This window comes from Gopherus evgoodei, chromosome 12 (assembly GCF_007399415.2).
Source record: "Gopherus evgoodei ecotype Sinaloan lineage chromosome 12, rGopEvg1_v1.p, whole genome shotgun sequence".
NCBI classification, from domain to species: domain Eukaryota; kingdom Metazoa; phylum Chordata; order Testudines; family Testudinidae; genus Gopherus; species Gopherus evgoodei.
Window position 1 is genome coordinate 28,022,809 of NC_044333.1, and position 72,089 is coordinate 28,094,897.

The 72,089-nt window shown below is 38.5% G+C and overlaps 2 long non-coding RNA genes across 2 annotated transcripts in view; both read right to left on the reverse strand.

Moving 5' to 3' along the window:
• LOC115660394 overlaps window positions 1-1,682 on the reverse strand; it is a 2,351-nt gene extending 669 nt beyond the window's left edge. Inside the window, exons 1-2 of the long non-coding RNA XR_004002813.1 lie at window positions 1,549-1,682; window positions 814-908 (exon numbers count right to left, since the gene is read on the reverse strand). This is a non-coding gene — a long non-coding RNA (uncharacterized LOC115660394). The remainder of the gene's footprint in view (window positions 1-813; window positions 909-1,548) is intronic.
• A 20,075-nt stretch (window positions 1,683-21,757) lies between these two features.
• LOC115660393 lies at window positions 21,758-46,828 on the reverse strand. The gene is made up of 4 exons (XR_004002812.1): window positions 46,737-46,828; window positions 30,789-30,962; window positions 25,804-25,934; window positions 21,758-21,867 (listed from the first exon to the last, which is right to left on the reverse strand). It is a non-coding gene; the product is annotated as an uncharacterized LOC115660393 (long non-coding RNA).
• Between the last annotated feature and the right edge of the window lie 25,261 nt (window positions 46,829-72,089).

The following is a 72,089-nucleotide window of genomic DNA, read 5'->3' on the forward strand; positions in this document are numbered from 1 at the left end:
CCCCCTCTCTAGCTTACCTCCATCTCCTCTGCAAGCGCACTGCTGTGTCCTGCTTTTCCTCCCTCCCAGCACTTGCACTGTGAAACAGCTGATTTGTGGAGGAGGGAGGAGCGTGCTGGGGGAAGAGGTGGGGCCTTGGCTGGGATTTGGAGAAGGGATCCAATAGGGGCAGAGAGGGGGTAGAGTGAGGGTGGGGACTTTGGGGATGGGGTTGGAATGGGGGCAGGGCCAGGGGCAGGGAAAGGGTGGAGTTGGGGCGAGGGCACCCACCGGCGCTGGAGAAAGTTGGTGTCTATGACCCAAGGTACAATTTCATCTAATGGACAGCTGTGTCCCCTCAATTCCCCAGTCTTGGGGGGTTTTACACTGCTTTGCTGTGAGAGCAACTATACCTTGTCTGCTCACACACAGTATGTAAATCACTTCCAGCTATATTGTGTGAGTGATATAGCCAGCCACTCATGAATTACACTACAGAGCAACACCTGCAAACTCCCAGTCCCAGACTTTCCCTCAGAAATGTACATCTTGGACATCCTGCTGGACAATACAAGCTCAAATAAAGTCTGTCATTTATTAATAGAAAATGATATCCACAAATCTTGTTATCCCCAATGGAGTTTCCCCAAACACTTCAGTCCAAACACACTGGTCTAGATAAAACAACAACACACACGTATTAACTAAAGGAAGATAGATTTTAAGTGACTACATGTAATGAAGCATCTGAGTCAGAACTGGTTACAAAGAAATAAGCCACAACTAACACCTAACTTAGCTTGTTAAGTGAATACAAGCAAAGGCATCTCTCACCACATATTCCAGTAGTCTGGCTAGCTGAACCTCTTTCAGTCTGGATTTCCCAACACTCCAATGCTGCTTTCTTTGTTCTTCAGGGGCTGATGATTCTGTGGGTAGAAAGCAAGGGAGAGATGATTTGGGGCATCTGCCAATCTCCCTTTATAGCCCTTTCTTTTGTACAAGAATCATCTCCAGCTGATATTCAGGACACAAAGCTGGTGTGGCCAGCAACCTTAAGCTGCTCCTTTGCCAGAATGTAGATCTTTTGCCCACAACCTGTCTCCTGTGGAAGAGTGACCACTTAATCAGGTGATGGTCCCTTTGATCCCATTGACATCTGGCTGAGGCATTGACTAGCTTTTAGTCTCTGGAGAATTTGTTCGTGACTGCCTCCAAAACATGTTGGAACATGTCCCAGTAATATCACACAGTGGAATCTTACATACAATGTTGCCACAGGTATTTTACCAGGACAATAATAATCAGCAAATCATGAGTTTTCAATGATACCTTACACAATATGCTTTGTACAAAATTTAACATACTTAATGTAGGAGGGGGCGAAGATACGGGTACAGACAGTCACAGAACTGTATTATTGTTTGGGAAGACAGATCAGTGTCTGTTGCTATTGTATTTGAAATCCTCTACAATAACAAGATCACCAGTTTCCCCAGATTGAGAATCTTATGGAAAATACTTCTTGTGGGCTGGTTAACCATAATAATAATAAATAACCAAACCCACAAATCTCTGAACTTGGGGTAAATCAGGATCTGGATTTTGCCTTGTCTCTCCTGTGTGAGCTATACATTAAGGAAGGTTGTCTTCAGATCTTCAATGACCCAGAATACTGGTGAAACACAGAAAAAAGCTGGGTGAGTGTTCTCCCTGGAGTGTTCTATAAGAATGAAACAAATGGACCCTCATACAATATCTGAGCCACAAACAGAAATGGGAAAGAATACTGAAGAAATAGTAACTCTCCTGGATGTGGCAGAAAACCCATAGAGACTGTACAAATGTGAATCCATGCTGATGATAACATGCCAACTGCTAAGATGATGACAGCTGCAGAAATTGTGGCTGCAGTAATGGAAAATAACTGAGGCAGTAAACCTCAAGAAACCCAGAACGATAAAGAGAACAACAGAAGAAAAATACACCCAAAATGATTGAGATGATTAGCAGTCTGGAACTTGTTATGTACCGGGTTATGAATGCAAGATCTAGACTACAGAAGAGACCTGATTTTACTGTACTCATTTTAGGAGGGGGGGGGGGATCGAGCAGGAATCTAATGTGACTTTAAAATTATGAAATATTTTGCCTGACAGAACAATTATATTCTAAATTTTAAACTAAAGAATTGCCAGAAAATTGTATTAAAATGGCAATGACATTGAATAAACGTTATAATGGGACAGTTCCCAAAGACTTCAGTCACGTTTGGGTCACACTGTGCAAGATAATGTGCAAACACGTAAGGTGGCACACACTGCCTTGGAGAGCTCACAAACTAAAGAGAAAAAGAAAACAAACAAAGGAGGGGAAGCATTCAGGCAAATCAATCTGGATGATGATGGGTACATGGCTAGTTAGTACCATTTCTTCTTTCTCATTTATAGCACAACTGCTCTGTTCCACATAGGTACAGGCCTTGGGAGAGAGGAACTTGATGGTTTTATCAGGACACAGTAACAGATGACAATGACAATCAGTTAATCAGTTTCACCCATTGTTGTGTCCCATCATTAGAGAAAACTACTGGAGCCCACCACCATTCTCCATCCCTGCTACCACTGAAAATCTCTGGGCAGGAAAACAATTAACTGTGTACATATCTCAGTGTTTTACTGTGTACACATCTAGAAATGCAGTGATGAGACGAGCAATTCTTGATGATTGGCCTATGTTTAATGATCACATTTTTATTTGATCCTCATTGTGTGAAGATTAGTTATCACACACAGAGTCCCTAATTAATTAAAAATATATATAAACAAAACACCAGGTTTCGTACTGTTATCCATTACTGAAGGGAGGATATGGAATTTCCTCTAGTTACAGCCTCTGCAGAAGAGTGTTGCTGTAAGAAAAATGTGTTTTGGAGAGAGAGAGGGAAAGGTAGGAGGAAGGTGCCCTCAACAAGGTATGGATAGTTCAAATAAATTTTAGATATACATATGAGACAAATTCCATATATACCACTGAGTCTAATGTCTGAAAACCAGGGATTAATTTGCTCCCTGAACTTCTGGGTAATCTTTTGAACTGAAACCCCAAATGTAATGAGGTTCATCAGTCACTAAGGACTGTGTGTTAAATGGAACAAAATCATTAGAACACTGAACAAAAGAGGACTTGAAATTTACTGTGGAAAAATCATTGAAACCATCAACTCAATCAATTATCTCAAAGCGCAGCAGCAGTTCAAAAGGCAAAAAGGATGCTGGATTGTATTAGAAGACTCAGAAGAGGGATAGAGTACAAAATCAGAGGTGATGTTTGCCATATAAACCCTTTGTTAGACTTCATCTGAAAAACTAGGTATAGCGCTGGGGTCACCATAGCAAAGGATGGATATTTTGCCACCTCAGGCAATAACTTTTTTTTTTAACAATAATTATTGAGTATGTTCAGGGGAAGGTTTGGTTCTTCTTTTATTATGAGGAAGATTTAATTTCTCTTATCTCAGTTTGTCAATAGGCATAATGTATAAATTGTAGTATGCACATACATTTTACATAATTTCCTTCTCGCTTTAGATTGGAAATGGAATAGGGATCTGTTGATAGGATCCAGGACAGCTTAAGCTAGGGATAAGGTTCAAGGCTGGACCATGATTTGATTTCTGGATTCAACAGTGCAATAATTTTGCAAGACACTTTTCTCCAAGGAGTTTCTAAATTACCCATCATTGTTTTATCTAAGTACTTCTTACAAGATTTCTGCTCCAAATGGTGGATATTTTGGAAATCAATTGATCTTGCAATATTTCAGCCAACTTGAATGTTAGAGATACTTTAAACATCAGCCATTCTTATGAGATTTCTGCCATCTGATGAGATTTCACTTTTACCCAAATAGAAGAGGTTTGGAATCAGAGCCAGAACTATAGATGCAGGTTCAGATCAAAGGATGTAAGTGTGTGTAACTAAGTAGTCTTGGTTTTGTCTGTACTACACCTTTATATTCCTAGAATCTCGACATGTGTGCAGAGACAGCAGCCATTTTGTCCTCAGAGATATTGTAGCTTGCTGCAGTAGAGACTATCCAACTGTGCTCTCTCATGGAGAAGGTACTTTTGGTTTTTTTTGCTATTTTCTTAAATCTGAAAAAGTAATTGAAGATTGAAAGTATGTTTTGCTCTTTGGGTATGGAAAACATAACAGGGAGAAAATGAAAAGAAGGAAGAAAGAGGAGAGTTTCAATTTAGTCTAAGCCACAAGAAAAGGCTTAGTCCAATTTTCTGATCCTCTTTGCCCATCCGTGGTCATGATAATTTCCACATCACACCTGGGGTTAATCTCCCTCGTCCACTGAAGATGACAAGCATGCAGCATCTTTGGTCTCATGCATAACACATAAGGTGTAAAATATTACACACAATAATTCACACTTAGTCATATCCTATAGCTATGGGGGGAATAATATTTAACTACTTCATCTTAAATTGCCAGATGCATTAGAAGGTTAAATTAAAATGCAATTAAAAATATCATCCTAGTAATGATGTGGGATTCTTAATGTGGAATGTAAAATCAATGGCAAAGTCAATTTATTTCAGAAGGAAAAAAAATCTCTTTTCTTTTCTAGCAATCCTATTACATTATACTTCAGTGCATTGCTAAACATTGCTCTTACCTTCTACTTTAATAGTGGCAAACTCAGGGGTCTGACATGAAATAGGCTATTTCATCTGAGATAGTTTAAGCTGGCCTAAGGAGTGACAAGAGAATATAGCAAGCAGTCAGTGCTAATGACAGCATACCATTTTTATGGACTAAAGGTCGAGCAATGAATTTCAATTATAGAGTGTCAGGATGCCCAAATGTAGGTACCTGATAACAAGCCTGAAGCTCCAAGCTTCTGCAGATTTCTTCTTTAGAATTTCAATAAAGCTCTTAGCCTTTAGCACAGACTTTTTTTTTTAACCAGAAGCCAATAGATGTAATCTTTTATAAGAAACACCATCTTTGCTTCCCTTCAACAAGAATGGTGTAGTAGCTAAATGAAGCATGCCTTTAAAATGTTATAGCCATGCAATTTTTTTGAACTTGTTTTTATGTTTGTCCCACCCCAACATCTGTATTTGTTTCTTAATCTGGCCATTTTAGAAAACTGTGTTTTTAAATTGAAATCTTTAAATAACCAACTTGCTAAGATATATCTAATTAAATTTGTCAGACAAAGAGGAGAATGTCTCTCTCTCTTTCTTTTAGCAGAAAGTTGAAACCATCTTTATACAATTAGGGGTAAATTACAAACAAGCCAAGCATTTCTAAATGCATTGTTGTAGGTTGGGCAAAATGTCATTAAGGCTGGTTGGTGTAACTGCTGCCCTCCCTTTAAGATAGCTATAAGAAACAATTAAGCTCCTTCATAGTAGCCCCCACTTAAAACAAAGGCATATGTGACTCCGCCCAGCATGGAAGGCTTTAATGGGCATTATTTTGCTGGGGATGGGAGGCTGGAGAAGCACACAAGAGCAGACTCACAAAGCAGCACGCAGGAACATACTGAGAAGAGAGCTACAGTCACATCCTGAACAAGCACTGAGTCCATGGTACTGAAAGAGGACTGGGGCTGCAAGCAAGGAAACTATCTCCTGTTTGATTCCTCTTATGTTCAGGGAAACAGGAGTTTGTACATTCTCTGTAAATAAACAAAGGTACCTGACTCCATCATCAGTTCTTCCCCCTAAGTGGAACAACCTGCAAGACTCCAACTTTATGGCTAGCTGCTCAGCTCAAAAGGGATTAACAGTATGTTTAGTACACTCACAAGCAGAGACAAAAATAGCAAAGTCATTTGCAAAGAAGAGTCAGGCCCTGATCCTGCACAAAATTATGCATGTGCTTAACTTATATTCTCTACATCCATTTCTCCAAGAGTGGAAATCCAGAATGGGTTTATTATTGTGTTTTCTCATTCATTCATTTTGTTATTAAGATTTTAATTTTATGAAAGTCACCCATCCAGTAAAAAACCCCACACTTACTAGGTTTAATATTATGTTGCAAACATTTGGATGCAAAAAAGACACTCTCACCAGATCATTCATAAGAAATATTGCCTTTCCCCATCTGGCAAAAACATGAGTAGCCAAAAGGGGTTTATCATGGAGAACACAGAGCTAGTCAAAAATGGGTCTACATTTTTGTGAAAAGGTTAACAAAAGTTCTACCCCCTCTTTTTTGGGGGAGGTGGGGGTAGGGGTCCAAATGTCAATGGAACACTTCATCACTTCAGTGTTTCCAACTCTAAATTTTTTTCACCATCTCTACTGTAAAAATACATTTGGGGCTTTGTCAGACAAATGGAGGAAGGAAATTTCTGACCTGAAGGCCCTCCACTGAAAGATACCATTACAGTAGCCCTCAGCAGTTCAGAGTGTTACCTGCCCTCTTCATTCTTCTGTGGCCACTTCACATAGAATAGAAGGTGAGCCACAATCAGGCCTAGAATAATATTTACCTGAAGTGATACAGTTGGGCCTTTCTTATCTTGGTGAACTCTACCTCCTCAACATTTCATCTTGTGTGTTTCAGTGTGCTCTCTTGACAGAATCTCTTACGGTATTTGACTGAAACATACTGTGCCAGATCATCCATCCATAAAGCATGGGACCTGTGCAATCTCCTTCCGACAGCTATTAAGACTGCTGAAGTACCATATGTTCTTAGAAATAAAAGTGAAATCTCTGTTATTTTTAGAGGCCAGCAGATGCAACGGTCCTGACAGATTTAGCAACAGAGCTCGTTATAAGATTCTGAGGACAAGACTTAAATGCTCTCATGAATGGGCCTTTATAAATGTTTTGCTTTGCATTTGCCTTGATCTCACAGCAAGAAGAGGATGAAAAGTTAGGAACATTGTGCCATGAATAATTATTAGCTGTTGTTAGTTACTGCTTTTTGCTCTTTTTAGTTACTGTTTTTAGTAATTTTAATTTCTCATTAATCTTTTCTCAATTTCTCTTTATTTTTTGTCCCTTAGAAACTGTTTTCTTCCTGCATTTCCATATCCTGTATCTAAAGCATTGATTTTCAACCTGGGGTCCACAGACTATGTCAATGTGACTATGAAAAAGTTCCAGATCCCAGAATAGACATTTCATATTTCTGATCAATTAAAAGTATGTGGATACTCTCACCTCAGATCAAAATCCGGAACCGTTGTCATTACCATAGAAGCCCACAATTTAGTGCCCTTTCTCATGCTGCATTAAATATCATGCTGAATATGTACAAAATTTATAGTTGAGTACTGTTTAGTCATTTTTCAGCATAAGACTTCTATGGTAGGGGTCTGTGGATTACAAGTTGAATTTCCGAAGGGGTCCACACCTCCATTTGAAATTTTTTATGGGTCCGCAAATGAAAAAAAGTATTAAAACTACTGATATAAAGTAAACTTGTGTGAATAATGGATTTTTCAAGTCATTGAAAATTTCCCCAAATTAATAAATAAATATTATTTTGGTGATGAAATGAAATAAAACTTTTCAGAATTTTGCAGCAAATCAAAAAGCTAAAAAAAAATATTTTGGGTAGAACAAAACATTTTGCTTTGGCAAAATCTAAACATTATTGTTTGATTGTTTTTAAATAAAACAGGAAACTTTGAAACAAAAAGTTGCTTTGAAAGCAAAGACAAAACATTTCATTCCAAAGATGTTGAAAAAAAGTTTTGATTTTTTAAATTTTTTTAAAAACCAAAATATACTAAATCTCTCAGGAGGGGATTGCACAAGTCCCATGATTTATGGCAAAACTACAGCAATTCATTAAATGTTTTGGTGTCTCAGAATCTGCATTTTTCACAAGAAATTGTGTATGAATTGTATGTATTGTCCTAATTAACACTACAAAGTAATTTTCCCTCTCTTAATATTCCCCCTTCTTGTCAACTGTTGAGGATAGGCACTTCCACCTAATTTAATTGGTTTCATTAGCACTGACGCCCCAGTTGGTAAGGCGACTCCCATCTTTTCATGTGCTGTGATATATATATTGCTTACTGTATTTTTCCCTCCATGCATCTGATGAAGTGGGTTTTAGCCTGCAAAAGCTTATGCCCAAATACATTTGTTAGTTTCTAAGGTGCCAAAGGACTCCTCATTGTTTTGTATGAAAAATATCTTCCAACCCTACAGCTCATTCTCTCAGAGTGTAAATATTGTCTCAGGATTGAGTGGAGCTAGTAGGAGAAACTTTAATGGAACCATATTCCGTGGGAATCTGCAGTTCCATCAATATCACCAGAATTGTGTTTCAGAAAAAGTTTAAGCAAACTTGAAATGTTCCATTTTTACATTTTTGAAACAAAAATTTTCAGTTTTTTGTTCTGAACAAACTTTGCTTAGAATATTTTAAAAGTTTATATACAAAATAAATAAGTGAAATAAGAATTTTCCTTTGCAGAGTATTTCAGAATTTTTGGTTTTCACTCAAATTCAAACGTGCAACTCTAATTCTTCTAAATGTAAATTAGACGTAAGGCTAATGAAGACTAAGTCCAGTATAAACGTATGTACGTGAGAACGCAATCAGACCCTCAAGCGCTTGGATAGTATAAAACAATTCAAACAAAGCATGGACATATTTCATCAAATATTTCATTTAGATTTCTTTTCTTTTTAAAAATTTACAGTTAAATGAGTTTTAAGAGTGAAATACCCTTTAAAGAGAGACTTCTGCTGATCCAACTTACAGTGGGAGTTGTGAAAGGGTTTTGGCCTTATATATACTGTTCTAGTCTTCATGAATACTAAACTACATTTTATATTTCCAAGTAATAAGAAAAATAGATTGAACAGACTGGAAGCATTGTTGATGGTAAATGTGACCAGAGCTTCAGGCTAAGCCTATTTCACATGCAAAATAATTTAAGGCACTTAATGTAAAAATAAATAAATAATCCATTTTGCTTAGCCCAGCAGTATGAAACTTCAGAGGGCAAGTACTTCTCACCAGGAGCAAACCGACTTGAATTGTACTTAAAAACTCATTTTGGAATTACATTTAGTATCTAGGCAAACAGTTAGTTTAGTGCAAGCCATTTTGCAGAAAGTAAAATAATTTGTGACAGCAAGAATCCAATGTAACATTGTAACCAGTTGATCTGAGAATATGGGAATGTCCTGTATAATTTTTTTTAAATAGTTGAGCGTTAATCAATTATGCAAGAAAAAAATACGAGTCTTGCCCACCTTAGTAGACAGAATCTACATAATACTGCCGGAGCTGAGAGAAAATGCTTTCTACTCATGGCAAATAAATGAATTTTAATGAGATGAAAGTCATCATATATGCCACAAATCAGCAACTGCTGGAACAAAGTACACTTGCCTTAATAGAAAGAGATACTATGCTATGAAATTCCTGACAACAAAGAATCATTCAATAATATCAGGTCTAGCTACCTTGAACCACATAATAAGAACAGAGGAATGTTACAATTGTGAAGGGATTAAGTTACAAAGTGAAGAAGATTAAATTCATACATATCTATTATAAGTATCATTATAAAGTTATTTTCTCATGGGACATTTGATTAAAATGAGGTGGGCTTGGGTTGAAAAATTCTCATCCAGATGCTGTTCATCTTCCTCCACACCAGATCTTTGGGGTATCTGGATCATGAGCTTTGGTTCTGAGCACATTCTTATTCTAATGGATAAGTGTGGAGGCTCCAAACCGAATACGGTATAGTGGTGCATAATAATATCTGATTTGCAACTACAAAAATCAGTGTCAGTTTAATGACTAGGTTTCTATTTAATTTTCCAGTATAAGAAATAGAAAGTCTCTACTCATTTAGATTAGGAAAAAGATTTATCATTATTCAGTAAAGTCCCTTACTGTGAATATGAGTGTACAATATACAGAGTACAATGTCTTTTTCTTATTAAGTTCAGGGTCAGGTCAATTGAATTAGTGGTAAAGTGATGAATGTCAACCTAACATACCCTGTTTTGGGTAATTAGGGACCTAACTTCATTCTGTTAAGTACAATATATGCTCTACTTACACCATAGTGAAGCATAGTGTAATTGTATCTTTGTAATTATTTTTTAGGTTCAGTAGTCAGCACAAACAGTTATTTTTCTTAGAGTTATTTTTACAATGTGCAGTTAGCATGAACAGGTCTAATATTAGAAAATATTTCTAACAACATTGAAATTTGCCAGTTTAAGTTTGCGAAACTCAGTCATCTGCATGTGGTTCACATGATTTTGTGCAAAAGAGTTCATCTTCTGGATGTTTGTGAAAGACTGAAAAGCCACTTTGGCACTTTGAAGGAGGTGTGATTCTGAGGGAGCAGGGTACTGCACACCTAATGTCACGTGGCCTCATATGTAAAGTAGAGAACTGAAAATCAGGAGGTCCCAAGTTCTAGTTAATCCTTGCTAAGTGAAGGTGTTAAACACCATGAAGGAGTGGGGTCATTACTTGGCAAATACATAATAATTACCCCCTAGTTTACTGATCTAGAAAATGGAGGCTCCAAGAAGTGAAGTGGCACGCCAAAGATATAGGGCAAGTCAATAGCAGAACCATATTTAGATTCCTAGTCCTTCAGCATGCCTAATCCCCTAAATGTGCCTTGAAAATAAGTCCACTGAACAATGCTGTATCCTTGGAAAATTATGACTTGAATTATACTGTATAATCCCATTGTCCTCAATAAGTGTTCTCAGTCACATCTAGATCTATGTAACCCTACAATTGTCTAACCCTGCCAAAGTTGAGAGTTTTGCAGGACTGACAGTAGCAAAGTGACCTCTCCATCCTTTGTCTGGCTTGTCAGAGAAGGTGCTGCATCCGTTCAGCCAGAGAGGTAGTTCTAATGGGGACATTGATCCATCTCCAAGCCATCACAGGTGCTTATTTGATGCCTGCAAGTGTTGATCTTACTAAATGAATATTTACCTAGTATAGCTGAGTAGGAAGCCCTTGTGATAATTCATACAATTCAATTTTTAAAAAGTGAAAATAGCATGCATGGCTGAATAATTGTTCCACACAATTATTAATTAAGATCCAATAGCTCTTGAGGAACATTAAGCTTGAAACATAGTCTACTCTGCATTCCAAAGGCAGCATTTCTGATTGTTCAAAAAATTTGCACACAGTTAGAAGTTCATGTTATTGGATGAATAAATAATATGATGAGAGCCCTGAAAAGAACAATTTGAATAACAAACAAGAAATGTATGGGCATTTCAAATGATTTATTTATAGTGCTAACATTTTAAGGTAGATACCTAGATACCCATAATTATTATATAAATTCTAGCTGAATATTTTAACTCTTCATTTAATATGTTGTACATTTTTAACTGTACACCAGTTCCTCAAATAAAATGATGAAAAAATATGCAGCTCAATGAAGCAGGTTTATAGGACTGTAATCTAAAAATATTAGAGTATTAAGCAATCATTTCATGTTGTTTCTCAGCACATGGATGCAGCAAAATTAAACAATTTGAATGTTGTAGAATGGTATCAAAAATAAAATCAACTTTGGTTGCTTTAATCTGTCTATAATGCTCCTACAGCACTAAATTCAGAACCATAAATAACTATAATTTGAATCTTTTATAAATTGACTCATATTCCAGTGTGCAGTTAGTCTAAAGCCAATAGGACTCTTCTGCATTTGCAAAGGTTATGTTACTAGATGATATGTATTCTTATACATTCTATTGCTTTGCATGCTAACAAGTTTCTAAATGACAAATACAAAGGGTTGTATTGTATGAGCTCTCCTGCGTTTCACTTTGATTTGGGGACTGACAAGACCTACCCATGTGACTGCATATTGCGGTGATTTGCATTAGTGGCAATTTTGCTTATGTTATTTATAGTAAAACAGAAAAAGTATATACTTAATAAAAAGAATGCAGAAAATCAATACTGTCAAAGTTAAAAGAACATTAGAATCTGACCAGTGAAGCAATTTACAAACACCATATTAGGCTTAATCCTCATTTATATTAAGGTTACTTTATACCTTTAGCCCACACTTTTAGGCATATTTATACAGCCAGACTGGTGTCAAGTGGCCTTAGTGAAAAGAGAGTCATGCCCATTGTTATTAATTATCTGTATTTGAGTATCACCTACCAGCCCTGTTTAAGACTGGGGGCTCATTTTGCTAGGCACCTTACAAACTCATAGTGACAGTCCCTGTCCCAAAGACCTTACATCTAAACATGCAAGACAAAGGGTGGCCAAGGGTATACAACAGGTTAATGCCAGAACCAGGTCTCCTGAGTCTCAGCCCAGTGCCTTATTTACTAGCTGCCTTATTGGAGGATAGGTCCATCAGTGGCTATTAGTCAGGCTGGGCAGCAATGATGTCCCTAGCCTCTGTCTGCTAGAAGCTGGAAATGGGTGCCAGTGGTTGGATCACTTGATGATTACCTGTTCTGTTCTTTCCCTCTGAGGCACCTGGCATTGCCCAATGTTGGAAGACAGGATACTGGGCTACATGGACCTTTGGTCTGACCCAGCATGGCTGTTCTTATGTTTGATCAGGCTGCACCACTAAAATGAAGTCTTTGTTATCATCAAGCTACTTATAGCTGGTTTAGGAACACACTTAATATATTTCTTATTTCAAGTATTCCAAACTAACATATATAGTCAGATGTTGGCTTGCAGCATAACAATGAGACATAAATCCAGAGGAATTGAAAATAAAAAATCATCAAAATGAAGTTCTCACGTTAATGACATTAATCTGTTTGGTTTGGTGGAGACTTCTACCATTATAGTATGATACTGCAATGTAACTCAACCCTTTGCAGAAGAATGCCACTTTAGCATGTCCTGGAGACAGTCTCTCAGACCATCTCGGGGCACAATGGAGCAAAGAAGAACTCATTCTCTGACAGAGGTTAGCTTTGCTGGCTGGTGTGAGGCAAGAGGAGGATGGCCAGAGCCGACGCTTCCATTTAGGCGACCTAGGCGGTCGCCTAGGGCACCAGGATTTGGAAGGGCGGCATTTTGCCATCCTCAGTGGCAATTCGGCGGTGGGGGGTCCTTCCGTGCTCTGGATCGTCGTCGGCAATTCTGCAGCGGGTCCTTCACTCCTCCAGGACCCGCCGCTGAAGTGCCCCGAAGACCGGGAGCGCAGAAAGACTCCCCTGCCGCAGAATTGCTGCCAACGACCGGGAGCGCGGAAGGACCCCTGCCTAGGCATCAAAAACCCTGGTACCGCTCCTGAGGATGGCACCACAGTCAGCACTAGTACTCAATGACTGTAATTGTGTTTTCCCCTTCACAAAGCCAGGAGCTGGCAGGCTGCTTAACTTCTCCCCATTCCATACCCTTTGTACATTTTCTCTGGAACAGAAACAATCTTGCCTCATGGCAATTTTTAGATGAAAGAAAATGAAACACAGTGACATGCTGAAGTCAGACATTTATGTAAAGCAGGATTCAGAAGAGCACGTTACCGAATACATTAAAGCAGGATATTATCATGCCTTTTCTGCCTCATTGCTGGTAGCAAGTAAAAGTTACCTCAGGACCAAATCCCGCTGATTTTACTTATGTAAATACTCCCATTGACATCAAGGGCAATACTCAGCTGGGCCAGTTGAGCAGGATTCATTCCCGAATGATGATGATGTATGTGAAATGAGTTGGTTGTTAGTTTTTATTTCATGGGTATTTATATTCCAAACACATTAAATAACCACTACAACTGGCAACTGATTGGCACTTTTATGGTAGGCTCAAGGGGTGGTCAATGACTGTCTCAACATGAAGATTTAACTATGCTCTTGTGATTAGAGTCCAGCCACTAAAGGGACAATCTGGGGAAGCTTGCAATCATTCTTCATCCTGTCTCTGTTCTGTAGATAAGTGAAGAATTCATTTCCAAATGCTGTCAGCCTGACCTTTTGTGAGCACTAATTTAGAGAATAATACAAGGTACTGCTAAGTTCATTGAGATGCTTACTGTGCAGTATATAGAAGCTTTCTACAATATCCATAAGAAACTATTACACACATTTAGTACCTTGAAATATGTTCTGGAGCTCTATATTTAAGACAGTTTGTATAGTCTTAAATATGAGTCAGGACAAAGTAATTTTCTGAAGTATCAGAGGGATAGCTGTGTTAGTCTGGATCTATAAAAGCAACAAAAGAGTCCTGTGGCACCTTATAAGACTAACGGACGTATTGGAGCATAAGCTTTCATGGGTGAATACCTACTTTGTCAGCCACATGCAGTGGAAATTTCCAGAAGCAGGTATAAATATGCAGGCAAAAAAAATCGGTCTAGAGATAATGAGGTTAGTTCAATCAGGGAGGATGAGGCCCTCTTCTAGCAGTTGAGATGTGAACACCAAGGGAGGAGAAACTGCTTTTGTAGTTTGGCTAGCCATTCACAGTCTTTGTTTAATTCTGAGCTGATGGTGTCAAATTTGCAAATGAACTGAAGTTCAGCAGTTCTCTTTGAAGTCTGGTTCTGAAGTTTTTTTTGTTGCAGGATGGCTACCTTAAAATCTGCTATTGTGTGGCCAGGAAGGTTGAAGTGTTTCACCTACAGGTTTTTGTATATTGCCATTCCTAAATATCTGACTTCTGTCCATTTCTCTTTTAAATAGGGATTGTCCAGTTTGGCGATGTACATAGCAGAGGGGCATTGCTTAGCACATCATGGCGTATATTACGTTGGGGAATGTTGCAGGTGAATTAACAGATTATGCTGTGGCTGATCTGGTTAGGTCTGTGATGGTGTCACTGGCGTAAATATGTGGGCAGAGTTGGCATCGAGGTTTGTTGCATGGATTGGTTCCTGAGTTAGAGTTACTATCGTGCAGTGTGTGGTTGTTACTGAGAATATGCTTAAGGTTGGTGGGTTGTCTGTGAGCGAGGACTGGCCTGCCTCCCAAGGCCTGTGAAAGCGAGGGATCAATGTCCGGATGGGTTGTAATCACTGATGATGCTTTAGAGAGGTTTTAGCTGAGGACTGTAGGTGATGGCCAGTGGAGTTCTGTTGGTTTCTTTCTTGGGCTTGTCTTGCAGCAGGAGGCTTCTGGGTACATGTCTGGCTCTGTTAATTTGTTTCCTTATTTCCTCATGTGCGTATCGTAGCTTTGAGAATGCTTGGTGAAGATCTTGTAGGTGTTTGTCTCTGTCTGAGGGACAAGCAACACGATTCCATCGTCTACAAGCCAAGCACTGAAGTGCAACTGCATTTGCTACAACCCTTCAATAGGGTGCTTTGAAATTCAGAAATATAGGCCTGCTTCTACAAAGGCCTGAGAGAATCTGAAGTTGATTACTATGGGAGTGGATGGCTGTTCACTAGGAGCTCACTTTTTGTCATATTTCTATATGATAACTATGCAAAACAACAAATTAAACTGTTATTGGAAAAAAATGGGCCTGATCCTGTAAACGTTTTTGGCCAAAAAAATGCAGATTTAGATAAACCAAAAAATTTCACGAATTTATATTGAATTCAGCAAAGTTTTTCCATTGAAAAAAATTTAAAAAAAAACAGTGAAACAAAATATAAAACAAACTAAAACATTTCAACATTTTCAAACATCAATTGAAATAGTTTTTTTCCCCAAAATATACTTCCATTTTATTTAAAATATTTAAAAGTTTTAAAACCTTGAATATGAAATGTTTCATTTTGGGTTGAACTAAGTTCTTTGTTTGATTCTATTTTTTTTTCATATGGCCAGCAAACCAAACAATTAGTTATTTAAATAACTCTAGCCCAACCCCCAATTCTCAAATGTCCCCCTGGACACATGTCCGGGGTCAGAATGCCTCTGTTCTAGGCTGAAATTGGAAAAAGTTTTATGCTAGATTTAGGCTAATCAGTAAGGCCCAGCACACCCTGTTATAAACTTAACATCTTGTAGGATTTCCTAAACGTACATGACCATTTTCTCTCTTCTGAGCTTTAATATTTATCACAGAGCAAGAGGATCTCAATAAACTGCACTGACACGTTGCACTCTGAGTAGGTGGCTTATGGAAAGCTGCATAAAGAGATGTGGTAAAATGAAATCTTGAAACTTTACATAAATATTATGAGTTGCTGTTCTTACACACACACACAATGTATCTTCTGCACACACAAAAATATATTTGATAAACTAGCGGTAATTAAGTTTTTTGGATATGTGCATGGAATTGATATATTGATAGCATTAACTATGTGTATTGCAGTCTGCTATTATGTAAAACTTCCTCACACAGCTCTGTGATATTTATTGTGACTTCCAACATATACTCTACTACAGGTCTCTGGAATAATTCTCAGTAAATCTAACAATTGAACTCCACTATATCTCTGTGCTAATAGTGTTTGCTTGTACAGAGAGATTTTATAACATACCAAAAGAGTAGATGAAAATGACTGACCAAATCTATTTTATTTATAACCTAGCAATGTATGAAATACTGTTTTGAGTAGAATATACTAATGTGATGGATGTTTTCTGTTTCATCCCATGATATTTTATAAAAATATACCTTACCTGCAGATTTAAAATTAACTCTGTTATTTCTAGTTATTTCACTGACATTTATTCATTGGAATAATCAAAATGACATCTAAGATTATATTATACAGTTAGTTGCAGAGAAGGATTATAAAATATGCTAAATTTTAAACATGAAAAGTCCAACTAATAAAAATGTGTGAATAAAAATGTTAATTATTTTCATCCATTTACTAAGCAGTCTCTACATTAAGTGTTCTGTTCCTTGGATTCTATCAAAAAGTATATTAAACTGAAAGGATATGTTCCAGGATTAATTAGGGTGACTTGAAGAACATCTTATACTATGTTAATTGAGCCCATACATCATCTACATTTCAAATGCTGTGTTGAATGGACAGGAAATGAAAATATAGATAAAATGTTTACTATTTTGTAGTTATACATGTATCTGATATTTCCTTGAAATGTATATATTTGATACCGAAGATCAGAATTCTCTTCTCAGACTTTTACTTCCAGAACTGGTTATAAAAGAGAGTCTTTTTATTCTTTGTGGAAAATTTAAATGATTTTTTTTTCATTTTTGTTGAAATCTCCCCCCCCCCATTTTGAAAAATCAAAACTCAAATTATTTGAATTCATGGAACATTGGTGCTTTGTGGGAGCTGTAAGTTCAGGAGTTTTTTGCTTCCATTCTTCTCTATATGCTAGTTAGTTTCCCTGGTCTGACTATATCTCCCATGAAACACCAAAATCTCCCCACCACCACCATAGTGAAGGGAGACAATTGCAAGAGTCCCTGGTCCTGATGCATGATGGGACATGCAGTGTGGTTGGGAAGCACAGCCCATCGAAGAGAATGGCAACATGAGGAAGCTGAACTACGTCTTCCAACAGGCACTGTGGTGGGGCATCTGAATTGAAATATATTGTTAGTTTGAAATATTCCCTTTTTTTTTTTTTTTTTTTTTGAAAGAGAGGGGTAATGAAAAAATTGAAAACTTGCCATGGAAAGTGAATACTTCGCAAAAATAAAAGTTTTGTCAAAAAACAAATTTATCATCAGAAGACAGTTTCAACAGAAAAATTTTGACCAGCCCTAATTAGATTTCCAGCATTTGGAAAGTTAGGTCTTTGAGAGGCTGACAGCAACCTCCAAATTAACATTGGATCTGATTTGTTTGAATATAGGCTTTTGTTTACATAACACAGCTATACCACATACAGTACTAATTTCTATAACAACATCTGGATGTTAGGACTGCAGCATTTAGTGACAGGGAACATTTTTGTCAGCTAAAGAAAAACATACGTAACTTGGCTTCTTAGTTGGGGTAAGTCACAGCTTGCAGCCAAAGATTTTTCAGGCAAAAATCCAGCATATGGCATGCATTGTCTATACTGATGATTTTCAGAACCTCTCCCATTCTTGGTCTAGCACTAGTCCCCAGCAGTGGCAGTGTTTTTATGTCTTATTTCCAGGCCAGTTTACCCTAGTACTATGCTATACCAACTCCAGGAGAGTCATTAGACACCATCCACACATCTAAAAGTCATTCCATGTGTTACAAAATGTGTCATATGTTTCATTTTGTACAAAATTCTGGTTCCCCAAGCACAGTCTAACAGACTTTGAGCACAGAATTGGGGTTACCTAATCTTCTCCTCATCCTGGCTGTAGAATACAGAGTTCCCAAGCAATGGATGCAATTACTACTACATTTCATGGCACATAGTCCTGTCTATACTCACTGTGCCTGCCTACACAGAGATGTGGGAATCGATGTGTGTAGTGACAGACCTAGCACGGTATCCCTGATCAGACCCACTTCCAACCTCCCTGCACACTACATAGAGTGCAGGAGTCTCTTTGCACAGCATCTCTATGGATGGGCTACCATCCTTTCTTTAGCAGAATGGAACTATCTCCACTGCTTTTGGGGACTAATGTGCCCATGGCATTGTAGGGAAAGGCAGGATTTCATCCTTTTCATATAAGGAGTTTTTGTTATATGCACAGATTAGGTTTGTTCATTTTTCCATGTTTTAATCTAAAACAACACAGCCGTGCAGTGAGGACATGACATATATCACAAGGCAAGTCAGAAGCTATCACAAAGTATCTGTGTCACAAAATGAGCCCATTTTTGTCAATTAATTTGCGACATGTCATGAACTAATTTGGTAGATGCCACAGTCACAAGATAACCCAATTTAACTCATGTCAGCACCATATACAATATTAAAAGAGGTGAAGTATGTCAATGTACTGCAGAAAAGGAACAGATTTTCTACCTATGAAAATTAAGAAAGTGATAACCAAAAATTTTGCTTCAGCTAGAGGCTGAAACTGGTGATATATAATGAATTTCTCTCCACACTTTCCCAGCACACAGTACATTACCCTTGAGTGTTGACCTGTGGCACTAAGAGATGAGAGACTAATTTAATTTTATTGTTCCCTCTTTTAATCAAAGGCTGTCAATCATACAATTCCAATTCAACTAAAATTAAATGGAGATTTGCTGATGTGGGCAATTGCTTTCTAGTTATGGGGACGACAAGTGTTTCATATGTGGTCTCATTTGCATTTGAGCCCAAGTTTTCAGATAAACATTCTGGCTTTAGAATTCTGATTGGAAATGATAGTTGAATTTTAAAGTATAGTATTGCCTAATGAAAGAATTTATGATGCAGCTATATTACTGGCAGTAAGAATAAGGGATTCCAGTGGTTTATGTAAATTCAGAACTATAAAGAATTGTTTATTCAACAATTGATTTTTTTAATATAAATTTCATGAAAGTTTATACATGGGGAATTAAAACAGAATTCCAAATAATTGACTCATTTTCTATAAAGGGAGCAATGCATTCCAGGGGAAATTCACATGAGGCACAGCAGATTCATTTAATGCTTTCTTTCATGCCACCTAAACCTAACAGAATTGCTGAACTTCGGGTGGTGATTGGCAGAAAGGGCCTACAAATATGAGGTAGTCTTTGCAGCGGCTCTGAACAGGCTGGTTCATAAGAGACTTTTAAGGTAGCCCAAAGGAAAAGCTGCTATATGTGTAATTACATCAGTCCATCAGCTAAAAAACCTTATTTAGGCAGTACTGACTGGCAGTGGTCAGTATTTTAATCTATGGTCTTAAACATAGATTTCCCAAAGGGTTATATGGTAGACACACCATGGTTATGTCTGTGTTTGGATGAATTCCATACAACACAGCCCTCTGAAGATTCCGTAGTTTGGGAAGGGAAGCACTGAGGAGTGAATTTAAGTCAGATGGTATAGGCTTATATCTGTTTTTACTCTACTTATACACCAAAATATTGGAGGCAGTGAACTAGATCTCTATTTTAATAAAGGAGTGGGGAGAATTGGAAAAAGAAAATTAGTCCCAATGACCATGACTAAGGATATAGATTCTACTTGATCCATTTTTCCTATTTAATCTTGAGTAATTTATGTCAAAATTACACTATAAAAATCTTTTGATTGATTCATGAACTGGTGATTAGTTGTACAAATGCAAGATGAACTGTGTCCAAAACAATGGACAACAAATCTACTTTTTGTTTTTAAACTGCATAAACTCTTTAGTTTTCCAACTCCAATACATTAAATTAATTTTATGTTAGCAGTTGTTTCCAATTACGTGATTATAGCTTACAAAGTCAACAGAAATCATGTGTTTACCATCCTAGGAATGAAACAGTTTACTGTACAACCATAAAAATTCAAAATCCCTTGCACTGCAATAATCTGAAAGTTTGAATTAGGCTGTAGACTATAGCTATTAAGGGAAGTCGTGCAGAAATATGCCCTTTAGCATGATACTTACTCTAAATTATGTTACTCTTTAAAGTGCTTATTTTACCATGTGAATCTTTAAATTAAAAATGAGGCACTTTTATAAGCTTTCCAAAGGTATATTCTGTGATAGCTTACTTTCATTTTATTAACCTACAGCCTTTTATCAAATAGGATAATCCTAGTTTTCTAACTACCTATCTAAAACAATTGCCCTTTATCTGGAATCCATCAGCATTGCTGTTAGGCATTCTACTTTACTTCAGTTGTTGACTCCACTGATGGAAATCCATGCAGTAAAAGCCTGTGAGATCAAGATGAATGAAAGGACAACGTGGACTATTAAAGGCTGGGCTGGCCCCCTGCAATCCAGCTGGGATAAAGGGTAATGTGCAGCTGTACTGCTTCAGGAGCAGAGGATAGACCAAGCTATGTCTCAGAGAGCCACAGTTCAGACTCTGCTTCCCATTTGCTCCAGGGAGATGGAGCAGTGCTGGGGCAGTGCTTTCTTGATACAGCTTCCTTCCATCTCTGTGTTGGCTCAGTTGGGCAAGCTATAGTGTTGAGGAGTCAGAATCCAGCCAAAAATCACTCCCAACTGCTGCCCACCTAGAGATTGTATCTCCCTGCTACGCACAAACCACTAGTGTGGGTATTAAGCAGAAGATAAGGGCATGCATATAACTTCTTTATTACCTGCATGGGTGGGTTAGGTAGCATATGTCTGAGCATTGGAAAACCTTTTTCATAACTTTACATATGACTGATCAGGTTCCCCTCAAAGTCAGTGGGAATTTGACATTGTCATCAATGACAGGGGATCCACAGGAGGATTAGATAGAAGTTATTTTGGTTTAGTTTTGCAGCGCCAAAGTTATTTGTGCAATACAGAAATAATGTGTTAATTGTCAAACCAGCACCTCCCATTTTAATACCATTACAAGCCAGGTTGTAGCTTAGACTACAAGTCCATGCAGGGGAATAAGTGTCCCCTTACGGCTCTCCCTGGTACATCCCACCCTTTAGAAGAGTTATGTCTGGTACATTAGGCTACTCACCAACTTTCTGCCATCCCAAGTCAGGAGGGCATGGAATGGGGATTGGGCAGAGCCTTGCTTCAAATCCTCATATTCATTGCTCAGAGTAGCTGAGCCAACCCCAGAGCATATAGGGATATAGGCCAAGAATAGATTAACACCACCCAGGCGCAAGGAGGAATCATGCCTGAGAGCAACAGCTGAGTCACACTACCTCCCACAGGTGCTCCTGAGGCAAAGGGGCTTGCACATTACTCCTTGCTTGGAGCTATTCTTACAATCAGAACCTAGCCCCAACAGATCATCTTTAAATTGACATTGCAGGGGGCCAGTATATTTTATTTTTGATTCCTTCATACAATACCTGTCTACTTACCACGATCTATTTGGAGCAGAGTCCATGTGTTCAGATGATATGAGTCTGTGGAGTATCTACCACAATGGGGCCTCTATCTTGATTTACATCCCAGGAACTACTGTAGTGTAAACATGCTATAACAACAAGAACATAGCCACAGAAAGGAACAGGAGAATTAAATTAAGTAAGGACTTAACGCATTCCATATTTCAGCAACTCTCCTTAATCATACAGTTCAGAAGAGGTCATTTCCTTTAAAGTGGTTTTATTGTTGGGTTGTAATAGTCAGAGCTTAAGTTTACCCTCAGGAATAAAGAAATAGGTCAATTTTCTCAAAAAATGCAATTATTTAAAAAAATTGTCATGATATGTGGGACCCATTGACAACAAGGTCTCCAGCACAGTTAAATAGGTAAGGAATACATTACTGTCAGGAAGCCAACAGATAAAACCACTTACTCTTTTAATGGAGTTGTAACATTAAGTAATGAAAATATTTGATCTGCTAATCCACAGAAAAAAGTCTTTGCAAATTGTGATTTTCTTCTTAACTGTGTTTTCAGTGGGACTTTAAAGTTACACACAGAGTACAGCCTAGTACATTACTAACTGACCCAGTTTGCATGTGATTATAAATCCAGGTGGAAAGTTCACACAGCCTTATTCTTTTATTTTTTTGGTAGCCTTATGACATACCCTTTAAAGCTTGACATTGTCTGGTAAATCCAAGCACAGCTGCTATGATTTTTCTTTTTGTATAGTCTGTTGGCCAGGCAGTTAAGGCAGTTTAGGGTACCAGTAAAAATGGCTTTGTTGTATTTAAAAAAAAAAAAAAGTGACGTGACTTCAAGCGGCCTTGTTTTTTGTTTTATTTTTTCTTCTGTTTCATACAGAAGAATTTGCAGGTTTTGCACATTCAAAGCTTCTAATGACTTGGGAATTTTGAGAGTGTAGGAACTGGAGGATGAGATGCTTCACTGGTACAGTAGTTTGCTGTGCTTACAGTAGGTACCAGGACACACAGGACTGTACCATGTAAAACAAACTTCTCAAAACCTTGTCTACCTGCCACTCTATAAACCAAAGCCTGTGCCTAAATGCAGATGCATGCAGGTGGGTGGAGTCCTGCCCCCGCATGGAGCTGCATTGACTTCAAGACACTCTGCAGAGGCCAGTTCATGCAGATCTGATGGCAGGAATAAGGCCCAGCAATCACCATTTGCTTAATAAATCATGAATTAGCAAGGTTCAGCCTTGGACACTGTACTTAAAAGAAAAAATTGCTTAATATCAGTACGATATTAGTTGTAATGTCATGCAAACCTGAATTAGCTGTTAAGTGAACACTGAGGTAAAACCTGAGAAATTTATTGAGGGAATTATCTGATATATTTTAAATACAAGAATAAATATTGTGAGTATATAATGTAATTTATAGTTTGCCACAACTTTTTCTTTTCTCTGAAAGAAATGTTTATATTTACAATGTAGCAGAAAAAATGAATTACTCATACATAAAAAGTTATAAACCTTTAGCTTAGACTTTCAGCATGAAGAAAGGGCCTGAGAAGTAATTTTGCAAGTCTCTTATTTTACTCCCAACTTTCCCAAGTGCCTGATAAATGGTTGTAACCTTTATTCTGTCTATGCAAGCCATATAGGATATAAATCTGTATGCTAGGATATACAGGTGCCTGAAAGCAACTCGGTATTAATGTAAAACCTCCAAAAATTAAAAAGGGGAATTCTAAAATGTAGATTTACAAATGTGAAAGGATAGTTTGTTCTGTTATTTAAAGTAGAGGCAATGGTCACAGTTAAATGTTTCCACTGGCTTGAGATATTTTACCTGTTTGAAAAATAAACCTGTATATTTTTTTGCTCCAATCCAAAAAAGCACATGAGCATGTCACTAACTTTAAGCATGTGAGTAATCCCAATAAAATCAATGGCACTACTTGTATGCTTGAAGTTAAGGACACACTTATTAATTAGAATGTAACATTATTCAGCTCCAAGAATTTCTTTTTAAAAAATAATTCAAATCTCTAATCTTTTCTAACATTAGCATTTGCTAACTACAGAGTCTTTCCACCATATGAAGAAACATTAGAGCAAGATAGAAGAGAATCAAGAGTATTGTGTATTTAACTTTCTATTATCAGAAATGACTAGAGAAGTTTTAAGTAGAGTAAAAAGTTGTTCACAAGACCATTTACACTGGACACTAGATCTGGAGATAATTCCATTCATGAAAGATTTAGTTATTTCAAATTTTGATTTTGCTCTGATTAGAGTTGTGGTCCCTGAAAGCCCAGACTCCACCCCTCTTCCCCTGCCCCCCCGGAAGGGCCAAGAAGATGGATGGGTAAGTTTCCATTAGAAATCAAGCAGGTTTTCATCAGGACTTTGATTATATCAATCTGTTTCTGTGGATCATTTCAATTTTGCCAAATCAGCAAATTCTGATGAAACATGGTTTTATCTGAATTGTTACAATCTCTCCTGGATGTCTTGTTAATCTATAGCTGGAGAGGCAATGACAGTCTTTCATGTCTTCACTGAAACTTGTGTAGCCCAAGTCAATTCAAAATACAGCAAAGCCAGCTAAAAAATTGCCAATGAATAACTTTACTCATATGAAATACTCACAGGCCTTTGGAAGCTTGGGACCACAGTCTTTTCAGTCAATGGAATTGGGGAACACACAGAAGAGAGGTGCTTCCTCCATCTATGTACATGCTTTAATAGGAACCAATCATGCATGTGACTAGATCAATATATTTACAGTTGTGCATCATAAAATATCATTAAGAAATGTTAAATGAAAATGCTGATACATGCACAGTAAAAGGAAAAAACAACAACATTCCAAATGAAATACATGAAGGAATATGGTCACTATAATAACTCCTCTCATAGCTCGAACTAGTTAAAGCAATCAAAGCTGCATTGACTTATAAACACAATCTTTAAGTGTTACTGTATTTCACTCAACAAAAAAGTAACCAGACAGATATTTTCAAATAAGGTTTGAGGAAAAACCTGTCTCCAGTTTTAGAACTTTGTAATTTAAGATGTTCTCGCTTGGAGCAAACTTTCATAGCAGAGTCATAGACTGACAGAATCTAAAATACAGCTAAACAAAAGAGTCAAATCTGTAATAATATCATAAGCATTTCTCACTGTATTATGGTCCATGAATGATGCAAACCATTAATGGATGCTAGGAATTAATTAGTGGTCAGAAGGTTTGGGATAGAGAGCATAGTATCCCTGAAAAAATAATGAATTAATCAACCCAATGATTGCTCTATTCTTTCTTTCCTGTGAAGAGATTAAAAACACACCACTGTTGTATGCTGTAGAATTAAGAAACCTACAGACCATCAGACAATCCAGCTTATCATTTGTATCATGAACTTCACAGACCTAATAATAATGAGAGGGTTTCAGCATAGTACATACAAGAATCTCTTGTTGCAGACATCATGGAAGCCTCATCCTGGTAGTGTTTCAGCAAATTGCACTAATCCAAGTGATTTTAATCAGTGCAGGCTATCAAAGAGGACAAGGTTGAGGTAAGGATCATGAGTTTCAGATTGCCTCATCAAGCTCAGTCAAGGCTTATTTAAGGCAAGTATCTTGATGGAAATCATGTGTGCAGACTTCTAAAGAGAACAGATTCTTATTTAAACAACCACAAAAACAGCGGTATTATCCCAGGTTTTTAATTATTTTAAGCAAACTGCTGTTCTCGCCATCTTGACATGCATATGCTTCTAGTTCTGAGTATAAACTCATGGTCCCACCAGACATCATTTAAATCATTTCAGTTTACAGCATGGGCTATAAGCCGTGCTTTCTGGATATCTGTTACATTAATTCCATCTGTAGTATTTCCATAATCAAATATCTCACCTACAGGCAAAACCACTCATTTAAAACAACAAAAATCCATAGGCATATTTTCCAGAGAAAATGATACACATACCAAGAAGTGTAATAAAGCATAATTAATATATTTCTGAAAAAATAATAGTATAAAAGAAGATCATGTTTTCTTTTACCTGATTCTGGAAACTTCTATCAGACTTCACACAAAGCATCTCATGGACTTTGTATTTTCCCTCTGGGACTAGCTGGCCTTTTCAAGAGAAGTCCTGCCCTATTTTCTGTACTTCATAAAGTATTTTAATTACTATAAGAAAAACAGTACAATGTCATAAAAAAAAAGGATTCAGTCTCAATTCTGCAGTAGAAGAGATCTCATCTAGCCTTACCTGCTCATATCCCAGCAGCAACATTTCATTTACTTCCCTACCTTGCGATCCCCATTGATCTCCAGGACTGGATTAAGGCACACACTCTATAGGTCCATACCTAAAGACCCAGCTTCTGGAGTCATATGATGAGTTCATCATTTCATCTTTCTTTTTTTTTTAAATCAAGTTTTCAACATGGGTGTGCAAAGAAAATCTTGAAAGCATGACCAGAGTTTAACTGATGTCTGCCTAATGCTTCATAGAGCCTGAAACAAGCTCATAGAGTTATCAGCTGCACCCATCCATCTTAACTCTAAGACCTGCTGCCACCCAAAGGAGATGTGAGGCATAGAGAGGGGCAATGAAGACCCTTTTGGGTTATGCTTAGTTCAGACCTTCTGGTCTTTCCTCCAAGCAAGGCTGCCGAGTTCTGCCTCCCTACTTCTACAGAGGCATAGAATTTCTTTCTATTCCTAGACCCCTGGCTCCCAGATGTTCCCTCCTCACAACCCAATGCTTAACCTTAACCTCATGAGTAAACAAATCCCTATTCAAAAACACTTAAAGCATGTGCACAACTCCCATAATCTCCAATGAGACAATGCATGCATGTGCATATATGCCTTGCTGATAGGAATGGCATAAAGCATGTATGTAAAATTAAACATGTGAGTTAATGCTTTACTGGATCAAGGCATTAAGAAGCAGCAATAGCCAGAGACTGTGTTCACAGAGAGCTAGACCTGTCCAGTTGAGATCTGGAGATTTTAGGGACCCCTAAACAAGCTAAATTAACATTAGAAACAAGAAACACAGACCAAGACTTAACTAGTCTACTGCTGTGCAAGACTGCTCTAAAAATTAAAACTCACGCACACAAACACACAAAAATCCAGCTGCACTTTATCATTAGGAAAAATAAGAAGACATTCACAGTGGAAATTTTAATATGAAAGAGCCACATTATAGTTATTCAAGTAACTCACAACAGAGGGCAACACTGGCCAGCAAGTGTTAGAGAATGTTGGGTTAGAGATGGTTGGGGTTTTTTTAATAATAGTTTTTTCATTGTAAAATACCTGTATCCGTTAGAGTCAAAACATTTCATATTTACGGGGGGGGGGGGGGGGGTTGGAATCTAAATTGTCAAACCATCCTGCTTTAACATTTTCAGAATGGAAAGTTCCAGATTTGGGGCCCAAATTACTTTTCATCTGAATTTTAAATTCTAGTTTAAAGGAGAAAACAATAAAATAATAGTAATGAAAAGGGTCAAAATTAAAATGAATCAAAATATTCTGATTGAGCTGATCTAATTTTTATGGGGTGGGGGTGGGGGGATTTTGTATTCATAAAAATGTTGAAGATATCCCAAATCTGGACGAAAGGTATAAGAACAATTTTAAGAATCTTAAAAATTCTCAGAGGGTGGGAAATGTTTTTCCCACCCAGCTCTAATAGAGGAGTCTGTTCATATGAGAAGAGTGAGACCCACTAAGCTGGGAGTAAATCCCTAGGAGAGGGGACTCACCAGCTAGCAGAATAATTTTATACCTGCATCAGTGTGAGAAAACAGCCATTGAAGGAGAACTTGAGAGGTCAGGAACCAGATGGTCTGTCTTGTTATTTATGGTTTCTTTTAAGAAAAAGCACTCTAGCTGTTTAGGCCTCAGAAAAGGCACATCCTAGCCCAAAGGGTCATGTTTTTATATATGAAAGTTGAAAAGGATGCGGAAGAGACACAAGCTACTGAGTGATCCCTTGGGATACTCTCTCTCTCTATACCCTTGGTAAAAGATGGAGTAGCTCTCAAAGAAGGGCACCCATGGCTGTTTTTCAAAATTAGAGAGAGAATACACGCTTCACAGAGCACATGCTACAGCAACTAAATCTGTTGCTCTCAAAGTGGGCACAAAAATAACCCTGTTAGCCAATATAGGCCAAATTGTGATTTTGGTTACATCTGTGAAACTCACATAAAATATAATGAGAAAGAATTCAATCTTCTTGGTTAACAAAGGACTATTTTTGTGCCTGTGCTCAGAAAAGGAAAGGACAGATTTAACTGCTGTAGCATGTGCTGTAATTAATTTCTCTCTACAGTTTAAAAAAACAGCTTTACTGCCAGCCATTGAAAGCCATTTCTCCTATACTTTAGGCAAGCAATACCTCCATCACTGAACAGTTTCTCGGGCTACTTGAATGTGCTAATCATTCTTTTAATTAAGTCACTGGGTTCTGTTTGGAAACTCATGATCATCTTCTATAGATGAGAGTATACATGAAAACTTGCTTTCTCTGTGATTTAACAATCTCTTGATTAAATTCCATTTATATCTGAGACAAATAATGACAAGGCCTAAAGGTAGCTCTACATGTACTCACTTCATTACTGATTCTGCTAAAAGGCTTTTAAATGAAAATTAATAGAAAACTTCTGTGGATTAGCTATATAAGGCCATTATTTACCAGCAACACTATTGTCCAGAGTACACGACTTTGCAACTTTCTTTTCAATTTGATTTTTCTATTCCAATTTAAGGTCCTGATCCAAAAATCACTTGAGCATGTGATAAACTCTAAGCATGTGAGAAGTCAATGGGTCTGCTCACATGTTTAACATTAGGCACATACTTACGTAGTTTGCCAGCTCAAGGCCTAAAGCAGCATTTGGGATACAGAACAAAAGATAGGCACAATTCAATTCATGAAGCAGTTCATGAAATGAATGCTGCAATGTATTTCATAGGGGTTGGAGATTCCAGACTGATGATCTTCAATATCCAAGTGGGAATTGCCCCTAGATGTCCTTTCCTTACCATGCAACTTCTCCTTCTCCTTCACAAGTCTTGGGATACCCCTTCTTACCTCAGATATCTTTCGGGGGTCCCCAGACTTGTTTGTTATGGAAAGGGGACAGATGTTAGAAGGCAAGGAACACTAGCTAGAAGAAGTAGGCTTGCTGATGTACCAACCTCTGGACATACTCAACTTACATTCTTGGCATTCAGCCTTCAACCCACAGCTCAGTTAAGTGGCCCTAAGGTTAAATATTATTTTATTTTCACAGTTCTAGCAATGAATTAACCATTTGCTGCACATGGCAAACTTTGGGACATATCTGACTTGAGTTCACGCACACAGCCCCCACTGATCTGTTAATACAGTGGATACTTGTGCACCTAAAATGTTTCTGTAAGGCAGAACTAATATCTGTCATGCTCTTCTGAAGGAGATGAGATTCTAGAACTAATTAAAAGTGTGATTTTTTAAAATTGATCTTTATCTTCTGATGATTATTTCATGCACATAAAAGCAAAACTATTGGATTTGGTGCTCTTGCCTATTGAGTAAACTGAATGTTGATAGTCCTTCTCTCCAAAGAACAGAATGTTTATGATTGATAAACATGTCAGTATTTTCTTTTTCTTCTTGGAAAAATGTTTTAGCCTTCTCGTAAGTCTCTGTTGCTAGTTATTTTGAGTTGTTTTAATTATGAACTATTGCCTATAGATTCATAAATTTCCAGGCTAGAAGGGATTGTTGTGATTCTTTGTTGACCTCCTGTATAACATAGGGCATCGAACTCCCCCAAAATAATTCTTAGACCATATATTTTAGAAAAAAAAATCCATTCTTGATTTTAAAACTGCCAGAGATGAAGAATCCACCATAGTCCTCAGCAAATTTTTCCCATGGTTAATTACCCTCATTGTTAAACATGTATGTCTTATTTCCAGGCTGATTCTGTCTAGCTTCAAGTCCCAGCCATTTGATCATGTTATAATTTTCTTTGCTACACTGAAAGCCTAGTATCAGATATGTTTCCCAATGTGGGTACTTATAAACATAAGAACATAAGAAAATAACATAAGAAGAGCCATACTGGGTCAGACCAAAGGTCCATCTAGCCCAGTATCCTGTCTTCTGACAGTATCCAATATCAGATGCCCTGGAGGGAATGAACAGAACAGGTAATCATCAAGTGATCCATCCTGTTCTCATTCCCAGCTTCTGCAAACAGAGGCTAGGGACACCATCCCTGCCCATCCTGGCTAATAGCCATTGATGGACCTATCCTCCATGAACTTATCTAGTTCTTTTTTAAACCCTGTTATAGTCTTGGCCTTCACAACGTCCTCCAGCAAATTGTTCTACTGACTGTGTGTTTTGTGAAAAAATAACACACTTTCTTTTGTTTGTTTTAAACTAGCTGCCTATTAATTTCAATTGGTGAACCATAGTTCTTGTGTTATGAGAAGGAGTAAATAACACTTTCTTATTTACTTTCTCCATATCAGTCATGGTTTTGGAGACCTCAATCATATCCCCTCTTAGTCACATCTTTTCCAAGCTGAGAAGTCCCAGTCTTATTAATCTTTCCACATATGGAAGCTGTTCCATACCCCTTACCATTTTTGTTGCCTTTTTCTGAACCTTTTCCAATTCCAATACATCTTTTTGGGGTACTGGGGCAACCACATCTGTACACAGTATTCAAGATGTGGGGGTACCATGGATTTATATAGAGGCAGTATGATATTTTCTGGCATCACTGGAATTTTACTGGGACAGGATAATGGCGAGAGAAGCTTGCAATTCATGTCTGATTTTAGACCATCTTCTCTGCTGTTGGTAGGAACTCACTAGGCACTTAACCTCATAGAATGGGAGGAATTGAAATATCCTGCCCTGATATGGTACCCCCATAGGCAGAATTGAGAAGAACATTCTGGCTCATTGAGTCCTCAGAAGGAGTATGGGACAGGTTGTCCCCTCTGTCTACTTACCTAGAGATTTCTTCTGGGGTCTGGAAGATCTTGTTCTATTCTATCCCACTCTGCTCCAGTACCTTCAGGATTTTCTGTGTGGTTTATGATCTTATCTCATTTCTTCAGTCCACTGAGGATACAGAGACCTAAGCCATTGGATTTACCTTCATCCTACAGAGATATTGCAAAGTGCTGTTTTGAGAAGAGAAGAGGGTATTGAATGAAGGTGATATATGTGTTCCCTGGTGACCATACAATAAGAAAAGAAGAATCTCTGAATATGATTACTTTCTGAGATGTTAGTCTACATTAAAAATGAACCCCGTATATTATGCCTCATATAAAATATGAAAAATACATAGTCTCTCAGCAAGGATGTCATAATATATTTACATACATATGAAGATGCTTTTCGGTTCCTAAAAAGGGCAGATCAGATGAAAAGAGATAAACCTAGTTTTCATTCTACACATAAGCAAGTGGCCAAAAATCTGAATTCCTGGTTAACCTCAATTAACTTAGATACACACATTCAATACAAAATGTATGTAGTTGTGAGCATAATCAATTTGTAGTGATGTTTTTTAATAAGGAAGTCAGACATATAATTTTTATTGAATCTGGCTTATAGTCAACATGTTGCTATGAGAATTTTTAATTTTTTTCTACTGAAAACAATAAATTGTTTTAAATATCACTCAGTAATCAACTCATATCCACATGTACATTTAACATACACATGCTGTGTTTCACTACTCACTCACATGTTTATTTCTTTTTCACAAGGACTAAGCATTGTACAGTGTTATTAATTACATGACATACAATAATGTTCAATGTTCCAAGGGAAAATAAAATCCGTATTGCAACCACTCAAGTCATAAGCAGAGTTCTTTGGTGTATACAATGTTTTTAAACAACAGAAATATCTCTTTTGTCTTCCTGTGGCAATAAGTTACATGTTCTGGGAGCTGCAAGGGATTTGTCCTCATTTTCTGAATGGGGTGGAACATAATGGGTACATTTCTAAAGTAGGCCAAATTCATTCCTGATACATCTATACTTAACTCTATGTCTCTACATCAGAGATGAATATCTATCCATTATCTTTCGCTAGAGCAGGGGTTCCCAAACTTGGTTCTTGGCTTGTTCAGGGTAAGCCCCAGTGGGCCGCAAGATGCTTTGTTTACCTGAGCATCCACAGGTATGGCCGCTCGCACATCCCAGTGGCTGCGGTTCACCATTCCCAGACAATGGGAGCTGCGGGAAGCGGCACGGGCCTGGCCCCTGCTTCCTGCAGCTCCCATTGGCTGGGAACAGTGAACCACAGCCACTAGGAGCTGTGAGACGCCGTACTTTTGGACATTAAGGTAAATAAAGTGTCTCATGGCCCGCCAGGGGCTTACCCTGAACAAGCCAAGAACCAAGTTTGGGAACTCCGTGCTAGAAAATTTATGGTTGAAATAGGAATAAAAAACATTGTCAAGTTATATAACGTACTGTTACTGGCCCCTACTAATAAGAATGCCTAAGACTTTCTGTAATAAGCCCCTGTTTTCAATTGACAACTCTAACCATTCAAGTTGAAATTTTCTCTGCCTCGGGTTGGAATTTTAGAAAAAATAATATGTATTTAAAATTGTATCATAATGCATACAAAGAAGGGACAGAAGAAAGGTTACACAGTCAATTTCAATTCCTCCATTTCTAACTTGTTTATCCAACATTAATAAAATTCTTTTAACATAGTTTTTGTATATAATTATAGGCAGACCAGGTAGTATCATCTATTAAGATTGCTCAGTATTTCTCATTATAAAGATCTTGTTCTCAGTTGCTCCTAACTTTGCATACTTTAACCATTTGGTCTTCAATTTTTGCATGCTGGGTGTCTGTCAATCTTAATTTTGGCATTTGCTAGTATTTGTATGCTTGGTTTGCAACCTTAATAATGTTTTTAACCTAGTTTTTGTGTGTAGTTGTATATTAAGGCACATAAGATCTGGCAACTGTATTGTTCTGGCAACTGCATTAGTTTTTTAATCCACACATAGCCTCCCCCCCTCACAAACACAGATCAAATTTTTTAAATCCATATGTAAATCTTTTTAACTAATGGGAATTCTATTGCCCTTTAAACCTGTTCCAAGAAGCAGGAACTTGTATTTAAATTGAAATTGGAGAAATATTCCTTTTTGTTTTAATTTTAAAGTGTCAGCAGAATTACTCATATAAATAGAGGGATTAATATGTGCTTTAAAAGTTTACATAAAATTTCAATGTTCAGTATTTGAAAAAAATATTTATATACTGTAAACACAGCAGATTTATTACCAGACTGTGCTGTATTAGTATGCTTTCAGGATATTACATAAATGTCACACATTTCCCCCTTCATCTACTTTTCTTTGTCTAGTAATCCATCATTTAAAGAGTCATTTTCAAGACAATTGGATTCTGTTGGCAGAATATGGTCCAAAGACTGGCTGTTAGCCGGTAACTTCTCATTCTCCTGGAACAGGTAATACAGTTTTTTTTTTTCTTGGTAAGAAAATTATTGAATTCTATATAGATGACTATATCAGAATTACAACGTAAATATTAAAGGTCACACTGAAATATAGTAGAGAGATGAGGCATTCAATAATAAATATATACATGCATTGCATGTGAAATTAGAGTGAGAGGAGGGGGTTAAAACGTTACTTCCACTTAATGTTGAAAGTCTCTAAGAGGCATCTTGGAAAAATAGACTACATGCATAGTGGTTTCTTCATGATTTCCAAAGCTTATTTATTTTAGGGTTTTATTACAGCCTGAAAACCAGAGCTTCCAAAATATATGCTGAGATTCATAAATATTTTGATAGTAGCTGAGCCGACTTTCAAGGGAATTTGAGCCTATTTATGGTTTTCATGAAACTTGTGGTGTTGATAGACCCATCTGAGCTTCACTTTGAATCTAAGAAACTTTATAGAGAGCCCTTCTTACCAAAACTGCTGATTTTTACAGAGCTCCACTCCCAACTTCAGAGAGTGGATAGTCAAGATAGTGATTTAGGCTTGCATGTAAGTATTCCTATTTGGTTCTAGACTTAGTTCTACCAATATTTTAAAACATAAGGTTGATTTTTCCCCACTATGAAGTAATAGTATATCTGCTGGCATGAAATAAAGGGGGAAATGAGAGTAAGATTTTATGGCATTTATAAGCAGATTCCTTTGGAAACTGCTGAATCAATATTTGTTTAGCTGGCCAAGGAGCTTATAAAGATGAACCCCCTCCTCCCCACAAAATAAATACTGAAAACAACTACACCGCTACCTTGATATAACACCACCTGATATAACATGAATTTGGATATAATGCAGTAAAGCAGTGCTTCAGGGGGGTGGAGGGGTTGGCTGTGCACTCTGGTGGATCAAAGCAAGTTCAATATAACATGGTTTCACCTATAACGTAGTAAGATTTTTTGGCTCCCAAGGACAGTGTTATATCGAGGTAGAGGTGTATATCAAACAGCACTCAATGGGAACTCTTGCAGCTTCATGGACACATGACACATGCTCACTTCCCCCTTAATGTATCACTTTTTCTTAAATCCTATAAAATCAAATGTTTTGGACCTGTTACAACTAATCAGACCACTTGTGTGATCCTGATAGGACTAAATTCTGTGCTTGTTGAAATCAATGAGATTTTTGCCATTAACCATCATAAGAGTAGGATCATATCCAAAATAATTGAAAGAATTTTTTTCCAGTTTATATTCATTGGCAACTCTCTAAGGAAGTTTTAATGGATTTATTATGGTGAGTGTCAAGCTGAATTTTACTGTCAGGAATTATTGTCCTGGTACTCATTTGATCAGGCAATTGTTACTGCCACACTTACATGCTGCTAGGAGGAAATATGAGCTCTGATAAATAGCAAGTTATTTAGATAACTAGATTATGTTTCCATTTGATCATGTACAGTACTAGCACAAGTATGTTAATGGACACTCTTTGTATGTGTTAGCCAAGTCTTATAGGCTAATGGAGTTTTATATTAGACAGGCTATCTAGCCAACATATAGTGATAAGAAGTAAGTATTAATATACTACTAATGCAAAGAACGGTTGTACAAGACTATGCCAGGGGAGTATAGGATAATAGTAAATTCTTTCAAGTGAATTAACGCAATGGGAATATCTATTGCCTGTTAGATCCCAGTGCAGATTTCAAAGGAATAACACTTTCCACCTGGGTAACTCATGTACATCTCAGACTGGCTTTAGGACTCCCCTCCACCAATTTGATTCCAGTAATGCTTCTACTCATGTGCACATTTCAGCAAGCTGAATAGTGCAGGTCTTGTATATGAAGGGGAAGATAGCTAGTGGTTTATGCAAATTTTTAAAAAAGAGTCCAAGCAAAGGTGAAGTTTAGCTTGGTAAAGAAAATGAAATCAAATCAGCTTTCTCAAGAGATAATAGTGATTCAAAACAGACACTTTTTTAATGCAAACTCAATACTTTCAGTCCAGCTGATCCTAAGAAAAGACCTTTTCATTAAGGATTATCTGTCTCCTTTGCACAGACATTATTGAAGATTAATGAATTGAATGGAAAGCTCCATGTAAGAATCAAACTAAGAATTCTGTTGCTAAGATAGGACAGCTGACTTTCTTTATTGAAACCACACTGTTACCATATGCTTCTAATCCTGAGCAGGTGACCAACCATATTGTTTAATAAATAACTATTTAGTATATCGGAATGATGAGCTCATAAAAGACTTGGCATGTGTTCCTGGCAAGGAAGAAAGTGAAAGTAAAGAAGAATAGAGACTTTCAAAAGAGTTTTTCAAAGATGTTGCTATGGGGAAAAATGTGTGAAACAAGTTGCAGGGTTCCATTACTGTAATATTGTATCAGAAGCAATGCTCACTTGTTAGCCATCCAAATTGCTGACTTGCTATGTTATTTCCTACCGGGGCGGCTCCAGACCCCAGCACGCCAAGCACATGCTTGGGGCGGCATGCAGTGGGGGGCACTCTGCTAGTTGCTGGGAGGGCAGCAGGCGGCTCCGGTGCAGGAGCGGCGCCAGGGTTTTTGGCGCCCTAGGCAGGGGTCCTTCCGTGCTCCCGGTCCTTGGTGGCAATTCTGCGGTGGGGGGGGTCCTTCTGCACTCCTGGTCTTTGGGGCATTTCGGCGGCGGGTCCCGGAGCGAGTGAAGGACCCGCCACAGAACTGCCGCCAAAGACCCGGAGAACGGCAAGACCCCCTGCCGCCGAATTGCCGCCGAGGTCAGCAAAATGCTGCCCTTCCAAATCCTGGCACTCTAGGCGACCACCTAGGTCACCTAAATGGAAGCACCAGCCCTGCTCCGGTGGACCTCCTGCAGCCGTGCCTGCAGAGGGTCCGCTGGTCCTGCGGTTCCGGTGGGCCTTCCAGTGGAGCCACAGGACCAGTGGACCCTCCACAGGCACGCCTGTGGGAGGTCCACCGGAGCCACGGGACCGGCAACCGGCAGAGCGCTTCCCGCGGCATGCCGCCCTACTTGGGAAGTCCTGTATCCCCATAAAAGATGTAGCATTGGTATTAGCAGTAAGAGCTTCACCAGCAACTTATCTGAATATAGTTCTACAGGTTGTTCTCACCTGTTGTTTTCAGCAATATCTCTAATTTTAAGCAAGAGTGGCACATCACATGACTTGTCCCTAGCTGTTGTTTCACACAAAGTTTCATGTTGGAAATACATTTGTTAATGCACGAAGATTTCTATTTGCTTAGTGTTAATAACAATAATACTGTGCTCAGCTCTAGGACTTTCCATGTGAAAATTTTCAAACAATGAGGCTTCACAAAACTCCTATTGGACGGTGAGTAGAGGCCTCTATTCAGTTCTGTTTTTGGTGGTGGACACTTTAGCCAGGCTCCCATACCACAGGAAATTACCACCTAAGGCAAAGCAAAGCTCAATGGATCCAGGATCCCGCCTCTTAAAAACTGCTTCTGACAGGGAGAAAATCTGAGATTTTTCCACCCAGAGGATAAATGTGGAGGGAGATAAGTGAAGAAGAGAAAGAATGCGGGGAAAGGGGAAATATACCTCAAGTTTAATCACACACATATCACCTGGCTCCAAGAACAATAGCTTCAGTTCCTTCAGTTAGCATATTGCTCTCAAGTTCAGGAATTTACCTCAGTGTCAGGAACTGTGTTTTCAGATTGCATAATATTTTACTTCCATTGTTCCAGGAGGTAGTTAGCATTTGTAATATGAAAATGCATCATTAAATCTCTTCCCCTCTCCCAAACTTCACAATAATAAAAGATTTACGTCTCCAATATTTAAGGAAAAAAAGGTGAAGCTTAAGGAGGGGAAGAGAAGTAGTTTAAGTGTGATGAGAATCTTTGTAGCAAGAAATAGCAGTTTCAGACTTAATTGTATTTCCATATTTTTCTAGATTCAAGTCTCCACCTTAATGGCCTGTGGATTTCTTCAAGAGCTTAGTATTATTTATTTTACAGTATAAATCTATGACACAGCCAGATGTTTAAGGTAATGCTCCACTGACATTGATCTTTAGTTTCAACAGAAATGCTCTATTGGTTTCAATCATTCAAAATGCTTTTTTCACCACCTTTCCCTTGTAGAAGTACAATCTCAGTTATGCCCAACCTCTCTTGTCACATTGTAATCTTAGTGATTTTTTTTCAGGTTACTTTAACAAAATGAATATATAGCAGTATTTAAATCTATATAGTTACACTGACAGGGCTTAATAAACCCAATTACTCTCCCAATTAAGAAGCAGGAAAAAAACCCAATGAATTGTTTCTTGGTCATACTCAATAGACGTTTACCTGTTTAAAATGATGGGCTAGCAGAAGAACACGAATATTAAGATAAAAAAAAACACCCTAATATAACTTTTTTTTTCCATATGCCATTTTACTATCATTATTTATGCCTATTTCTTGTCCAATCCAGGGCAGAAAATGTACTTAATATTGACTATACAATCTTATCTTTTCAAAAAATTCTAGCAGAATAATAGAAATATATTTTTACTATCAATACAGATAATCTGTAGGAATGGCTTTTGATTAATCTGCATTGTTTTATTTCATGAGGCTATTATTGGTGTTCAAAGATGTGACTAAAGATTTTGATAAAAGTATATCAGCATTCCTCAAACTCTTCATCACTCAGTCTTACATGTTGTGAAGCCACATTAAAAAAAACAACAACAACAATCAGCCAAAACAAAACCCCCAAACCAACCAAACAAAATGCAAACAAACAAAAGGTGCATATTGTATATACAGCTGAATAGACTATTAAAGAAATAAATAATTCCTTGAGAAGCAACACAGAAAGTGAAGATTTTCAAGAGTGATTTTAGGTGCCCAGTTTTTGAGTTCTCAGTTTGAGACAACTTAAAGGAACCTGACTTCCACTAGGTGGATATTCAGAGCTTTCTAAAAATCAGGTCTCTTTAAGATCTATGCCACGCACCCAAAATGGAGGTAAACAAAATCATGGATTACTTTTAAAAATCTTGGACAAAGACCCCAATCGTACAGAAACTAACGACTTATCTTCACTGCAACAATTAGCTCAAGTTACTCCACTTGAGTTAGCCAAGATGGATGGCTACACCTCACAGGCTACATTGCATAACCACATAGTGTAGAAGCAGCCTACACTGACCAAAGGAATTTTTCCATCAGTCCAAGCAACAATAGCTATGTTGGCAGGGGGGAGGGAGGGAGGGAGTTATAGGCTCAGGAAAGTTTGTTTTTCACACCCGTTTGATTTAGCTAGGTTGACCTAACTTTTAAGTGTAGACCTGGCTAATGTTGATAGAAGTACTGTTCTGTAAACATAGCTGCGTCCACACTAGGGTTTATGTTGGCATAGGTGCGTTAGTTAGGCATTAGTTTTTTTCACACCTCTGACTGACATAGCTATGCCATTATAAAACTTTCAAGTGTAGGTCACACCTTAATTGAGTGAGAGTGACCACACATTGACACACTACACTCGAGCTACTAGCGTAATTTGATTAGCAGCACAGAGTGATTGGATTATCAAAGTGATGGGATTAGCAGTGGTGGGTTGGAGCTGCTGCATTCCCACTTCATTATTAGCTCAAGTGTCAGTAGTCCGCAAGCTTCCCCATGACTGATCAGCCTGCTTGAGTTTAAAGTACCACTGAATTAAAACTAGAGATTTTCCTGTGTGTGGACCGGGTTAGGGTTAAGAGCAAAACTTAAGTTTTAGCTCAAACCAACAATTAAATGGAGACAGGTCCTTCCACAGATGTGGAACTTTACAACTGAGAATAGTCCCAGTGAACTCAGAGTATTCTCATTGTATTCAAACATATGAAGCAGAGTAAGAAAGACAGAGAACAACAAAATAAACAATAAAATACCATCCAAGTAATCGGCCCAGACTGCTGTCCTTTTACTTTAATGGGAGTTTTGCCTAGATACATTTTATATCAAGTTTTCCATACTGTGCTGCATTGATAACCTTTACACGATCCTTGATGAAGTGAAGCAACATATACACATCTGACAGTACAAGGAAAAGCAAGTTAATCAGCCTACTCAAATTAGTATATTTGATTTCCCTTACCAACAATCCTGGTAAGTGTATGTATTGTACTAAAAACATGACATCATTTTATAAGGATTAGAATGAATGTCAGTTGTTGTCTAAAACACTAGCCAAAAGCATCACTCATTTTCTAAGATGTGTTACTACTTATACAAATGCAGCACTGGCATACTGATTATTTGACACTCCTCTGTTCATGAGAACTAGTTCTGTGCTGTCAAAACACCATGGATGCCAATAGAGTTGCCTAGTGGGTAATTTGGCACATGGTGTGAAATAAAGCTTTCTAAAAGTAACTGATTTTTTATGCTTATGTCAAAACCTTTCTGAAGTAATCCTTTGTGAATCAGAAAAGTAACACACGGAGGTTGGTTTTCTGTTGCTCTGTACCTTGGCAGTCATTTAGAACAGTGCAAAGTTGTATACAATGCCAACAAATCAGAATAGTAGAACTGGACACTTTTGGTATAAATGCCTGAACAAGGTGCAAGTCTACAGAGAGTCATGCCCATTTATACGGTAATGGTGATGTACAAATTCTTCACAGTGGAATGTGAATGCTCAAGTTAAATAAAACTTCCAAGCATATTATATGGTCAAAATGGGTGAGGTAATATTTTTGATTGGACCAAATTCTGTGTCTCTCACCAACAGAAGTTGGCCAATAAAAGATATTACCTTGCCCAACTTGTCTCTCTAATATCCTGGGACCAACACGGCTACAACTGTACTGCAAACAGCATATTATATGTTGAGCATTCTTCCCTATTGCCAAGGCTGAATATTTCTCTAGTCTAGTATTTTGATCAAAATATACTAATGCACGGTATGTACAGTATTATATAGTAAATAGCATTATCTATTAATAATGTTAGTGTTTTTTCACAATCTGTTGTATAATTGCAGTAGATTGAATGAATAAATATTATGCTGGGCTTCTTAAAAAATGTAACGGTATGACAATTAATTTTCTGCTCCTCTCAAGCCAGCCATCTGGTGTCTTACAACAGTGAGGTGTTTTCAACTAGCCAGGATTTCACCATCTCTCAAAAGGTTACTCTGATTGATGGCATTGGTAACTAGCAGAAAATAAGGTAGTAAGTGATATTTGCTATATGTGTACCCTGTATGATAATCTGACTGTAAATCTAGAAAATGCCAACAATCCAAGTGCTACTGTAAACAGCTATGCTCATCTTACTCCTGTTACACACAATATTTTTGGAATGCTATTCAAATGCTAAATACTTAGCTTGTCCCCAACTCATCTTTTATTTTAAACTTGAACCTGTCTTCTTCAAACCTTGATTAATGTCACTAACTGCTGTTCTCTCTCCCTTCATAGCTGCCAGATGGAATGGAGCAGATTATTCTGCATTATTTAACTGGAGTTCATAATTAAAAAACAGTGAATGTTATGGACTCTATTTTTCCCCTTTCATCTCTGCACAGTACAAACTAGCTTCTCTAATCAATATTTCACCAATTTGTCATTCAGAGGCTGTCAGAGATGCTATTCCTTCTGCTTTTACTGTAAGTATATCATATAATTTCCATGCTCAGAACCAAAATCTGTCTCTATACACTTTACTCCCAATATGGGCTTAGATTAAATGAAGAGCTAATGTTCTCCACACTGGGCTCATGTACGCATCTTACACACAGTTTATTCTTGACAGAAATACAAATAATCTGTAGGGAGAAGAGCATTGCCATGGGTAAGTCTACATGACAGCACTACATCAGCACAATTGCACCAATGCAGCTGTACCGCTGTAGCGTGTTTGGTGAAGACATGCTATACCGATGGGATAGTGCTCTCCCATTGGCATAATTACTCCACCTCGGTGAGAAATGGAAGCTATTTCAGCAGGAGAGCATCTCTCACAGACATAGCGCCAGTATGGACAGTGCAAAACTTGCATCACTTGGACAGGGGAGGGAGGGCACTTTTTCATATGAGCAATGTAAGTTATATCAACTTAGACTGGCCCTATGTTCCAGAACACTCATATTTACCCCTGCAAATTCTGACGCAGAGTACCTTTCTTCGGCTCAGTTAAGGAAGGGTGCCCTTCTCCCTCAGTCTGGAAGAGAGCCAGAACTGAGGCAGAGGTCTTCTCTATCCTTCATTTTCCAGTAACAGCTTAGAAGGCATGCCTGCATGTATACTCAGTGCCTAGGTGGAATTTGTCTCAGTGTGTTCAAAACAATGTTGCTTACGTTTTTGCATTTAAGCAAAGTTGACTAATTGAAATCAAAGTAATTTAAATCACTGATTTTAATCATGATTTAAATCAACAAGCAGGAAACCTTGATTTAAATAATATATTTCAATCTTATTTTGCATTTACTTTTTTAGTTATTTTCCTAAAGAAAGGATGATTCTTATTGGTTGGTATTCATTAAACATGTTGATTTGCAACTAAATGTAACCCTTCTGCTCCTCTGAGTTGGCAGCAACAAGGGCCAGGTTCAGTATCCAGGGGTTCCGTTTCAATAACACAATGCTAAACCGGCTCGAGCCCCAGCCCAGTGACCTGGGACAATTACATACCACCTCCTCGGGTGCCTCTAAGAGGCAATACTTCCCCACTCGCAAGCACGGAGTCTGAGTGTAGCAAAATCCTTTTAATAAAGGAGGGAAACAATGCGGCATCACATTGGAGAAACAACACAAATAAGATTATAACACAAACCATAAGCAAAAAAACCCCACCTCCAAGTACGTTTGGCAATCTCCTTTCCCCCTTAGCATCTTAAGTCCAATCACCCCAAAGTCCAACAACCCGAAAGTCTCTGGTCAGTGCCCCCCCAAGTTCAAAAGTCTATTTGCAGAGTTTTACCCCCACAGCCTGGGTGGATATGGGGGGGCACACACAGGGTGTTAAGGGGCACCTTACATGGGCCAGAGCCAACTGCTCCACCTCTCTGTGGAGTTCTGCTGCAGCCTTCACCATGACCAGCTCCACTCCCCCAGCTGTGCTGCTCCTCCGGCCGTCTCCGCAAACCACTCCACTTCACTCACTGTTCCGTGGGCTGCTCCAACATGCTGCAAACTGCTTCGCTCTGCCAGCCGCTTAGCGATAGATCTTCAGGCTTCCCCACTAGTTAACAGAGTACTCAGTGATTTCAGCTCAGTAAGCTTAGCTCTTTTAGTGATTTCAGCTCTTAGTGATTTCAGCTTGTAATAGGGGAGCCCCGATGCTGGTGCACCATTGGCCCAATGTGAATTCAGCTCAGCAGCCTCTAGATGGACTCCTAATGGAATCAAAATTAGCTCTGCTCTTCAACAGTGGAGAGAGAAGGATGTGCAATTGGTGTTCCAGGCCCTCAAAAGGGGCCCATACCATCAGGTACACACACCAGTCCCCAACCTCTCTCCTTTCACTGGATTTTGGCATCCATGTCTCTTGTCTAGCAAGTGCTACTTAATTGATGTTGAGACATCTCTGTCATAAAGCAGTCTCATAGTTCCTCATTCACATAATCAGTGTGACAAAACTTTATTCCTCCTGCCCAATAACAAAGAAATTGGGGATCCCAGAGCTGTCAAAATAACCATCCCAGGCTGCCGTGGGCCATGCTAGGTGGGGTGGGTGTTCCAATGTAAATACCTGAAATTTCTTTTCACACTCCCCATCATTTACCACCAGATGTCAGGTAGAGCTCATCCTGACTCTGCTTACATAAATATAGCCTTTACAGTACATTTTGTACTTTTTTGTTAACCAGGAGGTAAACAATATCTGTGCACATTTAATCAGTTATATAGCTTAACATAAGATTGTTCAGAATTTCAATTTTTACTTTTTATTGTATTTGAAAATGGCACATGACATTTCTAATTTATTGATGATTAGTATTTTACTCTTGACTTGTGTCAAGTTCTATTTGGACAAAACTCGGAATTCAACTAAAAGTGCACTTTTCAAATTGTTGTTGTTAGTTAAATAAAACTACCTTAAATGTGGTGGATACATTAGAAAAAGTAAAATTATCAAAACATGTTTTGCATTTAAAACTAGCTGATTTATTAAACAAAGGAAGTGTCATCTGGAGTTAAAGATTTGAATTGATTGTTTGGGATCACTATGTCTTTCAAGATTGTAGAACTAGCTGATATCAGCCTCTTATATCTCATTTTCATTCATAGATTGGAAAAGGGAAAACAAGCTTTCCTTCTTTTTTCAACTCCCACTCCATTTCTCAACTTTAAATGAACTAGTCGCTTAATTGAACTGAATTATGTGAATTGAGTGAATTGAATAAATTGAAAAGAAGAAAAATATTCTCTCCGCATCTGCAGAATTGGCTACTGCTGTCTAAATCTGGTTTAGCATGTCAACAAACTCTGCTTCCAGATGCTTAGCCGGTGATTTCTACCAGTTCAGTAGTCTAACTTTCTTTAAAATCTCAGCAGCAAGCATGCACTGCTTGGATATTATTACTTTTTTTTTTAACTTAAGAATGATTTTAATAGACGTAAGTAAATTTAGGCCTTATATTTTCATAATTTAAAATGTAATTTTAAATGTTTAATTTTAAAAAGAAAAATGTATTTCATTTATTTTTTTAAACTGCTTTTAATTTAAAAAATCCATTTTTTAAAATCATTGGTATTTTCCCACACTGCATTTCAGGTATTGTTGATTTAAAAAGTGCTTTTGATAACTGATGCATTTTATGTACTGCATATTGAAGTGAAATTGTTGATGCTCACGCACTGATTGGATGTTCTTTCTGATTCTTCTGAGAGTGTTTGTAGCTCAAGCATTTGGATAGCATGACAATGGGGGCAATATCAGAACCTGAGTATACAGATTGGACTACATTAATTAAATTTGGGGAATGGTGATGGCAAAGAAAATGACATCACCATCTGATGTCATCATCATCCACCATGGTCAGAGAGCAAAACAGGTTCCATTTACTAACAACATGGGCCTAAACAACTGTGCAGACTTGGCCACTGACCAGCTGTGTAGTCTGACAGTAAAATCTAGTCCAACTGACACTGACTGTTTATGTTTTTGCAAATTTTAGCTGTGGTATCTGTAGGAAAATCTTCTGGTGTCATCCTAATGGATTCTTGCTACTCCTCAGGTACCGAAGTAACTATTGGTGGTAAGAGAAATATATTTTGTCATGTTTACCAGGTATGCAGAGAGAAACTCCATTTCAGCCATTTGGAAAGAAGAAAAATAAAATCTACCCTATTTACTTCTCTGTACTGAAAGAAAAAAACAAACACACACACACAAAACCCAACAAGAGTGTTGCCAGCAATATGGAAAAGAAATGGAAACATTTCCAACAGTGTGAGTGAAAACAAACAGCAGTTCTTTCAACAGGTTAATGTGAGGAAGACTGCTTTGAAGTATGGATGGGGACAGACTAGAGAAACAAAAAGTGGGAGTATTTTCCAAAGTTCTCTCTTTGATCCCAACCTATTTATGACACCAAAATGGGATGCAACTCAAATGCTGTGATCATCTATGAAACAGTTCATCATTATGGGCTCTGGTGTGGCTTTGCCACAAGCCCTGAGCAAGGGATGGCTAATAACTATGCTGTCCCAAGAACAAACCAAAACCCAGAATGTGATTCAAAATCTGGTGCATGGTTCCCCCACCTATTCTGGGAGATGGGAATTTAATGAGAATGTAATCAATGCCAACCCTTGTCCCATGGTGACCCTCCACTGTGGGGGTGTGAACATGTTGGCTGGGTCCATGCTGGCAGGCAATGCTGATCAAAAAGTTACTCTTCAAAACTAAGATTTAATCAGGTAACAGATAATGAGGAGATAAGACTAATAAGAAATAAATTGAACTTTAAAATGGGACAAACTGGGTTTACTTGTCATGTTGTTCCATTCTTTCCATCATATTTTCCTAATATCCTCTATCTTACTTTAAAAAAAATGTTCTTAAAACAGACTGTACTATTCATTTTAAAGGAGAACTTCCCATTGAGAATAAATGTGAGTTCTGCTGAACATCTAATGGTTTTAAATGGCACATAATTGCAGGAAAAGAAAAGAAAAAAAGAAAAAATCATATGAATACCACTCAAAATGCAACAGCCATTGCTTTCGTTGTAATACTATTATCACTAGGGGGAGCAGGGCTGGGGGCAGGTAAGAGGAGCTGGGGAGCTCTGGCCTGGAAACCCCCAGCCTTCAGGCCTAGGGTAAAGCCAACTGGGTACTGGGATTGCAAAGGGGCAGCCCACGGGTAGGCAGAGGCAGCAGGTCCAAACCCCTTTGCCTGTGATGAGTGGCTGATATACTGCAGTCTGCTCCAGGGAACGGGGACTAAGTGATGACTGGCAGTAGCCAGGACTGAGGTGAGGTGGGGATAGTTGGTCGGGGTTCCCCTGGGATGGGGAGACCCAGATCTGGGGAGTTACTACCAGGGGGCAGCACCCTAGATAAAGAGGCACCAGGGTCCAGGGAGGGACACGCAGGGGCCAGAGGACAGGTAGATCACTGGCCTGCAGAGGGCGCTCCAGAGGTGGAATAAGCTAATTCCTGGACGTCACCTGCAGCAGGCGGCACCACAAGGGTGAGGCCCACCTCTACATATGTGCATATACATATCCAAATCATTGTAATTTATTTATTGCTAGCTAGTGAGTCTGCTGCGAAAAGTGATATTAACAAACATACAAGTATAGTATCACTTTTCACAGCAGACATATTCAGTCCCAGCAAACCTGGGGACAAATTAAGCCCTGGATGGAGGGCCAGGGGAGGCAGCAGTGGCTGGGGCAATGGGGGTAGGTGGGGGAGGCAGTGGGGGACTGGAGCATGAAGCCCCATGGCCAGAGCCCAAAGCCCTGTGGCTGGAGGAAGGGGCCCAGGGATGAAGCCCGAAGCCATGTGGCTGGAGCCTGGGACTAAAGTCCAAAGTCTGACCCCCAGTCCCTGGGAACATGGGAAACTCATTGACTCCCTGCTTCTCCAGTGTTGTGCCCCAAGTATCTCCAGAGATGAGCAGGGCCTAACCTCTGCTGGCAGCTCCAGCAACCAACACCAAGGTGGGGCATCCAGGAGCATCAGGGAGGGGCCACTACTTTGTTCCTCTTGCCCCCCATCCACCTGCAATCACCACCCAAGAGGCTGTGGCCATAAGAAAAGCCCTTGGTGGCCGCATATGAGAAACGCTGGCTGAAACAAGGGAAATGGTGAGCTGCCAGAACAAGAGCACTGGTTCCCTACAGTGCTCAGTGCATGTTTAAAGTGAAGGCAGGGGCAGCTCTAGGCACCAGATAAACAAGCAGGTTCCTAGGGCGGCAAAATATACGGGGCGGCATAATGAGGGGAGGGGGCGGGGCGGCTTACCGTGGAAGAGCGGCGGGAGCTGGTAGTGCGGCCCTTCCCTGGCTGCAGAGGACAGGCCCCTCCTCAACTTGTTCGCGCTTCTCTCTCACGGGTAGCGGCCACCCCGCCATCCTCCAGGCGGGAACCGGTAGTGCGGCCCCGCCCTGACTGCAGAGGACCGGGGGAACATGACGCCAGGGCCGGCCACTCCTCCTGGACTTGTCCCTGCCTCTGACTCGTCCTCCTCCTCCCCTCTGCTCCTCCTTCTGCCAGGGGAGGGGAGAGGGGAGCGGAGCGGCAGCCCAGGCTGAACCCAACTTGTGGCGAAGGCCAAGGATGAGTCCAGCAGCATCCTCAACCCCGGCCCTGGGAGTGGCGGTGACAGGACATGAATTCACCTCGGGCCGATCCGCAACAAGGTAAGAGTTGGGTCGGGTGGGAGGGTCTCAGGGACTCCTAGGATGCTTCTGCCTGCTGGAGCCCCAGAGGCTGCTTCCCTCCCCAGCCCCTCACGGCACTCCAGTGCCTGGAGTGTCCTTCTGCCTCCCCTCCTGCAGGGGGCGAGTGACCTGGCAGAGAGGAGCAACATCTGTCCAGCACGCCCAGCACTTCTTCCTTGGCTCCTCCAGCCCCAGAACTGCCTCCATTGCAAGCCCCTCAGGCTCCCAGCTGGGCAGCCTCAGTGCTGTGAAAATGCCAGCAGGGATGGGTCTAGTGTGTATCCAAGTTCGTGGGGAGCTCTCTCGCCCCAATGACTAGTGCCTTACCTATGGCAAGTACAGTAGTGCATAGGAGTGTGACATGAAAAATATGTCACATTGTGATACAGTCACTCAAATCACAATTATGTGTGTGTACTGTGCTGCCCTATTGGCACCATTTGCGCTAATTTCCATTTTGCATCGGTGCCAGTGGTTATAGGGCTAAAAGGCTGGGACAAAAACGAAAACAACTTTCCGGTGCTGCTTACTGGCAAGAAAGAGAGAAATGTCAAAAAGAATTACAAATACTATCTCGTACTTCAAAAAAGTATTTAAAAAAAGTCTACAATCAAGGAGAAAGCTCTAAGCAATGCATTGAAAGTGAGTCTTCATCAACTGATGAAGACCAATCTAACCAAAGATTACCTTTATCAACTGATAAAGATGAACAACAATCTGACTGAAGAGTATCTTTGCTAACTGATAAAGACAAACAATCACAATCCATCCAAAGATTTACTACTTCAGCCGAAGAGTCCAGAAATGAAGAATTGTTATCCAAATCGAAAACTGCAGAACAATTATTGGAAGGTGGAAAGACTGACATAGGATCGGATCAAAGTACATGGCCGACAATAATTACTGATACAATGCAAATTATTATTGTGAAAAAAGGTCCTTCAAAACTATCCATTTAGTGAGCTGAATCGTCGATTTATGCCATCCAGTATGAAGAAAAAAATGAAAAATGGGGAACAGATTGATAGATCATGGTTAGTGAATTCACAGACCAAAGATGTAGTTTTTTGGTTTTGCTGCAAACTGTTCTGTATCTCGGACATACTTCTGGCAACTGCAGGTTTTAATGACTGGTGAAATTTGCATCAGCATTTGAATGAACATGAAACATCAAGAAATCATTTACGCTCATTGACAAATTGGATTGAGCTGTCAAACAGATTACGTTCCGGTACAACAACAGATGCGGTACAGCAATGTCAGCTAAATTCAGAAATTCTACTTTGGCAAGCGATGTTGGAATGTTTACTGGCAATCATTAATTTCCTAGCTGAACAGTGCCTCGCATTCCATGGATCCTCAGATATTTTATATGAGACTAACAATGGAAATTTCTTAAAATTGGTTGAGTTATTGGCAAAATTTGATAATGTTATGGCTGAGCATGTACGAAGAGTGAAAGATGGAGAGAGTCACACCCATTATTTGGGTAAAAATACACAAAATGAGATAACAGAATTAATTTCTAATGAAGTGCGTAATGAAATTTTATCGAATTTGAAACATGCCAAATATTACTCAATTATAGTTGATTGTACTCAAGATCTGAGCAAAACCGAGCAAATGTCAATAGTTTTACGATTTCTGAAAACTGATGAAAATGCAGAAGTGAAAATTTGTGAACACTTCTAGAATTCATACCAGTGAACGAAACTACTGGGAAAGCGCTCATAGATGTAATTCTACAGAGATTGGAACACTATGGAATACCTTTAGAAAATATGCACGGCCAAGGGTATGATAATGGCTCAAACATGTGAGGACGACATGCAGGTGTACAGCAAAGAATATTGAATTTAAACAATCGAGCTTTTTTCATTCCTTGCCATGCGCATTCGCTCAATCTGGTTGTCAGTGATGCTGCCAAATCATCTAAAGATGCCATTTCATATTTTACCACAGTGCAAGCAATTTACAACTTTTTTACTGCTTCCACACACCATTGGGCAGTCTTGAAAAAGCATCTTGAACAAAAACTCACACTTAAACCTCTAAGTCAAACTAGATGGGAAAGCAGGATAGACGCTATTAGACCATTCCAATATTCATCAGGAGAGACTTATGGTGCACTATTTGAAATAAGCCAGGACTTGTCATATGATCCTTCATTTCGACATGAAGCTGAAACATTGGCTCAGAAGATGATGCAGTTTCAATTTTCATGTTGCACGGTTATTTGGCACAATATTCTAAATCAAATTAATTTGACCAGCAAAGTTATGCAGAACATAACCATAGACATATCCGAGGCAAAGATGATTTTGAATAAAACGTTGGAATATTTAAAAAAAAAAGTTCAGATGAAGAATTTGAAGAAACTGTCAAAGAAGCAACAATAGCAGAGGATCTTGATTTTGAACTGACATTTGCACCTCAACGATTCATTCGTCCTCGGAAAAAAACAAGACACTTTTGTTATGAGGCTCATGATGATCCTATTCTTGATCCAAACAAAAGGTTTAAAGTTGAATGTTTCTATTGTATTTTGGATGTAGCTATAACTTCCATTGAAGAAAGATTTTGTCAGTTGCATGGTCATTGTGAAACTTTTGAATTTTTATACGCTATTGGAATTATTAAAAGTCAGTTTTCCAAAGAAGACCTCATGAAGCAGTGCCAAGAGCTGCATTTAGCACTCAGTACTGATAACGCTGCTGACATTGATGCAGTAGAATTATATGATGAATTAATAGCTTTATCTGAGCTAATAAGTCCTAAAACTTCTCCTCTAAAAGTATTAGAATTTATAGCAAGAAATAATTTTTTCACTCCAAACACTGCTATAGCATTACACATTCTTTTAACGTTACCAGTATCAGTGGCTTCTGGTGAGCACAGTTTCTCAAAACTGAAATTACTAAAAAATTATTTGAGGTCCACCATGTCTCAAAATTGTATGCCAGAACTTGCATTAATTTCAATTGAAAGTACTATTGCAAAAAATTTAGAATTCACTGACTTATTAAAAGACTACGCAAGTATAAAAACCAGAAAAATTCAGTTCATATAAATTATTTTAATTTATGAGAAACTGGAAGACACAAATGTTTTTCATTACAGTGTATAGTTGAACTCAAATTGTTTGTAATTGTGTTTTCGTTAAAATTAAATGTTAAAATTATACTAGTAGGAAACTGCTTTGTTTTCACTAACTACAAATTCTCTATCTTCATTTTTCAAAAATTTTAAACCATCAAAACAAAACTGCAAAGTGAAAACGTGTAAAAGCCAAAAAAAGTGTGTGGGGGTGGGGTGGGGGGCAGCCAAAAATGTTTTTGCTTGGGGCAGCAAAAAACCCAGAGTCGGCCCTGAGTGAAGGATATTCTTAAGTGCTGTTGTGAATAGCAATTGTTTCCTGAATCAGGGTCAATAATCATGCAAAACATAAATGTGCTCATAAAATGTTTTAATTTAATGGGACTTACTAAAATATGTAGCACATACTTTGACATAACTGAAATAGACGTTACCCAAATACATGTCAGTAAGAAAATGTGATAATTTCGTAGCTGAGAGACCAAAAAAAAAAGAAAACATCAAAATGGAAAACAAACTTTTAAATGGATACTTTGTCCTGGGTTCAAAGTTAGGCCATTATTATCCACTTCAGATTTTGGACTTCTTTCCTTTTGTCATGTGCCTAGAAAGATGCAAATGCAGCAGCACAACTTGTTTAGTCCATAGCTTATAGGTTCTAAAATATAGTGACTTGTAGCACCTCTTGCAAAATGTTAAATGGCAGATTCTGTGATGAGGAAGGGAAAGTGTCACCACTGTAATACCATTTAATATGTGCTAGGATTGCATTTTTAAGGAAACATTTATACTCCTTGGAGCAAGGGATTCTCATAATAAAATAGAAAATCACCTTTTATAAATGAATTATAGAGCTCTGAAATTACATTTATATATATTTTACAATGGAGAAAAGACAAGTTATTTAATTACTAAATAGAATCTTAGGTTTCCCCCTGTGAAATCACTTTGCAATGTCATATTTATGAAGCGATTCACTTCAAAAGTGCTTTACAAATATGGCATTATGGCACATTTATTCTTTCATTAAGCAGATATATGATTTCAAAAATAGAGTCTCAGACATGTTGTGTGTATCATGGTTGAGCCAAACACTGAGCCAAGTCAGATTGTCAGAGGTGGTAGGGAGGAGGGGAAAAATTAAAAAACAAATACACAAAAACCTGCTATGAGTGCTAATGGGTGAAAAATTCCAGAGCAACAAGGCCATACATTTCCCACTTCATTGTGTAGTAAAGAGAAGGATTTGTGGGTCAGGAAGATGATCTTATTCAATCACCAAGAGTTGGTACATTCACACAGAGGCCCAGTAACTCAATATTATCTCTTGAACGCTCCCTGCTTCAACCTCATGGCAGTACAGATCCCTTAGGATCTGGGCTCCTATTTGTTTTCTGTCAATTTTTGGGTCAGAAAACTGTAGCAGCTAGTGATAAAAGCAGCAGTCTACAAAAGATAGTGCTGAGAGTGTCAATGTTATCCTTCTTGAGGAAATCTTCAGCATGCCAGAGAGAGAGAATGTCACAAGATGGGTGTCCCTTTCAGGGGAGCTGGGTCTAACCCCACCTGTGAGTAATTATCTGCCTGCTAACTGATATGGTTTGGCCCAAGATCTGGTTGTAGCTAGAAGATAACCTGGTCCTCATAAAAGACAGCAAATAGTTCAGGTGAGCAGAGAAATGTCAGGATCCTGCAAAAGACCTTGGGGCAGGAGCAAATGGCCTGTATATTGTAAATTCTACAGGCAGTAGAGGAGCTTGCCTTAACTCAACTCCCAGGCAGATAGCATGTGGAGGATAATCCTGTAGGGAGTCGCTAGGTCCCTGCAGAGGACCCTGGGAGGAAATGATTGATATATAGAACTTGATATGTGAAATAAGTTTATTTTGAAGAAAAAAAAAACCCTGAAGAAAAAGGGAATGGAATTCTGTGTTTGGAGAGTGGTCTTTGGTGATTGTGTAAGGGGATTGTTGTCCCTTTACTAAAACTCAGTGAGGGTGTTTTGGTTGGCTAGCTCCCAGTACCAAAAGAAAGGGGAAGGGTCAATGGGAAATCAGGTCCCTGAGACTGACAGTCTCCAGGAACAATGGGGAGAGGCCAATGCTACAGGTCAGCCTGATTGACATGGCGGGAAGGCTAATCAGGGAGTCAGAAGGCCAGGGGGGTCCCCTCCTCCCTATAAACTGGAATTGCCTGGGTCAGACAAAGTGGGGCTGAGCTAATTAGAAAGCAGGGATCCAAGCTGAGCCAGGGAGCAGAGCCGTGCCAGCCAGAGGGGCCAGAAAAGCAGCCCAGGAAGCAGGTCAGTGCTGGGAGGAGAATCACACAAGCAGCCCACAGAATAGACCTCTGCTGGGAGCAGAGCGGTAGCAACCAGAGCCAGAGGGTCCAGAGAAGCAGCCCAGGGAGCTGGAAGCAGAGCAGCAGCAGCAGCAGTGCTGAGGCAGTGTTGGAGCTGGAGCTGGAGCAGTCTGGAGCCGGGTGCGGTGAGCAGCTGGGAAGTGCAAGGGGGATGCTGGGCAGTGGGCCTAGTGTAGGGAGACACCCCAGCTAAGAGTCATGGCAAGCCAAACTTGGAGGGGGATCATAACCCCAAAGGGGGAGGGGCAATGCTGGGAAGAAGAGTCCTGCCACCATAAGCCTGAGGGCATGTAGCCACAGCCGGAGCAAGTGTCTGACCCGCAGCATCCCAGCAGCACAGCCAGGGCTTGAGAAGGAGGCCTCGGATTTGTGAGGAACAGACTGAACTTCCCTTACATTCCAGAGATGCTGGTTGTGATGTCCCCGTGCCACAGAGCAAGGTTATGTGTTTTCCTTTAACTTTTCCCTTTTTTCCTTATTTTTTAAAATTTGATTGCTGTTTAACAAATTGTATTTGCTTTGAACTGTATGTAATGATCAGTGGTTCAGGGAAGCATCCAGTGCAGAGAGCGCACCCCAGAGTGGGGACACCCTCGCCCTTGCTTTAAGTGACCATGACAAGGTTGGGGGTTGAGCCTCCCAGGAATCCTGGGCCCAGCCATGTTGGGGTTACAAGGATTCTGCCACACAGGAGAGTGGAAGGAGAGCCCTTCAGGTCAGACAGGCCTCTGGGTAAAGAAAGTGGGAGTGATGGCTCAGATCCTTTCGCTAGCCCACTTCACCGTGGTAGTGAATAATCCAGGAAAGTTCCCCACGTAGCAGGACCATTCCCCTGTTTACACATGGGCTGGAGAATTAGCCTACTAGCTTACAAGGACTTTCCTTTGTCCATGCCCTCATCCACAGACAAACTCCAAATGCCAAAGCCCTTCACATCCAGAGACTGTACACATGGGGTTCCAGAAAAACTGAAGGGAGGCTTATGATATATGCTCATCCCCTGTCCCACCATTTCCATCAACAACATTTGAGCAAAATAAGTGGATTTCCTACTCTTTTCCCCATGAAGAGAATGAAAAAAATGCTAATTTTTCCAATTAAGTAATTAGACTAGGTGGATGTGATAATCTCTTTTATTGGACCAACTTCAGCTGGTGAGAGAGACAAGCTTTTGAGCCAACAAAAGTTAGTCCAATAAAAGATATCACCTCACCCACTTTGTCTCTCCAATATTCTGGGAATGACATGGCTATAACTAGATTGCACCCACTATGTAATGTCCATCCGTACTCAATATTGCCTGTTTCAGATATTCCCTTTCTGCATCCTTCAATGGAGACTGCAGGGATGCTGGTATATGAGCTCAGAGCCGGCACTAGGTGTAGACACACTAAACAATTGCTTATGGCCCCAAGCAGCTTAAAGGGCCCCCCTAGTCACTTATTATGGTGAGTGGGAGACCAAAATATTCTTGTTTTGAGCCCGCAATGGGCTAGCACCAGCAGTATATGAACTGACTATGCCACTGAGCAGATATAACCAAGATGTGGTTCCTTTCTATCATCAGAGCAGAGCAAAGAGCCTGGAGAAGCAAGCCCATTATTAAGTTCAAATTTAACCATTTCCTGGGTTTGGGATTGGCCGTCCTGACAATGATGAAAATTAACTTTAGCCTAAACTTTCTCCCTTTATTTGGCTGTTCCTAAGGGTTTTCCTGTAAAAATCTTTCTGTTCCAGATGCCGGCTCCAAAGAGCCACCCAGATCTCCCTTCCATCCATAGTGGACCTACCAAGTTTACACCAGCACAGTGAATCAGCAGAAATAATTCAGCATCTCCCTGCAAGCTTCTAAAGCTGCAATCAGGAATGGTTGACAGAAGAACCTTGCCACCCCACTACACATAATGTAAGTGCTAATGTAACTGTAACATATTTAAGCCCTCTAACTCACTACACTGTTCCAGTAGTACCAAAAAACAGTCTCTAAAAGGCCAAAAATAGTATTATTTAGAGCTTAAAACTATGGTTTTCAATGAAAGATCTTCGGTTTTGAAGTAAATGAAGCATGAATGCTATTCAAGTATAACCTTTGGGTACCTGAGATTCAAGTATTTATGTGTAATTAGTCTACTCCACAAATTATGATTCATGAAAGTGATAAAAAAAATAGTCAGTTTGAAAACTAACCAACAAATAAGCCCATAATTTTTAGAAGTCACATCATTAATGACAGCATTGGTTTCAAAATAGTGGAGTTAAGAAAACAAAAGTAAAAAAGCCAGCAGTTAAGGAATGGTGATCATCACATCTCTAACCAAGTTAAACTAAATTATTCCACAAGCCAAAGATGTTTATGTGTTCACTTGTGGGGCCTCCTGGCCAAGTTCTTCTGGTAACTGCAAGATATAAGAGCAACCAGAAATAAGTTGGATGACTATCAGTTCCTCCCTTGGAGAAAGTCAACATATGTAGATGGCATCAGTTCGACATTTTTATTGCAAACAGATTTTTGTTTTGAAATTACTGTTATTTCAGCGTTTTATATTCTTCTCTGAACATCTGCAGTTAGTAATATGACTACATTCTTTCAGAAATAGCCTACACTTAACAAAAGAGTATTTCTTTATAATTAGGGTGTTTCATTCAGCTTTAGGACACAGTATGGTTGAAGCATTTATAGTGTTTTATATGAAACATAGTTTTTCCTACTAAAATCCATCTCCTTTTTAGCTTTTTGATCTACAGCTTGATCAGAGTTTTCCAAAATGGGTGTGTACAGCTTTGTAAGAGAAAGATAATGTACAGCAGTAAGACTGGGAATAAGAGTGTATTTATTCCATGATTTCACCACCTACAGTTTAAACTAGAGTTTCAACATTTTGAGGGTGTGTTTTGTCAGAAGTGAGCATATGTTGCAATAACTGGGGATTTTTTTTGCTTTGGTTGTTAAAAAAGGGAATTTTAGTACTAACAATCAAACAAGACTATATTTCCCCAAAATAGTTCTACTAGGCATCTTGATGTCCATTATAGACTTTAAAGTCATAGACTTTAAGGTCAGAAGGGACCATTATGATCATCTAGTCTGACCTCCTGCACAATGCAGGCCACAGAATCTCAGCCACCCACTCCTGTAATAAACCCCTAACCTATGTCTGAGCCACTGAAGTCCTCAAATCATGGTTTAAAGACTTCAAGGTGCAGAGAATCTTCCAGCAAATGACCTGCACCCCACACTGCAGAGGAAGGCAAAAAAACCCCAGGGCCTCTGCCATTCTGCCCTGGAAGAAAATTCCTTTCTGACCCCAAATATGGCGATCAGCTAAACCCGGAGCATGTGGGCAAGACTCACCAGCCAGACACCCAGGAAAGAATTCTCTGTCGTAACTCAGATCCCACCCCATCTAACATCTCATCACAAGCCATTGAGTATATTTACCGCTAATAGTCAAAGATCAATTAATTACCAAAATTAGTCTATCCCATCATACCATCCCCTCCATAAACTTATCAAGCTTAGTTTGAAGCCAGATATGTCTTTTACCCCCATTGCTCCCCTTGGAAGGCTGTTCCAGAACTTCACTCCTGATGGTTAGAAACCTTCATCTACTTTCAAGTCTAAACTTCCTGATGGCCAGTTTATATCCATTTGTTCTTGTGTCCACATTGGTACTGAGCTTAAATAATTCCTCTCCCTCCCTGGTATTTATCCCTCTGATATATTTATAGAGAGCAGTCATATCTTCCCTCAGCCTTCTTTTCGTTAGGTTAAACAAGCCAAGCTCTTTGAGTCTCTTTTCATAAAACAGGTTTTCTATTCCTCGGCTCATCCTAGTAGCCCTTCTCTGTACCTGGTCCAGTTTAAATTCATCCTTCTTAAACATGGGACACCAGAACTGCACACGCTATTCCAGATGAGGTCTCACCAGTGTCTTGTATAACGGTAATAACACCTCCTTATCTCTACTGGAAATACCTTGCCTGATATATCCCAAGACTTCATTAGCTTTTTTCGTGGCTCATAGTCACTCTGTGATCAACCAATACTCCGAGGTCCTCCTCCTCCTCCTGTTACTTCCAACTGATGCATACCCAGCTTATAACAAAAATTCTTGTTATTAATCCCTTATCATTTAAGGAATTCAAAGAATAGTAGGGTTGCCTAACTAATTTAGGAAACTAAATCTCATTTTAAAAAGTGATTTAGGCACTTAGGAGCCTAAATCCCAATGACAGTCAATTGAATTTAGGATCCTATATCAGATAGGTGTTGCAAAGTGTTGAAAATCTGGGGTTAAATCTATAAATTTTTGACACAACAGGATGTCTTGGTGTCATTATGGCATACTCCGTCAGGTCATGTTAAAATGACATACATAAATAGATTTTTGATTAAACTATCTTATAACAACTCCTTCACATATCTTCAACTATGGGCTAGATCCACAAAGATATTTAGGGATCTTAGTGACACTTCAAATGCCTAAATCCAAAACTGAGCTTCTCAAAACCCTCACTCATCTTCCACCTAACTTTGTAGGTGCCTAAAGTCCCTAGGAACCTAGGTTTCCATTATTATAGTCCCCTAGGTGCCTAACTTTCTGCTTCTGGGCATGTACACAGCTGTCTAATTCCTAAGACCTAGACCCTAGCTCATGACTAAGCCTCAGAATGATCCTCAAAGTCAACTTTGCCCTGCCCCAACACAAAGGGACAATGGTGGTGACCCTCTAATAACCAGTGATTGAAGCACTCATCCAATTTCAAATATCCCCTCTGCCAGATGTGAAGCAGGGATTTAAACCAGGACTCCCACCTCTCAGGTGAGTGCCCTAACCATTGGACTATAGAGTCATCCTCACTATGTCTCAGTGACTAGTAAATATTTCATATGAAGTGCAATAGCTTCAACAGTAAAAACTGAGAAAATTCCAGCCCAGAATATGCCATAGCCCAGAGGCTAGGGCACTTCTCAGGAGAGGTGGGAGATCTAGGCTGAAATCCCTGCTCCACATCAGGCAGAGAAGGGATTTGCACCTGAGTCTCCTACATCCTGGGTGAATGCTGAAGCCAATGGACTAAAGGTTGTGGAGGTGAGGAGACTGGCCCCCTCATTTTTTTGTGATGAAGCGCTTAGAAGCCTAACTCCAGGAGAAGATTCATGGCTGTGAATCCCAATCAGAGGGTGTGCCTCCTTCTGACCCGTACTTATGTCCCCTAAGGCCTCATCCCTCTTCTTAGAATTTCCTACTGGCTAGCTGATTTGACTCTCCACTCAGTTTGCTGACTTTTGTGAATCCCTGTCTTAGGCACCTAACTTTCCTTATCCATTGTATAGGGAGCCTGGGCACCTAACATAGGGAGGCAGGTTCCATGAGGCAGCAAGGTGCCCAAGCATGAGGCATTACAATGCTGAGTATAAGTCCCCTTTGTGCCTCTATCCCAATATGTCTATTTGTAAATTAGAGATGTTGGGATGTTAATATGAATGTAGCTTTCAAACTGATCAGGAAAAAAATTACACATGGCACCAAAAAACATTGGACATTGTATGCTAATGAATTAATTATTTCAAACTACTAGCTATAAAATAAATTTCAAATGGACAATGCAAAAGGACAAAAAAATAAATTCTCTCTATTCATCTCCAAATATGGGTGAAATCTTGGCTGCCAGTGAAATCAATGAGAGTTTTGTTCTTGATTCCAGTGGGGCCAGGATTTCACCTGTCATATATCACCATTATAAGTGTGTTACAAATATGGACAGAAATTAATATCAACGTAGGCCCTGGTTCGGCAAAGCACTTAAGATCATTCTTAAGGCTTCCTATACTTAAGTGCTATTGGGACAGCGAGTGGAGCCCTTTGAAGATGAAATGGGATGCTGCATCAAACCATAATATGCTTAAGTAAAGGTTCTTTTGTCTTCCATGTCTTACAAGGGGGTCCAACAGTTGGTTTGTCTCTTCCAAATTGTATACAATGGCTAAAGGAGGGGCAGGGGTACCAGGAACCTATTGGCTGTATATAATTGTTTATTAAACACAGAAGGACTTTTCCATTAGAGTTGAGTTAACTTCTGTTATTCTTTCTTGTTGTTTTCCCTACTCTAAAATAAAGTGAATTCAGAACTAAAAATCTATGGAGAACCACACTTCTAATTCCTAGAAATGAAACATCAGATGTTACTTTGAGGGATAACAGTTTAAGATACTGGTGGCTGGCAATTCAAATATAAACACACATTGCTGCTGAGTCACTGCAGAATTCCAGTTACAGTCAATGCCTCTCAAGGTGCATGATGCCTGACCTACGTGGAACAATCTTGTCATGTAGCAGTACCAGAATTTCTCTTCAACATTAATAACGGACATTTCCAAAAACTCCAAATGCAATTGGGTTAGTATCTATGCTGTTGTTCTTTGGTCTTTCCTATGATTAAATTGTCTTGTCCTTGCTAATACAATATTTCTATTTGATTGCTAGAAATATATTTAACTCATATAGTATAATATGTGCAATAATTAGTTACTTAAAATACTTCAGTAAAGCTCCTGTGTAATTAGAGCTCCTAAAGTTTAGGATTCTTTATGCAGAATTATACAAGGAGACCCTAGAAGTGTGCAGTCTACTTGTGAATTGAAGTTCAGTTTGCTTTGAGAATTAGAGGAAAAGAAGCCTACTGGGCAAAAAAGTACTTTATATGCACTCTGTTGTATAATGAGATTCTTTGAGAGAGGTTCCATTGTCTAAAGTATTTAAAATACAATATATTTCAAGGAGTAACAATATAATTCCTAATTTTCTTATATTACACTGATGTAATTTTTAAAGTATTATTCTGCATAACATTTGCTTTTACTTTTTAGAAATGTTATTTTATTATTCTTAAAAAAAACTGGCTCACCAAACATTCTGACTGTTTTTGTATGAAAATTGAGCTCTGTAAAAATAACAGGAAATGCAGTCTTTGTAAAGTGCTACAAAGGTGAAGAACAACAACTGGATAAAATTGCCACTTGCTGTTTGGAGCAGTGCTGCTGAACTGCTTAATTCTAGCATTTTATGACTAAAATGTTCACTTTCTGCAAGCTGCCACTCAAGAAAATAACTGTGTTATAATCCTGGATTCCTATATATAAAACACAAAACACATGCTTTTGGCTTCCTACCATCCCTGGTCCCTCTGTTATTTTTGGTAGATGTAATTTTCATTTGTGGTGCAAAATTTGAACTAGCCCCAGCAGTTGAGTTTTCTGTATGTCTAAACAGAAATTTGATAATACTTATTTTATGCTGACTTATTCAACCTTCCCCCCCACAGTGACTTTGTTATGCATAAAGAGATAAATGGTCCGTTAATCACTGGTAATTAAAACTGCTGTTTCCTTTCAGTTAAAGGACAAACTAAACTGCACATCACATTTCTTGGTAGGTGATCTGTTCCACTGAATTCTTAATAAAACGTTGGGAAGAATATTCTGGTCGTTCTGCTATCTGTTTCACAACACTTCAATGTACTTCTCTTAGAACATCATGGGAAAGCTAAACTAAAATTTACTGAATAACTTGATTACTACAGTTTTTGTTCCAATTTCCCAAGTATGACCAATAAAGCAAAATATGTGAATAGCGCTAATTGAGAGAAATAATTTAAAAGTTTTGCTAACAATATGGGAATACTCACATGTGACATATAGCAGTGAAACAGACTATAGAGTACATACTGACCCTCTCAGATCTAGACTTGTTTTACAAGACAAAAAGGAGATTCTCTTCTGTGGGTTTCAGTTATGGATTTCAGATGTAGCAATTTGCTGATCCTGATGACTTTTGTTACAGAGAATTAAGAAGAAAACAAGATGTGGGACTGAGAATGGCCAGATACTTCAGCAAAGGGATCGGAAACAAAGGACAGGAAAAATGCATGAATATATTTTGAGGTTAATGCCAATTGAAATTGACTAATTCTTTCTGATTAGATTGCTGTTGTCTGCAATAAAGCAACAGTCTATTGCTGCAAAATATCAGGAAAGGAAGACCTGTTGTCCAGACTAACCATGCAGAATGTCTGCCTGCCTTTGCCGACACTTGCATAAAAGACTGAGCCATTTTCACAGGTAATCCATTTATAAATCACTGTAATAAAATGGCCATCTTGACAGTAGCTCAGTAACATTCTTTCACATATTACAGCTGTATCCAGGCAACAAAAACATCTTAGTTAGATAAAAGGAGAGGTGAGAGTAAGAGTTGAGATTTGATAGATTTTCATTGAATGGGGTAGGAAGGGCAAAGGGCTAAATATAAAAATAACTTTGATGCCTGTTTTGAGAAACTGAATATAATGTGGCAAAAAAGACAATGGACTGAAGCCTACTGAAACCAAGGGTTAGAGAAATGATTCATTATAAAATTATATTGTCTAGTTACACAGTGTTCCCCCTGCCCACTGTCTATTAAATTTCAGTTGTAAAGTATAACTGTATGCTAAATTCAGCGTACAGGTATTAGCCAAAATGTGAGACCAGTTGGTAGAAACTCAGTTGTACGTTATAAAGCTGATAGCAAAGTAATTCTGCTACCTACACATTCTAAAATATTAATTATAAAAAGAATATTAGGTGGAATAAGTGCAAAAGTATTTTTTCAAGCATAAATACAATGAAAAATGATAACCAAAGGATCTTTCTCCCTCCCCAAAATAGTCAAGCTTTTATAATTTATGTATTTTATCATTCTAGGCATGAAAGTTGATAAGAATTCAGCATCTGATTCCCACAGGCCACTCTGAAAATCCAAGCTTTTCAAGTATACCATCATCTAACATAGTGCTGAGTCACTACCACCAGAAAAGAGGCTTGTTTTATTTTTTTGAACAAGTCTTAAGGGTGAATACATTGGCAATATTACATTTAAATGCATAGATTTTTCCTCTATTCAAAGACACAGTCTGTGTGTTTAGGTGCCAATTTATTTTGAATGATGCAGTTATAGCAGAATAGTTCACAAAAATTAAACAAACCCTTCTAATTTAGAATAAGGATTTTATGCAAGAAAGATACGAAAAAAATCATAATCATGTAGTATAACTCTGAATAATGCAACATTTCTGAGATTTACAGGATTCACCCATTAAACATTCTCTTGTTGTATTAAGGGCCAATCCAGCACCCTTTGAAGCAGATATAGAGACAACAATTGCACTGTGCCCTGGCATAATATAAAAACAAAATACAGAGTATACTGTCAGCCCTAAATATGATTCCCCAAGAGATAATGAGAAATACTTCCCACCACCACACACACACACACAGGCAAAGATGTGAGAAAAGAGATGAGCGTATATATCATCGTTACAGACCAAAAAGGGAAGCAAATCCCAGAGCTTTAAAAACACAGTGCATCGAAGTTAGATTTACTCAGCCATCTACTGATTTACCAGTGCTGATTAGTGATTAGTGCTAAATAGTTGAAACAGTTCTAGTTTGATTTCACCCACTCATCTGCCAGATTCCAGATTTTGTCAATAGCATTTAGTCTGCCTGGTTTTGGACAGACAGAGGCCAAAAGTAGTTTCAGGCCAACTCCTATTGCCCATGAGTTAACGAAAAAGTAAACTGGTGGGTATAAGAATGAATTCGCAAAATTAACCCATGGAAATACAGTTATCAACAAAGAATGCTTCAAAAAGCAAATGAGAATCTACACGAGGCAGGCTACACCAGGAACTGGGTTGCTCCTTCATTGCTCATACATACACCTTCAGTCCTTCCCCATAAGATAGTCTCTATGGTGCTTTGGAGCAGTCAGAATTTCCTGTGTAACTTGTAGACCTTGTATAATATGTGAACCACTTTCTCAAACTAAGGCTGTGATTCTCATCCAAAATCTAGACATATTTATAAGTATAATTCTACACAGAAAGCACAAGATTTTTATAAGATGAAGGGACAGAAAATACGTTCACACAAGTGCTACCGAGAAAAGAGATGGTGGTGCTGAACTGCTTATTGTCTCTGAATAAGAAAAAAACATGGATTATGAAGCCATCTGAATAACCCCAGAAGAGAAAGGACACCAGATTATGTAGGGACTTGACACTGGCTTTTCTATAATTTAATTACCAGAGGAAAAGAGAAACTATAGCATATGAATATGTGATCAATTACCATTGTAACTTTTTCTACCTGAAGATGACTAATAATGTGACTGAGGAACTTCATTCCATCCTTTCCCTAGATAAATCAATGTCCCAAGGATTGTTGTCAGGCACTGCTCCTGCTTATAACCCCGGTCTACACTGAGGGGGAGCAGAGAGAAATCAATCTACGTTATGCAACTTCAGCTACGTGAATAATGTAGCTGAAGTCAACGTACTTAGATCGACATACTGTGGTGTCTTCACCATGGTGAATCGACTGTTGCCACTCCCCCTTCTACTCTGCTTGCACCTCTCACAGCACTGGAGTACAGGAGTCGTAGGGAGAGGGAAAGGGGTCGATCTATCGCATCTAGACTAGACACGATAAATCGATCCCCGCTGGATTGATCACTGCCAGTGGGTAGTGTAGATATACCCATAGAAAGTTGAAATTATCCAGTCAGAGAACACAAACACTAAACAACATAGCTAACCATGGGATCATGGCCAGCTAGCCATGGGATCATGACAGACCAGAGACTAAGCAAACAATAGATCTTACTTCCTTAAAGGTATGAGCTCATTTTGTTGTACAAACCTATTTGTATAAGCATGTCATAAAAAGCTGCATCAAAGGCCATCTGGGATCATGACATGGCAGACCTGATAGTTAAGCAAATAATAGATCTTGCTTCCTTAAAGGCATGGTCACAATTTGTAGTCCAAATCTACTTGTACAACAAGTTATTTTACAGAAATAACTATTGTCACTGCATTAGGCTAAAAGAGAAGTAGTAAGAGATGGAATAGTATTATAGTTCCAACTAATCAATACTCAAAGGAGCATTTGCTATGAACAGTTTGCAAAAATTCATAGTCCTAGATATATTAATAAAAACTATCACTGAAGAAACACAACAAATAAATTATTTGTTTGTGGGCAATTTATGAACAGAAAGCAAGCCAATTCCACTTGCAATGGATAGTTTAATGGCTTGCAATAAATAGTTCAGCCAGCTCAGTTTGGAATATTGGATTGATACCAGTTCTCTGCATATGTTATCTACAAAGATAGATCCTGTTTATAATAATCATTACCACACACTATGACTCAGCTTCATTCATTTCTTGGAGAATTGTACCACTTAGAGAACTTTGTAGCCTAATGCAGTGACAGTAGTTATTTCTGTAAAACAACTTGTTGTACAAGTAGATTTGGACTACAAATTGTGACCATGCCTTTAAGGAAGCAAGATCTATTATTTGCTTAACTATCAGGTCTGCCATGTCATGATCCCAGATGGCCTTTGAATTTTCTTATGATGCAGCTTTTTATGACATGCGAGTCATGATAAACCATGTGATAGACAGAGCATGTTATAATTAGAAGTAGTTGAGAAATTTTATTCTAAAGTTCAATGAAAAACAGAAAAAGAAGTTTGCAAAATTTTGATTTCCCCATGTTCAACACTGTCAATCCTGTTACCTAGTATTGTAGACTAGCAACTCTCCTTTTCGACAGGTTAAAGATTGAAATGCAAGGTCCCCTGCTACTGCTCTTTGTAAACGAGTAGCTGGTACTTTTCTGCTATCTCATAGTGCTCAGTGAATCTGTCCCTCCAACCAAGCCCAAGCCGTCCCAGTCCCAAAGACACGTGGGCTGCTTGAGTGCAGGGCTCACGTTCAGCTGGAATATAGTGATATGGCATACTGGTTTCTCAAACTATCTTATTCTCCAAAATCTCAGCCAACTAAGGCTGATATTTTAAAGGCCTTTAGGTGCCTAAAGATGCAGATGGCGCCTACCGGTATATTCAGAAGTGCTTAGGTGTCTAACTCTAAGGCCTAGGAACTTTTGAAAATCCTATTAGGAACAATCTGCATCTTTAGGCACCCAAACATCTTCTGAAATCTGGCTCTAGAAACCTCTCAAGAGGTTCCTATATTTCTTTTGCATTCAGATTTTGTACCCTGTCTGACTTGACTGGGGTAATAGAGCTGCTTGCCCTAACTAGCTGATCACTAAGAAGCTCAGCTGTCCCCCTCCAGGACAGAGAGGAACTGATACTCACCTACTTTTCAGGAATAGCATTCCCAGGGAGTTGGCTAACATCCAGAACAGCATTCAGATTCAGCACAAATCCTTACAATCGCCTGGTAGCAGAAGCTGACTTCATGGGCAGCTGCCAGTGGCCTGAAACATGTAATCTTCATTTACAGGGATGATTGTTGTTTGCCTAAGGTAAAAATTGAGGCATGTTGCACCTAGTCAAGAAGGTTCTCCTCAGTGTCACCAAAAGTCTTGTATACCCCATCACACCTCTTTAAGAAAGTAGTAGGCCAGCTAATTCAGATGAAGTTTTTCAGGAAAAAACAGTTCTGCTGGTTTCCTTATTCTATTAAATATGCACATTGAACTGGCTGAGGAGACAATCCCCATTCTAAAAAGAGATCCATCTCTTAGTTCTCTCTTAATTATAGCAAAGCTGCATGTGCTCTTTTTGCTGTTCAGTGCATAATCCTCACCATCTCTCTGGTTTCATAAAACTTGGCATAGTCACTGCTCTAAAACCGCAAGAGCTATCTATATATCTGCATATCTGGGTACAATTTATCATTTTCACTACATTTAATATAGATGTCTCCAGAATGACCACTAGCACTGTCTTTTGGCCTTTACTGATGTTGGCTGGTAATATATTAGGCTTTTTTTTCTTTTTCTTATTTCCTGTATATCCCCTCACCATGAAGACAATACACAGAAAAGCCAGTTTCTTAACACATTCCAACATATCCATCATCTGTGCACAACATTTTAAATACATGGTATCTTAGCTCCAAAAAATGAAAATTTTTAAGAGTAAATAAAGGTCTTTGTTGCAAGTACAATTTAAGCTCTGCTGGGCTATAACTCAATAGTTTCAGCAGGAAAAAGAATCAGAGAGTTTAAAAAAAATAATGCATTAAATTATTCACACAATCTATTTTTACCTAAAAAAGGCTTTGCGTGTTTTCATTTTCCATCTCAACTTACACTGAGGAAAAAAAACCTAATAAGCATCCAAATAAACATGTACTTGACTAAATGAGACACACCACTGCATTGTAAGTTACTTGGTAACTGATCACTTGCTGAACTTTAGAAAGTGCTTCATGTTAAAGTTTAATCTGCATGGTAGGTAATGAAGGCAAAAATATGTAGGAGATGGAAACAGAATTATTTTATATTATGGTGCAAATTTTCAACCAGGTAGATCACTAAATATGGGGACATTTTTTCAGTGCTTGACTTTTGCATGCAAGTGTGCATTCAATCCCAATTTGTGTGCATATATTACAGGATTTGCACACCCTAAAAGCATGTCACACAGTGTTCATAGAAAGGAGTATTTTATTTCCTGTATTACTCCATAATATTCCATCTGTATAGGTTTTTAAAGTTAAAAAACAGAAAACGTATGTGGTGAGGCAATGTAGGAATGTGGTACATTGTTCAGTGAGGCCTTTGGTTTTTTTTACACACACGCGCACACACACACACACACTCTTTCTCTCTCTCTCTCCCACCTGTTCTATTAACATCCTGTTTTTTCTAACTATTTTTAATGGTCTCTAGTTTGATTCTGTGGATAGTAGATACCCTGAGTTTATTTATATGAAAGCTTGCCACTCATTTCTTGCTGGGTTCTGATACTAAATTCGTAGACTGAAGGCCAGAAGGAACTGTCATGATCCTTTGGTCTGACATTATGCACATATATATATTTCCCTCCTGGTTTCCCTAGTGAAATGAATATCAAACTTACAATGTAGAATGGAAGACACAAAATCATTCAGTCTACTCTGGTGGGAGTTTGCTATAGAGTGCTCTTATTCCATATTCTTCTGACTTTTGGGGCCTGACCCAAAACTGGTTGACATCAATGGAAAGACACCGATTGATTTAGTGGGTTTTGGATCAGGCCTTTAATACCTGATGCATGAAAAACAAAAAACTCTCAGTTTGGATGTTGTTGCGGTTTACTGTAAATTTTAGTACATATCTTCGCTGTTTGGATTATTCTCTTTCATTTCAGTAGCATCACTATTTTTCAATGGCATAAACCTGAACAATCACCAGACAGAAAGAAAATATCCAGCTAAAATTAAAATTACACAGTAATGAAGACAAAAGAAACCAATCTAAAGTATAAAGACAATGAATCCATTACATTATTTTCTCCAATTTCTGTTTCAGGTATAAGTTGTGAGGGGCAAATGTTCAGAAGAGCTTGTTTACATACCTAAATGGGGTGGCTAGACTTTCAAAAGTACTCCTCACTCTTTGCTCTCAAATATGAATATGAAAAAAATTGTCCCTTATTTTGGTGCCTCAAAGGGAGCTGCTGGATGTTGAATTCTTTTGAAAATCTGGCCCCAAGTGACTACAGAGATAATTTTTGAAATTTAATATTAAACTAATTGGATTAGCACTCAGTGTCTTAAAATAACCACCACTCGTAATTCTAACATTTAGAAATACAGGGGTTAACCTAACATTAAAAGAGCAAATTTTTGTTTAGGAGCAGAAGTGGCAATGATCAGTCTATTAAACCACAGAGCTACAGAATGTTTCTCTGAATTTAAACACACAGTTGAAGCTGAACAAAAAACGTAAAATGTCAAGCTACTATATTAACATTTTCCAACTTCAGGTATTTATCAGCTTATTGAGACAATGACCAAGTGAATGTAATGTGGCTTTCATGTGTGACCCTGGCTAGTGAGAGGGACATACTGTAGCTGTAACAGTACTGTCAAACGTTCGGATCATTCTTCATCAGGCACAGACCAAAAATGTCAGCTCCTTAGCAGAGAAGTTAACACAGAACTTGACATGAGGGTGAATATAACCTACAGATCTGGATTTCTTTTAACACCTAGTGAAAACCAAACAAGTAACAGAGAGAAATGATGCCAAATTTTAAATACCATAGTATTTCATCTTCCTGCACCCAGAGCCCGATCTAAGAAACTTGGATGGGTACTGGATATTTCCAAGGATGAAAGCAGATGGGGAAGGAATCTTAACTCCAAAACATCAGTGGGGTTGTTCTTTAGCCACTGATCTAGTCTCACCATTGAAGTATGGCTCTTGCTACAGAGCAATTTATGCATAGATAGATCCACCAGTCTATGACTTGCCCATCTCAACTCTCCTCAAAGTTAGGCTCCATGGTATGGTGCACACCTGCCAGATAAATCACCTAAACTGATCATTTCACATACACACAATGGAAATGCACATGCACTCCAAACACCTGCAAAGAGAAAACAGGATTTGTTGGACTGTGCACACCCCTATACCTTAGACATTGAAATAATTCCAAGTGTGCTGACCAGTGGATGAAAGTTTGGCATCAAATCCTGTCTCTCTGTAGTACCCTAGACATTCAGTCACCAGTGTACAAGCAATAAATATTCTTAGAGACAGTGTAAATACAGACCAATGAAGTCTCTCAAAGTCTGAGTTCTGGTGAGATTTCAGTATCCTACAATTTATAATTTTACTTGTACAACTAATAATCTGCACACATTGTGGGGTCCCACAACTCTGAGTGAAGGGGATTTGAGGTGTGCAAGGAATACAGAAATCAAGTCATTATCAGCATTGACACCAGCCAGTGTGGGGAATATATGGGCAAGAATTCTACTTTATACAAATTACAGAAGGCTGAAGCTTTAAATTGGGTTTGTTTCTGTAATTTAGATAATTGCAATCAATTCCCATAATACACTCTAATGATTTGTGCTATATCTTTGAGATATATCTTATCTGGTAGCTAAATGTCAGCTAATATCTATCTTATCAATAAAAAAAGTTTTTCAATGCTAACTTTAATTACTGCATTTCTTTATTCAGTCATCCAGCTCTTTTATTTATTTTTTGGTAACACAAATTTGGAATATCCTCTCCTGGTGTTTTATGGTAGCCAAGATAAAATTCGGAGCATAAACAAACAATACTAACTGCTCCTCAGCAAAGCAAGCTAAAGAGATAATGGAAAAATCAAACAGAAAAAAATTTGATTTAAGGACTCAGTCCTGCAGGTATACAACTCTCTCAGCTTTCAACACTGCATCTCACAGAAGTACTCTGCACTTTTCAGGATTGAACCTTAGATGTTTATACTTAGAACTCGATTTTGAGAAGGTTTTCAGCACTGCCTGAGGACAATGAGAGCCATGGACTGCTGAGTACATCTGAAAATCGGTTCACTTCATTAAGGTGCCTAAATGAGAGCAGACATTCTTTGAAATTTTGGGTCTAGTAATAATAGATACTCATTATTTGGGAAGGTCATGATTCTCCTATAGCCAGAGCATGCTCCCTGGGAAAGATCTAACCTCTGGAAAATTAACTCTTAAAAACAAACCAAAAAATAGACTTTGCTTATGATAATAAGTTATTTTACATAATCTCAAAAGGGAATGATATAAATCATTTTATCATGCAGTCAAAAGAGCATGAGCCCCTAAAATAATCTGCAACCAAAAGAGTAAATCAGGTAGCCATCTCTTTTCATACCTGGCTGACCAAATATGCTGGATTCAATTCAGCAGTGATATACGTTTACAAAAGATACCTGTAAATAAATTACAATTTCTGTTCTCCCAGACACCAAAATCATCAGGAATGAATACTTCTTAGGTTTTCAACATCAAGGCACACGAATTATCTGAAAAACTCATCAAGGACAATTCTTTTAGCCAATAAATTAAGGAAACATTGAATCTGTCAAACCAAATATGAAAGGAGTAACAAATATTAAATTGGTACACGGAGTGATACTGTGCACACATTAACGATCCTGATGGCCTTACAGTGAATTTAACTCAGAAGGATTCATTTTAAAAAATGTACATCATATTATCTCCTGTATAATTTTAGATTTGGTCAATAGTTTACTAATAAACCTGATTTCAACTAAAAGTAGTGATAAAGATGTGATAACATCTGGCAAAAACATGTGAGACAAAGGTCATTCAAACAAGGTACTGGCCTTTAAGGTCAGAGAAGATAGGGAGGCCAGATATCCTGTTCCAGGCAAGTGGATGAAGGCCAGGAATAACTGAAACAGTCATTGGGAGACAGGAAGAAGATCCCAGGGAACAGGCAGGGTCTGGGAGAAAAAAGGCTAGGACCTTTCCAGGCCATTGTTCCTGTAAGTTCCCAGGACCTGGAGACTGTGGAGTGGGTGGAGCAAGGCTCCTCTCTCCCCCAGCCAGTACAGACAAGCATCTGGTGATATTAAAACCATCTGGGGAGGATGAAGAGACTGATTGACTGGGAAGGTGACTCAAAATGAGGCTCCAAGTCTATTCATGAAAGCTGCTGAGAATGAAAGGGAGAACTCATGAGGACAGAAATCACATATCCCCAATAAAGAGGGGTGTGAAACCCTGAATAGAAATGGAGATCTAGTGAACCTGAATAAACTAGCCCCAGGAGAGGGGAAATATTGCTCTTAAAGACTAGGTGTAAGTGGATTATTCTTAGAAGTTAGCCGGAAATTGATGCAAGGCTGTCCCAGGCCACTGGAGGCACACTGAGAACAGCACCTATCTATATGCATATTTACTTTTGATTTAGGTACTTTAAATGGCTTGTATCACTGTAGTATCTGAGCAAGTTATATCTGATTGGAGTCCATTTTCTCCTTAAGACTATCACTTCTTGGAGAGTGGAATACTACACAGGTGACACAACAAAATCTTTGGCAAGACTCTCTGCGGGTGTAAATTGGTCTGGCCCACTGTTGAAAAAAGTATGTACTTCTGTATTAAAAAAAAAGAAGCCCCCAAATATTCTCCAACATTTTGGAAAAGCAATTGAATTGTTCTGCAGATAACATAGACAAAGTTTAGTTCTGCTTCTACCTGGTTTATGTTTCAGGACCTCTGGGTGGGACAAGAGGTTTACATAAGGATCTTGTTCTCTTTTCTTTCCCCATCCTTTTAATCTTTGTAGAGCATAACTTAGTCATGCTTTTGAATAAAAAATGTCAGAATGATCTTTAGTCCTTTTATTCCCAGTAGTCATGTATGGCTTTTAGGCAGAATGTGTGTATTACCACAATTTGTTGTGTGGCTTTAATAGTTGGTTTTATATGTTTTATCTTTTATATGAATTTCTGTATTGAGCCTTGTAAAATTAATAAAAAATAAATTAATTTAAAATGTATCTTCTTCTGAAACCACAAATGTCTGTTTCCCTGCGCAAACACAGCTACCAGAGTATCCCTGGAAACCTCAAAGTCTCATCAGGTTTGATTATAAAGCTTTCTATATTTAATAACTAACAACTGACCTATCACATCCCACAAAAATCAATCTGTCATTTAGGAGCTTTAAGCTAAACAGTTCAGACTCAAAAATATATTCTTAGATCCAAAAAGACATTGAGGAGTGAAAGCTAGTGACAGACACTTGCAGATTCATAGCATAAAGACAGTATGCAGTTTTGATGGAAGTATGTATGGATATTTATAACATATAGTAACTTTCTCCTGGAAACTATTGTACCTTTGTGTCCATGATATCAAAGACTGGTGTTATAATTCAACAAAAAATATTAGTTGAATTATAATATACATTTTGTTATTTCCCTATTGATGAGAATTCCTTTTTGGAATGAGAGAAGGTGACTGATAAAAGAAAATTAACATGCAGGTGTTTATTATGAATTAAATGTTATCAGGTACTCTTTCAGTTGGGTGGGAAAGTCTTATTTTTGAGACATCAACAAATTTTCCCATCCCAAATTGGGATGAAAAGTCAAAGTCTTGACATTTTTCACAAACTGAAAATAAATAATATTAATAAAAGTGCTGGTGTAACTCAAAATGTGGGGATTTTTTGGTAATTTTGTTTATATTTGGAACATTTAAAATATTATAATTTGCTTAAATTTCAAAACTAAAAGTAATATTTGAATCTGAAAACTGGCATTTTTGTTTTAAAAATGTCAAGAAAATTGACAATTTTGAAACTTTTTTTAAAAAATTGTTTAAAGTTAAAATAGTCACAATGAATCCTTCTCCTTGAACGATTTTGGTTTCAATGAATCAGCATTTTCTGATGAAAAACATTGCTCTAGTTTCCCTGCAACAAATATACCAGTCAACGATGCAAACCATGTTATACATACGGACAGCAGAAGATAGGGACATACATACTCCTCATCCCCCAAATACGTGAAAATGTTCATGTAATAAATGTATCACATACCTATGACCATATCTGTCCATTAATCCATCTAATTCATATTTTTTTCTTAACATTCCACAAC